Source organism: Macaca mulatta, chromosome 3 (assembly GCF_049350105.2).
Source record: "Macaca mulatta isolate MMU2019108-1 chromosome 3, T2T-MMU8v2.0, whole genome shotgun sequence".
In the NCBI taxonomy this organism is placed as follows: domain Eukaryota; kingdom Metazoa; phylum Chordata; class Mammalia; order Primates; family Cercopithecidae; genus Macaca; species Macaca mulatta.
Window position 1 is genome coordinate 138,083,425 of NC_133408.1, and position 72,089 is coordinate 138,155,513.

The 72,089-nt window shown below is 35.0% G+C and overlaps 1 long non-coding RNA gene and 1 pseudogene across 1 annotated transcript; one reads left to right on the forward strand and one right to left on the reverse strand.

The window, feature by feature from the left end:
- Positions 1–24,403: 24,403 nt before the first annotated feature.
- On the forward strand, positions 24,404–43,522 carry LOC144340090 (uncharacterized). The gene is made up of 3 exons (XR_013415817.1): positions 24,404–24,531; positions 27,677–27,761; positions 43,374–43,522. It is a non-coding gene; the product is annotated as an uncharacterized LOC144340090 (long non-coding RNA).
- A 7,789-nt stretch (positions 43,523–51,311) lies between these two features.
- On the reverse strand, positions 51,312–51,359 carry LOC144340214 (18S ribosomal RNA; annotated as a pseudogene).
- Positions 51,360–72,089: the final 20,730 nt, after the last annotated feature.

A 72,089-nucleotide genomic window follows, 5' to 3' on the forward strand; every position in this document is an offset into this window, starting at 1 on the left:
CTGTTTTTAATTTTGACTTTTAATATAAACTTTAAGATATGCCTTTTCTTTCCATTTTGATACATTTACTAAATGTCAATTTAGTAAAAGTGTTGTCAGAAAACATTGTGAAAGACTTTGAAATTCACTAAAAAATTATTGAATGGCTTAATGGAAGTGTTTAAGTGATTTAACAGCGTACCTTTCCAGTTTATCTAGTTTTTGCAACATTATTTTCTTTGAGCTATTTTATAACTGAGTTGTGAATGACCAATAGGAAATGAGAGCATTCTTGACTACAGATATGAAAATAATTAATTTTGCTTCATATCCAATGGGGGGAAAAAAGCCAGTTTTGCATCTTCTTGTAAATTAATTTCAGCATTTTTGATTGACTCATGTAAATGTGATATTTTGAATTCTCCTTTGAAATAACTATTTTACTGATTCTCTCATTAACTAATCAGTTACATTAGATCTTTGACATGTGTTTATGTTATATTTGTATAAAAGTCATTATTTTATCTTTTGAGAACTATCTTCTAATAATGTTAGTACCTCTCTCTGAAGGCTAATCAAACTAATATGCTAAAATTGAGGCTAAACATAGAATGAACATAAATATTCATATGCTATTTAAACAATTATCTATTTTTTTCAGGACAATAACTACAGAGAAATTATATGAGCATATGGTACCCCAACAATGTTTGTGTGTTAATCTCTGGAAACTGTGAATATATTATCTCAAATGACAAAAGGTACTTAACAGATATGATTATGGTTAAGAATTTTGAGATGGGATGATTATCCTCAATTATTCTTATGTCCCCAATGCAATAAAAAAGGTAACCCTTATAAGAGGAAGGCAGCAAGGTCAGAGTCAGAGAAGGAGGTGTGGTGATGGAAGCAGAGGTCAGAGAAGATAAAATTTTTAAGATGCTACACTTGTGGTTTTTAAAATGGAGGAAGGGGCCACATGTCAAGAAATGTAGGTGGACTCTAGAAGCTAGAAAAAGCAAGGAAGAGATTCTCCCCTAGAGGATCCAGAAGGAATGCCACTCTACCAATAACCTTATTTTAGCTGCAATTTCAGAATTCTGGCCTCTAGAATTATACGAAAATACATTTATGTTGCAAAGATGTGATAAATCTTTTAAGCCACCAAGTTTGTGGTAATTTTTACAGTAATAGTAAGAAACTAGTAGAAGGCATTTGAAATTGGCACAAAGGCCTGTTTCTATTGTTTGAGCACTAAAGTATTAAAACAATAAATTAATATGCGAACAGCAGATTACTACAGCTTTAGAAAATGTTCATAAAGGACATACAGTATATTTCAGGATTTACTAAGGTTATAGAATTCAGTGTCCAGTCTTTATATATCCTAATAGTTTTAATGTATAAGCCCTTGCGATGGCTAGTATTATGTGTTGACTTAGTAAGGTTATGGAACTTAATCAAATACTGATTACGTATTTAATCAAATACTAATCTGGATGTTCCTGGGAAGGTATTTTGTAGATGTGGCTAGCATCTACAATCAGTTGACTTAAGTAAAAGGGGTTACTCTTAATAATGTGGGTGGAGCCTCATCTAAGCAGTTGAAGGTTTTAAGAGCAAAAACTGAGGTTTTCTAGAGAAGAAATTTTGCCTCAAGACTGCAGTGTTAACTCCTGCCTGAGTGTTCAGGCTGATGCCTGTTTTTCTAAATTTCAGACTTGTCAGGCTTTGTAATGCTAAAATGAAGATAATCATCCTGACTCCTACGAGTATATTTTCCTTATCTCTCCTATCTCTCCCACGTATCTCTCACTGAAATATGTCAAAAAATTTCAATGTAAAATCAGACTCTTTCAGACAATGCTGAAAGAACCGTCAAATTAAAAAGTCAGTACCATTCTCATTAAAATGCCTTGCTAGTATTTTACACCCTGCCTGATTTTTCTTCTTATACTCTCTAATTTCATAAAAGATAATCAGCTTCCACTTGACACTCAATGAAACACCAGATACAAACCTGACACTGATTTATGAACTGAATTGTGTGAGATGACTAGCCACTTATTTAACTAATAAAATGTATTGCTGTGTATAAAATACTTAATACATTGTTTATCATTTCTAGAAATTTATCTAAAGAAAGCAATTCTAGATGAAAATTACCCAGGCATGGTGGCGTGCGCCTGTAGTCTCAGCTACTCAGGAGGCTTAGGTGGGAGAATAGTTTGAACCCAGGAGGTGGAGGCTGCAGTGAGCTGAGATCTCACAATTGCACTGCAGTCTAGGTGACACAGCCAGACCCTGTGTCAAAAAATTAAAAATAAAAATAAAAAAACAACAACAAAAGAAAACAATTATATTTATGTGTAAATATTTATCTAGAGGATTGTTTATCAAATTATTATACACATGTCTTAATATCCAACAATAGGGGGTTTGTTAAATAAACAAGGTGGAACTATCTGATGGGGTATTGTGCAGCCAGTAAAACAAGTTTAGAGTAAAATCTCTTATGATGTGGATATATGTTTATAATATAGTACTAAGGAGCAAAAGGATACAAATAAATGTATGTTTTTTCAAAAAAATTTCAAGAAAATTAATATATTTTATATACAATTTAAAATGATAGTGAAAGAATTACATCTAAAATGTTAACCTTATATATCTCTAAATGGTAGCGTAATAGAAGTGTGTTGTTGTGCTTTTAACAACTAATGATATTTTTTAAATAAAGATAATTATCAAACTATGATAATGAATTAATGTTATTTTGAGACATGAACTTTTATACTTCCTAATTATTTCCAGAGAAGACCTTAGCAATCTCTTTAATATCTTTTAATAGTTATAAATTTTTCTGGGAAAAATGCCTTCATAAACTAACCAATAGTACTTAAAATATTTTGAATAACTAAATGCTCCTTAAGCTGTGTAGTAGTTTTGTTTTTCTTGGATACTCCCTCACACTCTCCCTATCTTGGCCCATTATTGGCTTGGTCATGGCAGACGATTCAGGGATGCACCTGACACAGCCTGGATCAATCCCTGGATAACATTCCATGTGGAGCTAATATTTAATATGAGCACATCTATACATTGTTTTTCACTCACTATTAACCTTGAACAATGTTAAACTTTGCTGACAGAATATTTTAGGATGATGAAGGTCTTTGTAAATTACAAGACAAGGAAGACAGCAAGATGGCAAAAGCAGAGATGAGAGAGAAGAACAGAAAACACAGATGCAATTCAAGCCCACAGTTCCATTCTCTGTGGCTTCTGTTGACCTGTGTGAATTTGGACATTATCTGTCCAGTAAATCTCTTTCTCGAAGTTGTAAGGGTTATAGTAAATTAAAATATACATAAAAAATTTTAAATATGATCTAGTCCATAATATTTATTAACTAAAATAATATAGAATCATTACAAATTATCTATTAAATAGAGAAAAGAACATAACTTCTTGATTATATAGCAGATACAAACTTATCCCCCATTTTTATTCTATACGATTGGAAACTGAAAAATGGCAAAGAAAATACATATAAACAATTTGTAGTTAATGGAACAAATTCAACCTTTGCCTGTTTCCTCTTTCTAGGGGTTCAGAAAATGCGACCCCAAAGTACTTTGAACTGAAGGTGATTGGGGGGCCTCAGAAGCAAGAAGGTCACTCTGAGCTTCTTCTGCCTTTCAATGTGAGACCTGGCCAAAAAGGAATTCTCTGTCCTACCTCAACTGAAAGCAGCTTATAAGAACTTCATCTCAAAGGGTTACTGCCTTATACTCAGAGGCCAAGAAAAGTTATCACAGAGGCCCTGCTGGGTCCCTCTCCCCCAATTTGTTTACCATTAGATCATACCCCTTTTGTCCCATCGCACTTCTACATGATTTTACTGGATCTAAGCACAAAAATACTCAGTTTTCCCTGGTGTTTGGTCCTTATTTCTAATGGATTTTGTTCCCCATAAAACTTTGGTTAATGCATTTGTTATACTTTTTTCTTGTTAATCTGTGTTTTTTTATATGGGTGCCAGCCACAGACCTTGGGATGCGTGAGGAAAAAAACATTGTTTTTTTCTCTCATACATAATTCCAATGACTAGCCAAATACCTGAGATTTCTTTTGTGGTCCAAAATATCAGTCATTGGTTCTAGCAATTTTACTGAGATCCAGTTTAAAAGAAAAAAAAAAAATGTAGACTTCAAAGGTCAAACATTACAGTTGAAATACACTATATAAAGTTGAAATTTGAATGTACCAAAAAGGTCATAAATAAATAAAATTATTTCCTATAATTTAAAAATTAACTTGGAAGTAACATACATTGGTTGGCATAATTTGCTAATGAACAAGCAAAAATAAGAATACTTTTTTGGTCTAATTAACAACAGCTGCTGTAAATCTGGTCTTCACTAAAACTCACAGTTTCCAACATGGTAAAAGAAAAAGGGCCTAAACTAGTTCCAAATTATGTACAAGTAAGATTATATTCTATTGGGCTAAGTCCTCACAGGAAGGAATATTAACAATAAATGATAAAATAAATATCCTGGGGTTTTACTATGAGATTTCCAAAGAAGAATATGAATCTTTGTTAAAATTGCAAATTATCAGGATAGATGGCCTGGAAAGGCCATGCTTTATTCCGAAAAACCAAAGTCTCAAACCTCAAAACTCAAGAAGAAAGTAAGAAATAAGAAATGGAGAGCAAACCAAGTCAAATGAGTGTGGTGCAAAAAGGCAGTGTCCAAAGACATAATATTGCAAATTGATCTAATCTCATTATAATGGCTTTTTCTGGGTGGTCTAAGACCCATGGCCACTTTGTAATGAGGCACTGTAGTTCATTCGAGGAACTATGAGTGTACGCAGACACCTTTCTTTTGTGGTTTAATTTAGAAATGGTAGGTCATAAATATGTTAGTCATATTTCTGAAGCCTCATAAATATATTTGTAAGCAAAATTTATCATCAAATGCACGAAAATAAAGCCACCTAAGTACATACATCTACAAAACATTTCATCACATAACTAGGTCAGAGCCTGAGTAATAAATAACAGGTTGAACAAGGGAAAAGCGCGCTCCATTTAACTCAGCATCAGGTCTAGGGGCTGAAAGGCAAGAGGTCTTTATTTAAACAGAGAGTGTGGTAATGTTAAGAAGTGTATATGGGACAAGAAGATACACACGTACACAATGATCTGCTTAGCACTAAGTGTGAATATGAAACTGAGACACATCTTTTACCATGGACCTCCATTTTCCAGAAAAAGAATATCTCATGTAGCCTCCTTGAGGCAATTGCCTTTGACTGCCTTTTTACCTGTAGTCACCTTTACCTATTATACCTCATACATTACCCTCAAATTCAGCCACACTCTTAATTTCCTAGTTTGGTCTTAAATTTCCTGTTTTTGAGACTTTTGTAAATAGTTTCAGTATGCAGGTCTTGGAAATGATTACCCCTATGTATTTTTATCTTTTTTGATGCTATCAAATATATATTTTATTTTCCAATGATTTATTGTTATTATCAAAAATAAATTTGAGTTTTGTATATTGACTCTGTGTCCTGTGACCATTGTAAATTGTACTATTAACTTAATAGTTTTTTTTGAAAAATTTCTTAGGTTTTGCACTGTTACAATTGCCAAATATTTGCACTGGCTATCACCTCCTGTAAAATGATGAATAAAAGTAGTCTAAATGAAACCTTTTATTTGTTCCAATCTTTGGAGGAAAGTTTTTAGTTCTTCACTGTCTTGTATGATATTAGCTGTAAGTTGTCTTCACATGCTCTAAAACATGTTGAGAAAGTTTCCTTCTGTTCCCAGGTTGTAAGAGTTTTTAACATGAATGTGTGTTAACTTTTTAAATACCCTGGCCAACATGGTGAAACCCCATCTCTACTAAAAATACAAAAATTAGCCGGGTGTGCTGGCACACACCTGTAATCCCAACTACTCGGGAAGCTGAAGCAGGAGAATCACTTGAACCCAGGAGGTGGAGGTTGCAGTCAGCCAAGATCTCACCACTGCGCTCCAGCCTGGGCGACAGAGCAAGACTCCGTCTAAAAAAAAAAAAAAGTAAAATGAATAAATAAATACTTTTCCTGTTATTTTTCAAATGATCATATAAGTTCTCTGTTATTATTTTAATGTATTAAATTGCATTTATTACATTTAAAATGTTCAACTACTCTTGCATTCCAAATATAAATACTACTTGGTAATGTTGCATTTCCCCCTTTACTTTCTGTTTCTAGAATCAATTTCCTAACAGGCTAGGGATTTTTTTGTCTTAATTCATGGAAAAAATTTTTATAGTTTTCTTATAATTACTGTTTCCAATTTTGGTATTAAAACTATCTGAACTCATACAAAGAGTTGGAATATGTTCACTATTTCTCTAGTTTATTAAAGCAACTTGGTGAAATTGATGTTACTTCTTCACCATAGAAGTGTATGATAGACTTCAGAAGTGGAGTCACCTGAGCGTGGGCTTTCTTTTTTGTTTTATTTTTTTGGAAAGGTTTTTAATTACAATTTCAAATTCTCTTTCAGATATAAGACTTCAAATGTCTATTTGTCCATTTATTATTTGTGTGTGTGTGTATGTGTATTTTAGTAGAGACTGGGTTTTGCCATGTTGGCCAGGCTGTTCTCAAACTCCTGACATCAAGTGATCTGCCTGCTCCAACCTCCCAAAGTGCTGGGTTTACAGGTGTGAACCACTGCACCCTGCCTATTTGCCTATATATTCTTTTTTTTAAAATTATTATACTTTAAGTCCTAGGGTACATGTGCACAATGTGCAGGTTTGTTACATATGTATACTTGTGCCATGTTGGTGTGCTGCACCCATCAACACGTCAGCACCCATCAACTCGTCATTTACATCAGGTATAACTCCCAATGCCATCCCTCCCCCCTCCCCACTCCCCATAATAGGCCCCCGTGTGTGATGTTCCCCTACCAGAGTCCAAGTGATCTCATTGTTCAATTCCCACCTATGAGTGAGAACATGCGGTGTTTGGTTTTCTGTTCTTGCGATAGTTTGCTGACAATGATGGTTTCCAGCTGCATCCATGTCCCTACAAAGGACATGAACTCATCCTTTTTTATGTTTGCCTATATATTCTTATGTTAATTTAGTAAAATGTGTTTTCAAGGAATCATCCACTAGCTTTCAAACATATTGACCTAAAATTGTTCAATAATTTCTTTTTTATAATTTTAATCTCTATATTATCTATGGTGATGCTTCTCTTTATTTACTGATATTGATAACTTTTAATTTCACTTTTTTTTTTACCAATGGAGCTAAATGTTTATCAATTTTATTAATATTTTCAATTAATTGATATTTGATGTATTGCTCTATTATTTTTCTGTTTTCTAATTTATTGACTTTTGCTCATGTCTTTACTATCGCCTTCCTTTCATCTAATTTGAAATTATTTTTCCTGCCATTTAGTGCTATTTATACTCACTATGTATAGCTTAAAATACAGCCTACACATTTGGATATATAGTATTCTCATTTACATTTAAAATATTTAAAAATATTTCCTACCTGGCTGGTTGCGGTGGCTCACGCCTGTAATCTCAGCACTCAGGGAGGCCGAGACGGGCGGATCACGAGGTCAGGAGATCGAGACCATCCTGGCTAACACAGTGAAACCCCGTCTCTACTGAAAAATACAAAAAATTAGCCAGGCGTAGTGGCGGGTGCCTGTGGTCCCAGCTACTTGGGAGGCTGAGGCAGGAGAATGGTGTGAACCCGGGAGGCAGAGCTTGCAGTGAGCCACTGCACTCCAGCACTCTAGCCTGGGCAACAGAGCGAGACTCTGTCTCAAAAAAAAAAAAAAAAAAAAAAAAAATTCCTGCCTAATTTTGTTTGACCCTTATGTTATTTGAAATTCGGTTGCCTAATTTCCAAATATTTGTGGATATTCCAAATATCCTTGTTCTTAATGATTTCTAAATGAATCCCATTATGTTCAGAGGCTATACTCAAAATGTGATGTGATGATCTGGATGATCTCAAAATACTTAATTTGTTTTGATATTTGTGCTATGGCCCAGCACATGGTCTATCTTAGGGAATCTTCGGTATACACATGAAAGAATGAGTATTTTCCTGTTTAGGGATGCAGTGTCCTGTTGATTTCTACAAGTTCAAATAGTCCTACAATATTATATAAGTCTTCCATTTCCTTACTAATTTTGTGTATATTTTCTCCAGTCATTACTAAGAAAATAGTATTCTACTCTCCAGTGACAGTTGTAGATTTCTCTATTTTCCTTTGTAGTTCTGTCAGCTTTTTCTTTATATGTTTTGAAACTCTTATTACATGACATAAATATTTACGAGTGTTAGATATTATTGATAAATTTACTCTCCTATCAATATAAAGTGTCTATTTCTAGAAGTATTCCTTGTATAGAGTCTACTTTGATATTACTACGCTAGTCCAGCTTTCTTGTGGTCAGTATTTGCATGACATTTGTTGTTTCACATTTTCATTTTTAAAATGAATTGCTTGAAAACGTCACATAATTGTGTTTTGTTTATTTATTATCCAGTCTAAGAGTTGAAGGTTCTAATGAATTTATATGCAATGTAATCATTGAGATGCTTAAGTATATTGATATCTTTAAAATTATTATTTAATATTCTATCATCTATTATATCTGCTTCTATTTTTATTGATTGATTTTTTATCCTGTTATATATTACATTTTCCTATTGTTATGTATGTCTAACTATTTTTTATTGTGTATGGTTGAATATAGTTATATATTGTTAATATAGTTAAATATATGCATTATTCAGTACTTGAGTTTTATTGTCTTAATAGAACACTGGGTTTTTTTTCTGGAAGTCAGTTAATTTACTTGTAGATCAGCTTAATCTCTTTGAAGCTTGTTTTTCAAGCTTGATTATGGTGGGTCGTAGTAGCTTTTATCTAGGACAGATTAGCCCTACTCTTAAGGTATGGACTTTCAGAGACCAGAACTTAACGATCTGGGTTTCCAGTGAGGTCTCTCCACTTTGGAAGGTCAGTATTCAACATTACCAGCCTTTTCCAAGCTGAGGTATTTGTTCAGCTTACAGTTCTATACCTGTTGTTTGTTTCACAACCATTATGGAAAACAGGTTGGAGATTCCTTAAAGAACTAAAAGTAGATCTACCATTGGATCCAGCAATCCCACTCCTGGGTGTCTACCCAGAGGAAGAAAAAAGTCATTATATATAAAAGATACTTGCATATACATGTTTATAGCAGCACAATTCGCATTTGTCGAAATATAGAACCAGCCCAAATGCCCATCAACCAACAAGTGGATAAAGAAAATGTGGTGTATATGTGTGTGTGTGTATATATATCCACTATATCCACACACATATATATATATATATTCCATATATATATGGAATACTACTACCATGGAATACTACTCAGCTATAAAAAGGAATGAAACAATGGCATTCACAGCAACCTAGATGGAATTGGAGCCCATTATTCTAAGTAAAGTAACTCAGCAATGGAAAACCAAACACTGTATGTTGTTACCTGTAAGTGGGAGCTAAGCTCTGAGGACATAAAGGCATAAGAATGATACAATCAACTTTGGGGACTCGAGGGAAAAGGTGGGAGGTGGGTGAGGGATAAAAGACTAACATTGGGTACAGTGTACACTGCTTGGGTGATAAGTACACCAAAATCTCAGAAATCACCACTAAAAAACTTATTCATGTAACCAAACACCACCTGCTCTCCTAAAACCTATTGAAATAAAAAAAGAAGAAGACTGGGGGAAAAAACCTGTGCATCCAAGTATCCAAATACACTTACCTTATTGCCTTCTTAAAATACCTATGTAAAGAGAATATTTATTTTCTCTATCATTATCACTTATTGTGGATATTAGGAAGCTGGAATTGGTGGCAATCCTGAAGCAGAAGAGTGAAGCCTACTCAGGGAGACCTGAGAGATGGTAGAGTATCAGTGGAGGAAGAATTAATACTTGAGTCATCTGCAGACGTAGAGTACTATGACCTTTATGACCAGCTGGGGGGAAATCCACATTCCTTAGCATTTAAGCAGCTCCTACATCCCAGGTTGACACCACAAATTTGGGCAGGCAACATGAAATGTGGTTTAATCCAAAGGGGAGGCAATCGTCTCGGCCCTGACATTCAATCTGAAAGATCCCTTCAATTACCAACCCTCTTGCTCATATATGTTTGAGTATATTTATGTACTTAAACTTAGGGCAATACTTTGTCAAAAGAATTACATTGTGAATTAAGACAGTTGAGGACCAGGGTATATGATCTCAATGCCTTTCTCTATTCTAGTTGAAGAGGATCCTTTGTGAGTTGGTAAGATTGATGTGACCCAAATATAATAAAATTTCAACAGGGTCAGGTATTTATAACTCAAGTCATAAGTGTTGGTCACCCTAACTGTTAGTAGCTTTCTAATTGTAAATATCCTATTTTCTCAGAGTCATATTCTTTGATAAATTGTATCCTAGTGTTTCACACCATTAATTATGTTTCCTTTAAGTATCCTCCAAAAGAATCTGCTCACCAAGGTTTCTTTTATCCCAGGGCTCTCCTGATTCTTCCACAAAGTCATTTTATCCTTGGACTTATCATTATGATACCTGTTCTCTCAAGTCTTCATCATTTCATGTGTTTCCTATGACCTCATATAGTGTCTTGGAAATGAAAACCTTGTGGGTTTTATTTTCTATTTAACACCATCGAGCCACAATATTGAGATGGAAAGCATATATATATATATATATATATATATATATATATATATATATAAAATATGTGTGTATATATATGTGTATATATATATATACACACACACACACATATATATACACACACACGGAGATTAAATGTCACTAGATCAATGGGACATGGATTAATCTTTGATTTAATAATATCTTGAAATAATATGTAAGCATGTGATGAAATATTAACAATGGAAAAACCTATTTGACTCACTGCATGATAAAAGTAGAATATTTGTGTTATTTTAACGGAGCACTTTTTATATGGTAAACATTTTGTACACTATCTTGATATTTTACCTTCATACCCAAATATTCAGAAGAGGCATATATATGCCTGCAGGTTCATACTCTTACCATATTTGAATGTCCCATTAACTGATAGAATTACCTTTATCCAATCTTCCCTTCAGTATGTGCTACAATCACTGAATTAGGCCTTTTCTTTAAATAAAGAATATTTTATATTTTTGTTTTCAAAATCAGTTTACAGTCTGTTCTATATGCCAGAGGGCACTGGGTTTCAATGTCAGTATTTCCGTTCTTTTGATAGCTTGTTAGAATTTAGTTGCTCATGGCTTTCTGTAGAACTCTGCTGATTTTTCTCCTTTCATGATGAGAATATCCTGAGTGAATTTACAGCAATAAAACGTCGATTGATGGCTTATGACTTGCCAGCTTATTGCTGCTAGCCAATAAGAAGTACTTCATATGGAGAGTGTGTTTCTGTTTAAGAATTTGAAAGAATTCTGTATAACAACTCATTGTAAATTACTTCTGGAGAGCTACTGAAATATTTTTTACCCAAAGCATAAACAAGCTCCTTGATCCTAACATAAATACTTAGGAGCATATTGAAGTGTTTTAGGTCTGATTATTTTTTTAACATTCATATGCTAAGAGGCTTTTGTCTTATTGTTTAAAAAACTAAATTGAGAGCCTTGATATAGGCTCACCAAGGTATAAACTCTCAGGTTTTTCCTCCCTTCTAACATCAAATACCCCTTTGGTATAAAAACAAGTGAAATACGACGTCAGAAAATTAAAAATTACATTTTAGACCTCTACCTTTATTCTATTGATATTTGCCTTGTCTGACAAGTAAAACTTAATTCTAATGCAATATTTCAGGACTCCTACATTTTTCTTTCACAATAAAAGTACTGAATTTCTGAGCTATCACTATTGTTTGGGTGACTGAGTGTTCTTTTGTTTGTGGACTTGGCAGTAGAAGGGCACTTCTGCAATTCGAAATGTTTAGTTTTCAACTTCTGAGTCTTCCTGATGACTGTCATGTCCGTTATGTCTAACTCACAGTATGCATGTTAGTTTGAGAGCTAGTCGTCTTGCCAACAGATGTCAAATATTATTTTGGTAAGAACTGTGGGTTGATTTGTTCAATCTCTGTAGTACCCTCCTTTTGAATGCCTGCGTGTTCTAGAGATGCTAAGAAACTGAAAACATTATCTTCCATTATCTCTTACAATTAGGATTCTGGAGAAATAGATTACTCCAATTAGATGTATTTTTACAAGATTTGGAAGTAAGTTAAAAGTATCTGCTGGCCTCTTGTTTTCCAGCAGTTCCCTGATTAGATACTGGTATGTGGAAATTGCATGGTACTCAGCCATGATTACAGAAACGTAGGCTTACAATTAAATTAAAAGTGCATTTTTCACAAGTAATCACATTCTTAATTTTCATAACTTCATAAAGTTAATGATTTCCCCATGAATGTGTAGGTAATACTATTCTGTGTATCATATTCTTTCCAAGTAGCAAGATATCAATTCATCAAAGCCATGGTTTTCTATTTTAACTGAAAATTAAAATTTTCATACAGGACCAGGCCTGAAGCTGGGCCAGAATGCAATAATCATCCTAGTCATATTTAGCCTTATTCCTCCGTGATGATTTTCCAACCCCAATGCCATTAGAAGATATATCTCCTTAAGATTATAAGATGCATTAGTCAAGGTTCTCCAGAGGGACAGAACTAATAGGATATATGTATATATGAAAAGGCATTATTAGGGATAATTGGCTCACACGATCACAAAGTGAAGTCCCATGACAGGCCGTCTGCAAGCAGAGGAAGAAAGAAGCTAGTAGTGGCTCAGTCCAAGTCCAAAAGTCTCAACAGCAGGGAAGCCAACAGTACAGCCTTCAGTCTGTGGCCAAAGGCCCAACAGCCCCCTGCAAACCACTGGTGCAAATCCAAGAGTCCAAAGACCAAAGAACCTGGAGTCTGATGTCCAGGGTCAGGAAGAATGGAAGGAAGCATCTAGCACCAGAGAAAGACGAAAGTCAGAAGACTCAGCAAGCCAACTTATCCTACCTTCTTCTGCCTGTTTTGTTCTAGCCACTGGCAGCCGATTGGATGGTGCTCACCCAATCAGCTGCCAGTGGGTGAGCACCTGAGGGTGCACTTGAGGGTGGGTCTTCCTCTCCCAGTTCACAGACTCAAATGTCAATCTCCTTTGGCAACACCCTCACAGACACACCCAGAAACAATACTTTACCAGCTATGTAGGTGTCTTTCAATCCAATCAAGTTGACAGCTATTATTAACCATCATATAAGGTTTCGGATTTGGGACAGTACATGCCAAGGAGTCATCAGAATCAACATGCAACATTCAAATATTTGGTTCTCTTCAATTTTTTTGAGAAAGCTAGAATAATCAAGATAAAAATTTGTATAAAAGAGCTGCCTTACTATTATATGTTAGCTATAGATGTGAGGAAGGTTATATGTATTGGGATGGTGCCTAACGCAAAGGTGGGAGAAGGAAACTGTGGTGTCCCACTAGTCTCTATATCCTTTAGACTCCCTGCAGATGTATGCTGATGTAATTTTAGGATACTTTTAGCATCCCTCTAACTTTGCAGTGATAAAAAAATCTTGTTCAAAGACAAGCTCTTCTATTTCTTCTTTACAGCTACTGGCAAATTCTATTAGGATTCTCTAGAGGTACAGAACTAATATGATAGATGTATATATGAAAGGGAGTTTATTAAGGAGAATTGACTCACACAATCACAAGATAAAGTGGCATGATAGGCCATCTGCAAATTGAGGAGCAAGGAAGCTAGTAGTGGCTCAGTCCAAATCCCAAAACCTCAAAAGTAGGGAAGCCAACAGTGCAGCCTTTAGTCTGTGGCCAAAGGCCCGAGAGCCCCTGGCAAACCACTGGTGTAAGTCCAAGAGTCTAAAAGCTAAACAACTTGGAGTCTGATGTTTGACGGCAGGAATTATCCAGCACCAGAGAAGGATGAAGGCCAGAATACTCAGCAAGTCAGCTTCTTCCACCTTCTACTGCCTGCTTTATCTAGCCATGATGGCAGTCAATTGGATGGTGGCCACCCACGTTGTGGGTGGGTCTTCCTGAGGGTGAGTCTTCCTCTCCAAGCCCACTGACATAAATGTTAATGTCTTCTGGCAACACCCAGATATACGCAGAAACAATACTTTTCGTCTTTCAATCCAATCAAGTTGACATTTAATATTACCCATCACACAAAAATAACCTGGTTATAGCTCTAATAGGATCAGGTTGACTTGGCAGATTCTTTGTCCACTAAGAAAATGGGAGTTTTGCTCTTTATGGAAATCTGATCCAGGGAGAGAAAGAGTACCATCGAGTATAGAAAGCTAACCTGGCATAATCATGCCTCTTATCAAGAGTGGATGGACATTCATGGAAAACATGATTATATTTTGTATGCAAAAAAGGTTGCCAGTCATTTTAGATCACATTTGTAGATAAGGGTTAATCACATCTTTTCAACTGAAGTAACAGTTATATATATACTGTTCTTTATGTAAAGAACATTATGTAAATGTTGTTTAAAAATGTTGTACCTTCCGGTTTATAACATAAAATATACAGATTTCAACTTTTGTGAAAAAGTGACTTGGTGACCAATGAGAGAAAAGAATAATCACTGCAAGTAGGCACTAGGTTAGAGAAACCAGTTCTTAAAGGAAGGGGATTCTTCATTGAGGCACCTATGCCGTTCATTGAGTTAAATCAAATTAGAATCAGGAGTTTGGTCTGTGACTGGCACTACATTTAATAATTGAATAACTCTGTGAGTGATCCCACCATTTGACTGACTAGATATGAAAGCAGTTATTTCAAATCCTGCTGGTTTTTCAGGTAAAATGCTTTTGATAAGCTTTACCTGCCTTTATTTAGCTAAGGCTGAATCTACAGCTAAAGCAGCATTTAGTGGGTGAGGACACATAAAGACGGATATTCCTATAAGACACTGGAGTTGGTAGGAAAGGTTTCTGCTGGCAACAGCTCTAGTCATAATGTAACTCAATCTAGACCGTACTTCCGAGCAATCCTACTGGCATGTATTGCTGAAGCATCTTCCCAAGTTCCTAAAGTATTTAAATAGGACTGGTTGCCTAACAATCTTTAGTGGACTCTTTGGTTAGGGTTTTGAGATTAACTCAACATAATTCATTCTATTTTAAGCAGAAAGAGATTTTCTAGAGGCTATTTTGTGGCTTATAGAATCCTTGGAGGAGTTGGAGGTGGGTGGGGTGGCTAGATACTGCCCAGAAGGCAGCCAAAGGAAACATTCATCCACAAGATTCTTCTGGTAGAAACCCTGTGGGATCTGGCTCATGCCACTTGGCACCTACGACAACAGGAACCAGATGCTAGAATCCCTGCCAGGGCTGTCTCAGAAGAACATGCCTACTCTTAGCGTTTACGCAATGTACCTAGCCTCTCCTGCAGCCTCAAATTGTTTCCTTTTCTCCTAATTCTCTATCAGAGGTTTTCCTGCCTGGAGGACTCTAGCACTCTGGCTGCAAAGGAGTCTCCTAAACTTTTTAGTTTTTCAGACATTGCCATTTTGAAAGGCATGCTGGAAGGCGGTTGGATGAATATTGAGCAATCCAATCCATAGTATCTTTCAGAGAAATTTAATCTATGTCAGCTTTTCTGCTTACGTAAAGTGGTCTAAGGAGGGAAAAATGTCATCAGAATGGTCCAAATACCTAAATATTATAAATATTTTCCAGTGGGTATTAGAACACAGCAACATAAACTGATAAATTATGAAATCCCAGAGAGACTTATTTATGAATATGAAAACTTAATAATTATTTTTTCAGTTACAAGATACAGTTGAATAGTCAAACTATGCTGCAATGTTGGTACTTTTTAAATCAGGCTGTTAAGAATTTCAGGCTAGTAGATATAAAAATGGCTGAAAACATTAATAAGCCAGATCTTAAAATATGAGAAGTAGGGATTACATTTAATTGCTTTCTTTAAAATTATAAATCACAGAAGGGATTATTTAAATCCATTACATTAATATTTCTTTTTGCCTATTGGCAGTGTACCATTCTCTTAATTTTACAATTTTAATCTTTCCTCTTTTTGCCTTTTTACTTGTAAGTTTTGAAAGTTTTATTAAATAAAATAATTAAAAGATAAGTATCTATAAAATCCAAGTGGGACATTTCATAAACTATGAAGGAATGCTGAAAAATACAAGGAATGCAACTCCACCCTAGAAAAGTACTTAATACTCTGCAGAAATACCCTTTGGTTTATGTAAAGAGAATTTCATGAGGATGAATAATGTGCTTTTTCTCACTTGGTAGTGATTATCTTTTCCCTTGCTGGACAATTCCAGTATGACTCTACTAAAAAAATAATTTATTAAGTGTTTATAGTATGCAATATACTATGCTAGATCCTGAGAAGAATTTTAGAAGAACTCATATACAGTTTTCATAAAATGTTAATAATTTCCATAGGTATTGGATCATAATGAATTCTGGAATATATATTTATATTTAATATTCAATAACTAAAATATAACAGGGAATATATAACTTTAGTATTTAGATACAGCCTTTTTGTTTTTTTTAGTTTTTGACTTTTTAAACTTTTATTTTAGATTAAGAACATATGTGTGCAGGTTTGTTACATGGGTATATTGTGTGATGCTGAGGTCTGGAGTGCAATTGAACCCATCACCCAGATAGTTAGCATAGAATTCAATAGGTAGTTTTCCAACTTCTGCCCCCTCCCATTTTTAACAGATTATATTCTATTAATGATATATAAATACTTTTTCTTAAACCTCCAAGGTTATTATTTTAAGAAAAGTTTCTCCCAAAGTGCAATACCTTTTGTCAAAAAATGTATAAATTAGTCCATGAAAAATAAGAATTTTAATCTCTGAAATTAATTCCAAGCCAAACCTAGTTTGTGATTATAAAAGACTGTTTAATCTCCCATTTATAATATAATTTGTCCTTTTCTTACATTTAAAAAAATATTATTTGCTACTATTAGATAATCACAAGATTTTTTTCTCCTCTAAATGAATTTGGAAATGTCTAAGTCAATTTTTCAGTGTGATATAAATCACAGTTAAACCTTTCCTAGTGAAATGTGCCTAAAATTGTCATAAAGATTCTATATAAAATCCATTTTTAATAATTATAATAAATGGTATTCTAGGTCAGACCCATGGGTTCAACATTTCTCAAATTTGTATTGAACAAAGTTGTGTTTCAGAAGGACTGATTTTCATGCTAAATTAATGATGCTCAAACTGAATGCAGATTAGATTCACCCTGGAATCTTTGGGCATCCAGAAATTCTGATTGGATTGGTCTAGGAAGTAGTTTGGATATCAGTATTGTTTCCAGAGTTCGTTAGGTGAGTATACTGGGCAGCAAAAGTAGAGATATGCTGTGCTGGACATTAATCTCAAAAGGTTATGATCACAAAACCTAAAACATCTTGTTTCTGTTAATAAACTGTGTCCTTTACCCGTGACTGTGTCTACGCAGTTCTTATAGCCTCAGATTTCCATTAAGCATTTATTTTTGGCATTTGTCACATCAAATTAACAAAATTACTCTTACAATTTACATTACTTAAGATCATTTTATTTACTGTCAGCATTTTACAATCAGGTGGCTGATATAATCCTATATATAAACATAGGATTTTAGGTTTTTATAAAATGTGATGGTGTCCTCTATGTATATGGTATATTGGCACCCAATAAATATACCCAACAAATATACCTAGTACCTCTTACATTTAGGTATTGGCAATCTTATGCTCTACTTCTGAGACCACTTTGGAAATGAGGTTCTGGAAGGTGTTTAGGTTCAGGAAATAGATTTTGCGTGATATTTTGGAAGGTAGGTATGATCAGATACTAAACTTCTGATGCAACTGCATTTCTACGGGTAAGTACAGATATGGAGATAAGTAGTTTTCTGAAGTAAGTGAGCAGTGACTTCAGTATCCAGTCTTAAATGTCGGGGTGGTTAAGAGGCAGCGCCTGAAACATCCATTTGGCCAGTGCAATTTGTAAGTGAGGTATACAGTTATATCAGTGGCAGCAGTAGCAATTACAGCTTCCCTATTATGAAACATGCCTGAATGTGTGGGGGTTCTTGATTCTGGTAATGAGGTTGTGATTCCAGATGTAGTAGCTTTCTGATAGTAGCAGTGGGACTGGCTTTGTTGGTAGCCTGATGGAGCTGTATGTCTTTGGAAGTCATTCCTGGAAGGTATGTGATATATTTAAACCTGTTCTCAGATGTCTTACTCAGGGAAAAAGTGTTTTGGTTTCTTTAATCTGAAACTTCCTTTAGTTCTATTATGTTTTTACTGAGGTACTGTAACCAAATATTAATGTAATAATCCTGTTTTTGTTATGGAAATAACTTTATTAGATTATAATACAATGCATCTCACCCCAGTGACATTGAGCCAGGAGAAGGAAGCATAAAGGCAGAATTAAACCAAATTTATGTCTTCAGATAATAAGTTATAGTGATTCTAATGACCTTGCCTTGATCATAATCTGTCTTTACCATAAATTGTCTAAACAACCTCATTTTTTATTTGGGAGGTTTATCACTGATTGTCCCTGCTGGAAAGACCGTCATAGCCCCTATCACTACAATCCAAAGCGCTTTAGATGTCATGTTTGGTTTTCAACTAGATTTTTAGACCAGGAATATGGCAAGATAGGTAAACAAAGAAGATCCCAGGAGAAGCTGCTAGAGATATGGTACAATTATGCTGATGACAACATTCGGGGGAAGTTGGCTGACACTAACTGGCCCAGTAATTGAGCCCTAGATAATAAGCGAGGACTAAGCTGGTAGTTGGTGGCAAGAAGGCCTGATGATAGAGATGCTAGATGCAGCAAATAAAAATACAGAATTCCCACTTAAACTTGCCTTTCTGATAAAGAACAAATAATCTTTAGTATGAACATTTGGGTTGCAACGTTTGGGACATACACTACAAAAATAAAATCGATTGTCTGGATTCAAGTTTAACTGGATGTATATAGTATGTATTATCTGGCCATCTTACTTGTAGTTAGCAACCATAAACAAGCCACACATGGATTCGGTTTGAATGCAATGTCCCACTTCTAAAGAAAACAATGCAGGCTGTGGTGCTGTAGAAAATTCAAGTACTCACGAGCGTTTCAAGACTGAGGCTAAATTTATTGAAGCAAGTCTCAAAATGATCTTGTGTTCTCACGCAAGACAGCGAGAACCTAAGTACTCAAACTGGGCTTTGCATTATGGAAGGAACAGCGGACCTCAGCACGATGTTACGCCACTGAGCTTCTGACTCTTTAGTTATCCTTGGCTATAAGTAGTATTGATTTTAAAGCCTAGCCCTGAAATAAAACTTAAGAGAATCAAAGTGTGTTCAGTGGCAAAGCTTAGACACTAGTAAAAGCAGGGAACCAAGCTGCTCATTGCATTTGAAAATGGCTAAATCTTAACTATTTACCTCGATTTTATCTGTTGCCCCTTATTGGGCTCTGGTGTCTCAGTATACCCTAGAAACCTACTGTTCCCTTGAATGTTTCTTATTTGTTATTGTCACACTTTGACTTGCTAAGTCTCACCGTGAATTTTAACCTTTCCTACTTGCATCAACCACCTGGTGTGACATAGAGGATGTAGCTAAGAAATCAAAGCCATTGTTTTAAAGTATAGAATTTGTACTTGCCCCCAATTGCACTGTTTCTGTCGTCATCTACCGAAAAGCTCATTTACCACGTTACTCTCTCCCTTCATCTCATAAACAAGAGCTTTGAAAGATCGTGCATAATATATCTTTCTGAACTACGTTTAAGAACATTTAACAGCATTGAGGTTTCATTTTTCGCATCATCTTATGCATCGTTTATAAGACTTCTAAATAAAACTCTGACAAATAGTACTATTATGAACTGCAGACCTCAGAGTGTTCTCCGCCTTGACACTGCTCTGTGCATACTGTTGCTTTGATTTTGGCCATTGCCCTCCATTCCTTTCTGATTCAGTTTAAAATAGTTTTAATATGGAAATTTGTCAAATTCTTTGAAAGTCTACGTTTTTCTCTTTTCACATAATTATTTCTTTTTTAAATAAAAAAGGAATCTGTTATTTAAATTAATCTGGATAAGAAAAGATAAATTGATTTCCATGTAATATCCATGAAGGCAGGAATGTCTTGCCTGTGTCATGGTAAGCTGAGAATATGTGCCTTTTGAATGAATAAGTATATGTGGTAAATGAATGTGGCATTAAAAAGTCTAACTAGTTTTTGGATTATTAAATTAATCTCCAAAATATTTTCAATTGTATATCTTCAGCTTACCCCTCACACGTCACATCTAGATTTCTATATAAAACTATTCAGACATCTTATTTTGGATTATAACAGAAATTGCAAATTCAGTATGTCTAATACTGAGTTCTTAGCATTCCTTTCACATTTTGTCATCTTCAGTTGCTCAAGGCCAAAACATAAGAAACATATTTTCCTTTCCTCCAAATCTCATCTATAATCAAGTCCTTTTACTCGTTCCTTTCCGAAAGAATTTATCATTACTGCCTACATGGCTCCATCTCTACTCTGACCCCAGCTTGGATCGTACTCCACGCCCAGCTCTCCCAGTTCATTCTGTATTCATCATCCACAGGAATCTTTAAAAAAAGTCAATAACCTTATGACAGCCCACTCCCTACTTCCCACAGACTTCAGTGACTTTCCATTGCACTTGAACTTCTTACCAAAACTGCATGAACTGCCTCTGGTCTCTGCATTGTCAGCACATTCCATTTCACCTCTATTTGCACACACTGTTTCAGCCACATTGACCTCCTTCTGGTCTTTAAACATGTGGATCCTTTTACCACTTTCTAGTCTTCAAGCTTATTGTGCCTTAAGCATAGGATGCTCTTCTCTCATATCTGTGCATGACTTGCTGATTCTTTACCTTTCAGATTATAACACAAATGTACTTTTTAAAATATAGCCTCTGGTTAAAATATATCTCATCGCCCTGTTTACTTCCTTCATTGCCTATGTTACAGCTTGTAATTATCATTTATCTACTTGGTTGGTGATTTTCTCAATTTCCAAAGAGAACATATGTTCTGCGTGGACAGGAACTCACATCTGTTTCATTTACCATAGTGTGCACAGCCTGTAGAATCCTGCCTGAAACAAAATTAGAAATTAAAAAATACTTATTCAGAAAATGAGACAATCCATTTCTAAAAATTAAACTACTCCAATGAGCTCAGCCTTCAAATTGTTTATACATTTTCTTGAAAATACCCACTGTCACACAAAATATTGTAACATTAATAGATTCATAATCAATAGATTAACCATCATTTAATTGAAAACATATTACATAAAACTGTTTTTTTATAGTGACTGTTGTGAAAAAATATGTTTAAAATACAAAATAATTCTAGATAAATTCATTTTGATATTTGAGACATTAAATTTGCTATTGTGTCTTTTAAAGCTTGTTATGCTTTTCTAAAAGTGCAACACTAAGTGATGTGTCTATTCCATTCTTGAAATGGAACAATTTAAATTTGCAGTAACATTTTAAATAACCTAATACCTACAGTATATTAGACAGGGTCAATTAAAATTTTGTATACTTTCCTTTGCTATTGCCTATGGAATTTTGTAAACACCAGAGTCTAGTCTTACATGTTCCTATGTCATTTTGGTGAGGCTCAATGTATCATGTATAACTATTTTCTTTTTCCTTTTTGTTGAGATGGAGTCTTGCTCTGTCACTCAGGCTGGACTGCAGTGGCGCGATGTCAGCTCACTGCAGCCTCTGCCCCCCGGGTTTGAGCAATTCTCCTGTCTCAGCCTCCTCAGTAGCTGGGACTACAGGCATACGCCACCATGCCTGGCTAATTTTTGTATTTTTAGTAGAGACAGGGTTTCACCATATTGGTCAGGCTCATGTCGAACTGCTGACCTCGGGTGATTCACCTGCTTCGGCCTCCCAAAGGGTTGGAATTGCAGGTGTGAGCCACCTTGCCTGGTCATGTAAACTATTTTCAATACTTTTTCTTCAGTTTTAAAATAAAATAATTGATCTTTAATCTTACAAATGTTTCAGTATCTTAAACTCATTTCATAATTTTAACAAAATATGGAACAAGTGTCCCCAAAGAGCCACAATCTTAACATCCTTTAAAATATAGTATTCTTTGTGTAAACTGAAGGTAAAGATAGTTATTATTAAACTATTCACTCTGAAGAATTATGTTGTATTAGCCATTTTTAAACATCTATAAGTATCTGATTTTTGCACGAAAAAATACTTCTATGGAATGAGTTACACCAGTTAGATAATTTTAAAGGTTTTTATATTAAAATTCTGAAGTAACAAGTGTGTATGTGATGACATAATACACATAAATATATTTTTCATCATATATTTGGTATACCACTAGCCTAAAAGACAAGTAGGAATTTTTGACATCTGTTTCATTTTAATAGTAGGCAAAATCATAAACATATTTATGATAATGCAAGAAAAAATGAATCACTGGTGACTAAAATTTGACCCTACCCAAACTCTCAAAATAATTTTTATAATTAAAAATTATAACTCAACATCAAAATGAGAGTTATAAATGCAAAACACAATATATTTTTTGCTAGGATAATATAGATAATATTATTGGTGAAAACTGTATTATTTAAGTTACAAACTAAGAGTTCATAATTTCGGACAAAGAAAATAATTTATAGACATCATTCACTGGTCAATTGACTGCTTTTCAATCTTTTAAAAACCTCAGCAGAACACACCTGCATTGATAGCAGTCACTCATCAAGAGACGAATTCTTCATGGGGTGGAATAGAGAGACAAGGCGACTTACTTAGAATTGTAGCCAGTTCTCCAGGGCAAAGAGTTAAATGAGAAATCTAACCGAGTAATTCTAAACTCTCCACCTATGAACCCGCAAGTTCCTTCCTTCTATTGGGTATGACTGCATAAATAAGGAAAGTCACTATTATGTCAAAATTGAGGCTATGATATGCCTGAGAAGTGGATTCAAATACAATAATTTATATAAATGGTTGGCTCTTCCTGAAAATAAATTCAAGTTTCAGGCAGGTATAAAAATGCTTACTGTGTATGTAGGGATGGGAGGCATTGAAAAGCAAAATTTAAGATAGGGCCATTGTGGGGTGAGGAAAATGGGAAAACACTACAAATCTCTTTGGAAAACCTCCATTGGAAAAAAAAAGGAATCCTGTCTGATTTGCTGCTGCACATGGCAACTGTCTGAGATACAGAATAGAAAATATTTTCAGTTTCAGTATGGATACCTACTTTGTCACTCTTTGAAAGAAAAAATACTTATGTTAAAAATAAAATATTAAAATACAAAAATAATGTATATTTCTTAAAAATAATGGGCCCAAGTAATTCTTTTGTAGAATATTCACAAAAAAAATGAAGTGAAAGGGTGGTATACTATTGATGTGAGTCAATGCTGGTAACCTCGAACAATGGAATAAATCACAGTGCCATGAACCATGACCCCAAGAATTGGACTGGCAGGGACAAGGTGGCTGCTGGCTTCCATGGAGCCCTGAAAGGGTGCCATGCTGCAGGGGACTGCAGGGCAACATAAGGTTAAAAACCTTCAGAAAAGTGACAGGGAATGTTCAGCAGTCATCCAGACTGATGTAAAAGAATGTATGAATTAATGACAAAGTGCATCCTGAAAGAAAATAAGGAGATCTGCCACAGATTATTAAATTAGAGGATTTGGGGTCTACTTGATCAGATAACATCATTTTTATTCCCAAGCAGAAGCTTCATGGGGGAATATTCAGTTCATCTTTGACTTTCTGAATAATACCGAATGAGGTGTTCAGTCTGTGGTTTATTCTAGATGATGAGAAAATTGGGTTCACATGCTTAAGTAGTTATATTTGCGAAACAGAATATAAAGAGCCTTATACTTAAAAAAAAACTTTTAGAAAATCTTATCTTTAATCTATAACTTTCTTTAGGTAAATTCCTGCCTTATTATTTGGTCTCCAATCCAAGTGAAATTTTCAACTCGTTATTTCTTAACTACTCTAACATGGTAAGTTACCATTCTTCAATTACAGTTTCAAAATCCAAAAGGCTCTGAAGATCTATTTCTAAAAATATTATGTTGGTAGGAAAAAGTGAAGTGACCTAACTTGTTTGTTGGATAAAAGAGGAAAATTAAGAAAGAGAGAGGGAGAGAAGGCAGGAGAAGAAGAGGAGAAGGAATAGAAAAGAAAGGAAGGAAGAGAAAAAGTGAAAAAGAGAAAGGACAGAAAGAAGCAAGGAAGGGAGAGTGGATCTGGTTTAGACTGACACAAAGGTATTTACAATTTTTTACTCGCATAGCTTGGTGTAGATATTTATTTCACTATTTTAATGTTTTGGCTAAAAGTGATGCTTACACTCTTGTATGGAAGTGTTATATAACATAAAGCAGATATACATTTCCAAAATCTAAATAAATAAATAAATTGCATTTTGAAACATATCTGGCCTCAAGGGTGATGAGCAAGGATCTTTAAACCTGTAGTGGAAGTAGATTACAGAAAATCAGAATTAAGTAAATAAGGAACTGGGTAGTAGTACTTAACAAGTGAATTAATAACTGGCATACTCTTGCCTGCTTTTTTCTCTCTCTTTTCTACCTAATTATTTATTTATTTATCAGTGCTAGCTACTCTAGTTACAACTATAGTCAAGATAGTCATATTTTATATCGTAGTGGGTCTTCCAATCTACTACTAAGACAAATTCAGCAGAGAGTAAGTATTATGTTGGAAGATACACAGAATATTATAGGGACATATAAGAGAGATATGAGGATGCATAAATATGAGACATACATGGGAGTTTGGGGAGTTCAAATGCTTTATATAATAGACTGAGTAAAATTTGTAGTTCCTAGGAATGATCAGAGGGAAGAAAAGGAGAAATGGGCCAATAACAACAACAGTAGCTAGTACGTATATACCTCCTACTTAGGAAGCAGTAGTTAGTACGTATATACCTCCTACTTAGGAAGCAGGCACTATTCACAGAAACCCTATGAGATAATGCTGTTAATATCCCTATTTTATAGATACTTTATGGCATAAAAAATAAGCAAGATAGAATCCATATAGTAGTACACATGCAAATCTGTCCTGGCATAGCTCTTTCATACTGTGCTATTTGCAAAGTAAAAAGGGCTCTCTCCCACATTAAATTTGATCCACCTAAACTGGATTACAGGCTGAATGTCTGAAATGCTAAAGAAAGATTGTCACCATGATTTATTTCATTTGATATTATCTTATCTGTTTACATAATCATACAATCAATTGCCAGCGACCCAGAACCATCTGTCTTCAATTGTAATGCTGTACAGAAGGATTAAAGCTGATTTAATAATATGAAAGTTATAGAAAGTCTATCGCAAATGTGAAAGCAAAATAAATTATTTGCTTGTTTCCAGGTATGGTGATTAGTGAAACATACCGTTTATTATACTTCTTAGAAATTAATTTTGAGTGCATAACAATACATTTATTTACTTCTTAATTTTTGATAAATATAAATAGAATAAATACTTGAAATTCCTTTTTTCTTTACAGGCTATTTATTTAAAATGCCAGTTTTATAGAGAATAAACGTGCTTAAAATTCTTTTGGGATTTTTAGAAAAATATAAGAGGGCTTTGTAAGAAACATTAGCAAATATTTTTGTTAAACATTCTAAGCACAAATTTAAAATCAAGTAGCTCAAATAACATTTAAATAGATAATAATATTTATAATTGCTTTCCTTTAAAGGCAGTACATTTAGACTTACATTTGAAATATAATACCTCTGAGTATCATAAGAGTGTTGTGTTTTGAGTATCATAATAGTGTTGTGTTTTGGTTTTATTCTATATAAAACTCATAAGAACGATGCTTCTTACGGTTATAATAGATGACTGTACTGAGAACCAAATTAAATACACAGTATATTCAAGCTCGGCATTTGACAGTTCTATTATAGACCTAAGACACAGATTAGTTTACTGGATTCAATGAAACACAAAACAAAAGTATTTTAAAAAGTTATTTGCATGTGCTTCCATGAAAACTATTTTGTAATTAATTATTCAGTTGCTAACAATTCTACCAACTTTCAAAGTTATTTTAGGTTTCCATAGGAGAGAATGTTTATATGTGAAAAGTGAAATAGAATCCTTGTTTGGAATAAAAGGCTTTTCTTTTTAAGTATTTATTATGAAAAACTTGGCTGCTTTCTCCTTAAATCTCATTGTATTATATCATAGTTAGGTGTGGTTCTAAGAAATCATTTGCTCTAGCCAAGTTTTTTAAAAGTTTTACAATAATATCCCAAGTGAACCATTATCCTTGAGATGAGAGAAATGCCATATGGTTACACTGTATGTTGTCAGTATTCTTTTAGAGATGCAAGGGAATGCTGACAAAATTTAACCTGGCATTTAAAAAAAAATAAGAAATGTATTTCAGAAAATGTATTTCTCATGATCTAGAATGCTGACAAAATTTAACCTGACATTTAAAAGAATAAAAAGTGTGTTTCAGTAAGTGTATTTCTCATGATCTAGAGCAAAATTACAAGGATGAACATTCTATGAAGGTAATAATTAAACTTCAGTTTTCCTAGCAGTTTGTCAATGACATTTAAGACAAATTTAGAGGACATTTCTAAGAACTGTATTTTTTCTGTACTTTAATTTTTTTAATGTTTAAGTAAAATTACTAGAAATGCATGAAAAAATTGAGGCATAGTGAGTCAATTCCATTTTGAACTGAATTCTATCTGTAGATAGAGTTGATTGGTGCTTCTCTGGTGCTACACCTGGATACCTTAGATATTTATTTCCTATTCTTTTTTTTTTTTTCTCCACATGAATAAGTTCAAATTGCTAAATAGAAATTCAGTTTTCTACTTTCAAATCTTCATTTTAAACTGCATACTCTTTCAGCAGTGATAATATATATTTTTATTTCTACCATTATGCCTAGTATAAAGAAAATATTTAAAAAATGTGGAGTTGACCTAAATTTAAATATTGGTTTAATAATAAACAGTAGTGACGATAGCAAAATAAAATTTTCCTTTTATTTCTTGCAGTTGTGTTCTTTTTCCATGCAGAGATTTACATCTATAGTCCAGAATGAGTGAGTGTCTCTAGGCAAGTTTATTGGAGTCTTGAAAAGTCAAAAAAAAAAGATCCAGAGTAGAACCAAGTAAATAGTGTGGTCTGAAATGGGTGTGATGATGAGGAACAGAAAAACAATGGCAGTCCTAGAGCTTTGAGAATAGATTCAGTCACCTATGAATGGTCCAGAGTATGTGAGAACAGAAGACAGATAAGAAATCCTGGAAAATCGAGGCAGGACTAACTTGTAGTTTTCACTCCAATGAACAGAGCAGCATGTGGAGACTCACATTGTGAATTTTTTCTCCAAAAACTACCACAGGAACATACCAGGAAAGCCGAGAGATTCCACAACGTTTTAAAGGAGCTGGATTGCTATTGCAGGCTCCCTGAGATGCTGAAAAAGTGTGAGTCTGCTTGCTTTCTCAATGGGGAGGATCATGGTCTGGGACAAGTTCTCAGCCGTGGTCACTGGATGACTTGGTGCTGTTGTTGGGGCACGGTGGGAGTAGGAATGGCCTTTAGGACTGTGGGTTGTGTGGGAGTGGGGTTATGTCTGTGACTGCTGGCTTTCTCCCACTTCCCTGGTGACCCATATGACTCAGCAGAGGCAGCCATAATCTTCCTGGAATATAACTCCATTGAATTTGGGAACCACATCCCATTCCCCACGGCAGCAGCAGCAAGCCCCGCCCAAGAAAAGGCTGAGCTCAGACACTCCTATCCCCGCCTTCACCTCAACTCACCCTGGTAGCTGAAGACAAAGGTCATAATCTCTTGGGTGATCTATGGCCCTGCCCATCACCTGACAAACCTAATACTTAACTAGGTGTCCCTAGGGCAAGTTTGCATCCTCCATATAAGACCACAGCTGATGAGTTCTTGAAAGTGCCACTTCCTGGCTAGAGGCCAACCAACACAAAACCAGTGCACTAAACAAGAATACAACCAAGGACTCTCAAAGAGTCCACTTCACTCCCCTGCTGACTCCACTGGAGCAGGTGCTGGTATCCACAAATGCCAAGACCTGAAGATGGATCGTATCAAAAGACTCATTGCAGACATTCCCCAGCATCAGCCTGGAGTATGCTACTTGGCTGGGTGGCTAGACCCAGAAGAGCAAAAGCAGTAACTACAGTTTGTCTCTCGGGAAGCCCCATTCCTAAGGGAAGGGGGAGAGCACCACATCAAGGGAGCACCCCATGGGACAAAATAATGTGAACAGCAGCCCTTGTATCCCAGATCTTCTCTCTGACATCGTCTACTCAAATGAGAAGGAACCAGGAAAACAATTCTGGTAATATGACAAAACAAGGTTCTTTAGCAGCCCCAAAAGATCATACCAGCTCACCAGAAATGGATCCAAACCAAGACAAAATCTCTGAACAGTCAGAAAAAGAATTCAGAAGGTTGATTATTAAGCTAATGAAAGAGGCACCAGAGAAAGGTGAAGTCCAACTTATCAAAAACATGATACAGTATATGAAAGGAAAATTATTCAGTGAAATAGATAACATAAATAAAAACAATCACAATTTCTGGAAATCAAGGACACACTTAGAGAAATGCAAAATGACTGAAAAGTCCCAGCAATAGAACTGAACAAGCAGAAGAAAGAACCTCAGAACAGAAAGACAAGGCTTTCAAATTAACTCAATCTATCAAAGATGAAGAAAAGATAATTAAAAAAAAAAATCCTCCAGGAAATTGGCACTATGCTAAACGTCCAAATCTAAGAATAATTGGTGTTCCCAAAAAGAAGAGAAATCCAAGAGTTTGGAAATCATATTTGAGGGAATACTCAAGGATAACTTCCCTGACCTTGCTAGCGATCTAGATGTCCAAATACAAGAAACGCAAAGAACATCTGCGAAATTCATCCCAAAAAGACCATTGCCTAGCCACATAGTCTTCAGGTTATCTAAAGGCAAGACAAAGGAAAGGACCTTAACAGCTGTGAGACAAATGCATTAGGTAACCTGTAAAGATAAACTTATCAGATTAACAACAGATTTCTCAGCAGACACTGCAAGCTAGAAGGGATTGGGGTCCTACCTTTAGCCTCTTTACACAAAACAATTATCAGCCAATACATTTTTTATCCAGCAAAACTAAGCTTCATAAATGAAGGAAAGATAGTCTTTTTCAGACAAACAATTGCTGAAAGAATTCGTCACTACCAAACCAGCACTATAAGTACTGCTAAAAGAAGCTCTATATCTTGAAGCAAATTTTTGAAATATACCAAAATAGAACCTCCTTAAAGCATAGATATCAAAGGACCTGTAGAACAATAACATGATGAAAAAAAGAAGAAGAAAAAGAAAGACCAAGGTAGTCAGGCAACAAATACCACCATGTATAGAATAGTACCTCACATCTCAATACTAACATTGAATGTATATGGCCTAAACGCTCCACTTAAAAGATACAGAATGGCAGAATGGATAAGAATTCACAAGACAAGTTTCTGTTGTCTTCAGGAGACTCATGTAACACATAAAGACTTGAATAAACTTAAGGTAAAGGAGTGGAAAAAGATATTCCATGCAAATGAACAACCAAAAGCACACAGAAGTAAGCTATTCTTATAACAGACAAAACGAACTTTAAAGCAAAAGCAGTTAACAAAGACAAAAAGAGATTATATCATGAAAAAAGGACCAGTCCAACAGGAAAATAGCACAATCCTAAATATGTATGCACCTAACACTGGAGCTCCCACATTTATAAAACAATTACTGCCAGACCTAAGAAATGAAATAGAAGACAGTGCAATAATAGTGGGGGACTTCAATACTCTACTGACAGCACTAGACATGTCATCAAGACAGAAAGTCAACAAAGAAACAATGGACTTAAACTATACCCTAGAACAAATGTACTTAACAGATATTTACAGAATATTCTACCCAACAACTGCAGAAATACATATTATTCATCAGCACATGGAACATTCTTGAAGATAGACCATATGATAGGTCTATCATATAATAGGTTCTGTGTCTTTTCCTTATTTCATTTATTTTGTTTCTGCGACAGAGTCTTACCATGTCATCCAGGCTGGAGTACAGTTGTGCAGTCTCAGCTCACTGCAACCTTCGTCTCCTGGGTTCAAGAGATTCTCCTGCCTCAGTCTCTCAAGTAGCTGGGATACAAGCATGTGCCACCATGCCCAGCTATTTTTTTTTTTTTTTTTGGTATTTTTAATAGGGGTGGGGTTTCACCATGTTGGCAAGTTGGTGTTGAACTCCTGACCTCAAATGATCCATCTGCCTCGGGTTCCCGAAGTGCTGGGATTAGAGGCATGTGCCACTGCGCCCAGCCTCTTCTCCCTATTTTGGACCCCACGTTATTAAGGTGATCCTAAAACCCTGTTTGCCTACAAAAAAAAATTTCCAGTTTACTCTCGATGTCCAGAAGTATTTATTATCTGTCACTTCCATTCTCAAAATTGTTCAAGTTTACATAAAAATAATTTGGTAACACAACAATAAATACCCATTTCACTGTTACGTATTTATGCTTACTAATTTTAAATATGCACATCTGTAAAATAAAAGAAGAAATAACAATTTATTTCTTGGAATGAAACAAACTACAAATAGCAAATGAGAAAAAAAAAGTTCAGAGAAGAAATGAGTATTAAATTAACTGAGCGAAGCAAGCACAGTAATTATGAATATTTTTATTCTTTGATTTAGAGTACCTTACTTTTGCAAAATAATTCAGAAGTGTAGAAGTGCTATAAGGAAAGCCTCTAATGGTGACAAATCTCAAATCTTGATAATTTATCTGTTTTCAATGGCTAAATAGATATCTATAATAATATGTAAACACTTAATTTTTAACTAAAATTAGCTGTATTTGAGTTACAGATTATAAATACACTAGTAGTACGGAAAAATGGTCTTGCATAAAGAAAATAAAATTCAGACTCAGAAAGTGATTTTATGTTATATTTAAACTGGTAAACATCCATTTAACACTTCTGAATCTTACCTTCTTTTCCCCATTATTTAAGTTTTGACATAAAAACTTTGGAATAAAGAATCCAATTTCTATAAACTTAACATTGAACAAAAGCAAATGATCAAATTATGTAATAATACTTTTTATGAAAGGTGTAGAGGATACAGTATACGATAGTTACTTTTACTCTAGTTTCCATGTTGCTAAGAAAATATTTTGATACTTGTAAAAATGAACAACTCTATAGATCGGAGCATCATACAAAGCCAGAACTAGCTGATTCATCAGGAAAATCTGTTAACCACATCACGGATATTTGTTTTTAAATAAATTATTTTCTATGGATCTAAGCCATAACATGAAGCAGAATTGTGGCTCAGAAGGTAACTCTCTTTTAGTATAGCCCAGTATCCTGGATTCAACAGAAATATTTTACCTTCTTAATGGTTTTCTGAATGTTTTTCAGTAAACTTTTCTTCTAACTTAAGAAAACCACAAATGTATGAACTGTACTTTATAAAAAATGTATTTTGTCTTGATGTAGACTTGAATATCTTCATCATTTGTTTATTTATTACCCTTTGCTCACTGAAGTTTCTCAGTATAAGACTTCTGTCATAAATCTAACTTGTCATTTTACATTAAATCTAATTAATGGTTATCATATTAAACATGAATTTCATTCACTCTATGAATGAAAAAGACCTTCACTATTTTTCAAAACAAGAAATCTCACAAAAGCTAACAAACTATGTAATAGTTTATGAAAATTAATTTAACTTTATTGCACAGCATGTCTATTGTCTTCTAGTGACTGTACAGGACTCATATAAAGATCAACAGACACGGCCCTGTCCTCAAGTTGCTTACAATAGAATATCCTGATATCATTCTGCCCTTACCTTTAATAGTAAGCATTCTAACAAGAAAATTTCACTATGCTAGTAAAATTATTTCTCAAGAGAGTAGCTGTTATTTATTCCTTGACATTTTATTATATACTATCACTGTACCAGCTGCATATGTCCACTGTCTTAGCAAACAATCATAGCAATGTTGTCAGTTCTATTAGCAAAGAAAGAACTGAGTCTACAAGAAGTTGAAAATCTGGCCTAAGATCCTACAACTACTTGTGGCAGATTCAAGATAAGGTTAAAGATATGTATAGCTTGAAGGAGTAAAGTCTTTTCACAGTGGTATAAATCCCTCTTTCCAAGAAATAAAATTGAAAATTGGTTATTGAATATGAAAATTTTGATTTTTGATAAACATAAGAATCAACCCCAGATCAAGCCTTGTCCACTATAATTAGCTTGATTTCTAGTGTAGTTTGTTTCTACATGAAATACAAATAATGATCCTTTAGAAGTGTATGTGTGTTGAGCAAACTATCACAAGGATGGAAAACCAAACACCACATGTTCTCACTCATAGGTGGGAATTGAACAATGATAACATTTGGACACAGGGCGGGGAACATCACACACTGGGGGCTGTCATGGGGAGGGGGGAAGACAGGGGGATAGCACTAGGAGAAATATCTAATGTAAATGACAAGTTAATGGGTGCAGCAAATCAACACGGGGGGCATGTATACATATATAACAAACCTGCACGTTGTGCACATGTACCCTAGAACTTAAAGTATAATTTTTAAAAAGGCAAAAAATTTTAAAGGAAAAAAAAGAAGTGTATGTGTGTGCAGTATTTGTGGTACACGTGAACACATGAAACAATGTGACTTTTTCTTCCATGATACCTTATGGATTTATGAGCCAATCAGGCATCCTGTAGACAAAGCTATGCCTTTTGTTCTGCATAACTGCTGGAATGGCCATGACAACTACAATACAAATAGAGGTTAATATTTGTGCCAATTTTTAATCCACTTTTACTCTCTTCAGGGTGTGACATTAATTACATGAGATTAGGAAGGGGAGCATGAAGTTCGTAAAAAGCCAAAACTTAATATGCCAGTAATACATTTCACCACACTTGCAATGAAATAGGCAATTCTTAAAACATGTACCCCTTTAGGTGGAGTCTTGATGAAAATGCATCCGTAAGGGACTATTAGGCAGAATGTGATCCCAAAAGTCTCTTCTCTTAATTAATTCACTCTTTATGGTTTCAATTTGGCATCATAAAATATTTATCCAAAGAAAAAGAAACATGATTTTGCTGTGCTAGGATAAGACTGAGATCAGTGTAGAATGCATGAGTCAGACTGAATATTGAGTAAGATTAATTTTGTTTTCCTGGCACTTTATAGCCAAATGGAATACTCTCTCCACGCGAGCTTTTGGCCTATCTCCTCAAACTATAGTTGTAAGAATTAAGAGAAAAATTCAGAGTCCTCATATATACTTCTCAACATTTTGCAAATATGCAACCCTTTAACTGAATACACTAAGTATCCTTACCACAAGTTTTCTGTCATTATTTGTTAGAACATATGCAAACACATACACATTTCACATGTACACAAAAAAGAAAAATAATAGCTCATTAATAGCTCTTTCCAGAGTTCTTTAATCACCAAATAAGGTTGAATAGTATTAAGAATTTGAATTTAATTATTTTAATTCAATGCAGTAATTTATTAAAGACTGGTAAAATTTTAAATAATTATAACTAAACATTAAATTTACACACCCTAGAGAATTGTGGATTAACCCCCATTTAAAGAACTAAGATGAATTTTGAAAGTGGACATCAGTGAAAATCTGTCAATGGGACTTGATGCTTTGCAAAGGAAGATTGTCAACTATAAAATTTTTCATGTAATGTAAGAAGAACATATTCGAAATTACACACATAAAGAGCATATACACAAATTTGGCAGCCATTCAAAGAATGTATTCATATTTCTATTCTAGGAATTAGACTACATGACTATAAATATAAAATTGGCATCTATGTAAATTATTTCTAAACAGTAGTCTGTAAGAAAATATCACAGCTGTTGCTGCATATTTTTGTGTACATGTTACTGTGAATGTGTGTGTGCCTGTGAGTGTGCATGAGTGTGAAAAGAGAATTTCAATATTCTTTACAGATTACCTAGAAATCATGCAAATGCTCAAGACCAGGAGTTGAAACCAGGTTCCAGATTCCAGCCTTGTGGTTTTATGTATTCTGGCAGCCACTTTATCTCTCTGAAACTCTTTTCTCCAATTTCTAAAATATAGGAGAAGGAATAAATTGTTCCCAAGATTCTGTTTTGCCTTTGAAAATCCCAACTATGTAAATTTTATACTCTAACTCTTTTTTTTCTAGTTATTTTCAAAGACAGTACTGAATAGAAAAGAAAAATGCAACAAGGACTTCCAGTGGGGGTTAAAAGACAAAAAGAGCAAAGATAAATAAATCAAACTAAGAATTATCTAAATCTTACAGGATGATTAAAAGTAGTTTAAAACACATGTTCTAATAATGTTACATTATCACTCACTCATTTGGTGGTATAATATTCTTCTATTTAACACATTCTACACAGTTTTCCACATGGCTGATTGATACTGCTCTGCTAACTGGATCTATGAAATGGAGTGGAAGGAGTGTTGAACTGTGAATCAAGAAAGACTGAATTGTAGAATCAACTCAGCTTATCTAAATATTAATATTTGATAAGAGTTACATACTGTTGCTCCCAATTTTTGCATGTGCATAATAAATTAATTGGAGAAGTTAATCTCTTAACTCTCTATAAGTTAACTTCTGCAATTAAACTCTTAGGAAGAACATGATATTTGGATTTTCAAATACTGTACACCTATGATATATGTATATTCACTCATATATGACATAAATATCACACAAGTTAAGTACTCTACTCAGTACTTAATGATTTAGTATTTTTTTTAAAGTGCTTACCTTTTTTTCAAATTATAAATCTGTTTCACATTTGAGAAAGACTTTAAATTCTGTAATACTTAGAAGAAATAATTAAAACAACTTAGAAATACCCTTGTGTGTAGTTTTCATTTAAAAACTATCTTTTTAATAAACAAAGAATCCACTTTAGAATTATTTATTGCAAGAATTAATGATCATACTATTACAAAGATTCCCAATTGTACCTAGACTATTGTCAAAAATCCAAGGAGTTATTGGACACCACACATCTGTTCATTGCTAAAAAAGCTTATTCATTTAATTTATAGTTTAATTATAAAATCTGTTCTAAAAACCTTGGTAAAAGCACTATGCTATTATTTTATTTAAGATTTTAAATAAAATATTAAAATATAAAGAAATTATTCTGAAGTTCTTGATTTTTTCTAAAAGAAAGTAAACATGATGTGCATGATGTTTTCAAAGTTTAATAGTATGCATTATGGAAATATATTTCAATGTGTGGATCATTCACCCAAAAGTATTTTTAATAAGCTTTTCATTTTACAATGATTTTAGATTTGCTGTATTAATATGATATGCTGTATTAATATGCTGTATTAATACTTCAGAGATTCTCCACACACCCCACACTCAATTTCCCCTATTATTAATATCTTATTTGGTTTCATACATTTGGCACAATTAATGAACTAATATTGAGTCATTATTAACTAAAGCCTCTACTTTATTAACTAAAGTTTTTTTTCCTACAGTTTCTTTTGGGGTTCCAAAATCCTATCCAGTATGCTTCATTAGGTTTACAAGTCACGTCTTTTTAGGCTGTGATATATTCTTGGACTCTCCTTGTTTTCAGTGACCTTAAGAGTTTGGGGGATTACTGGTCAGGTACTTTGTGGAGTGTTCTATAACTTGGATCTATCTGACGGTTTCTCTGGATTACACAGAAATAATTTGTTTCGGAGGGAAAGGTCACAGAGGCAAAGCACCATTCTCATGACATCATAACAAAGATACATGCTATGAGGATGACTTACCACTTCCAGTTTTGAACCTTGATGACATAGCTGGATGTAGTATTCTTGCAGTTTCTCCACTTAAAGTTACTCTTTTGTTTTCTCATTTTCTATACTGTATGGTAGGTAGAAAGCCACCATATGCAGTCCATATTTAAGGAGAGGGGAATTATGTTCCCCCTCATTAAGAGTAGAGCAGCTAGATAAGCTATTTGGAATTTTTTTGCATGAGAGATTTGTCTGTTCTCCTCTATTTAATTAATTAATTTACTTGTATTAGTATGTATTTGTGCATACTTATTTTACATTTTGGATTATAATCCAATACTACCTTATTTATCTTCCTTTCATTTTCTTTCTTTGGCCATTGGGAGTTCTTTTGGTTGGCTATCATAGCTCTTTAATATACCCTATCATTATGGGTTTTTTAATATTATTTTTGTGAGCACTTTCTTAGTTCCTGGGACTATAAGATGTCCCAGACTTATCTCATATATTTCCTGTACCAGTCCTAGATTCAATCATTTCTCAGAAAAGCCCTGGTTCCTTTTATTGAAGAATGACATTAGAAACCAAGACCTAGGACTTTGAGGAATTGCCACAACCACAATGGTTGAACTAACTTACATTCCCACCAACTGTGTATAAGTGTTCCCTTTTCTCTGCAACCTCGCCAGCATCTGTTATTTTTTGACTTTGAATAATTGCTATTCTGACTGATGTGAGATGGTATCTCATTATGGTTTTGATTTGCATCTCTCTACCAATCAGTGATATTGAGCATTTTCTCATATGATTGTTGGCTCCAAGTATGTCTTCTTTTAAGAAGTGTCTGTTCATGTCCTTTTCCCATTTTTAATGAGGTTGTTTGTTTTTTTGCTTATAGATTTAAGCTCCTTATGGATGCTGGACAATAGACCTTTGTGAGATGCAAAGTTTGCAAAAATTTTCTTTCATTCTCTAGGTTGTTTACTCTGTTGATTGTTTCTTTTGCTGTGCAGAAGCTCTTTAGTTTGATTAGATCCCATTTGTCCATTTTTTCATCTAGTGCAATTGCTTTTGGCATCTTTGTCATGAAATCTTTGTCTGTTCCTATGTCCAGAATGGTATTGTCTAGGTTGTCTTCTGTGTTTTCTATAGTTTTACATTTTATATTTCAGTCTTTGATCCACCTTGAGTTGATTTTTCTCTGCAGTATAAGGAAGGGGTCCAGTTTCAATCTTCCACATGGCTAGCCAGTTATCCCAAAAGAGAACTATCATTTAACCCAGAAATCCCATTACTGGGTATATACCCAAAGAAATATAAATCATTCTGTCATGAAGACACACGCACACATATGTTCACTGCAGCACTATTCACAATAGCAAAGACATAGAATCAACAGAAATGCCCAGCAATGCTAGACTGGAAAAAGAAAATGTGATACATATAAATCATGGAATCCTATGCGGCCATAAAAGAGAAATAGATCATGTCCTTTGCAGGAACGTGGATGGAACTGGACGCTATTATCCTTAGCAAACTAATACAGGACCAGAAAACAAAATACTGCATGTTCTCAATTATAAGTGGGGGCTAAATAATGAGAACACATGGGCACATGGAGGAGAACAACAGGCACGGGAGCCTTTCAGAGGGTGGAGGGCAGAAGGAGGGAGACAATGAGGAAAAATAACTAATGGGGACTATGCTTAATACCTGGGTGACAGAAATAATCTGTATTACAAACCTCATGACATGAGTTTACCTATATAGCAAACTGTGTACTCCTGAATTTAAAATGAAAGTTAAAAAAAAAGAAAACAAAATCTAGGTGCTAGATGTCAATAAAAATTAAATATGCAGTTTTAACTGCATATTTAAACACTTTTTACAAATATTTGAATCACAGTATTAAAAATAGAGTTTTAGTTTCTGTTAATGAGCTACATTTATATAAGTAATGTATCTATAATTGTTGAACAACTTTGGAAAACTATAATTTTCACCTGCTTGCAACTTGCATAAAGCAAATTCCATAGCAGAGTGAAGAATATCAAGGACTTCTATTAGAAGGAGTCTCTTCAGTTACTCAAGGGCACAAAGTCCACTTGTATAGTCAGTCCCCTGGGAGTAATTATTGTAGATTGTGTTCCATATTCCAGAAGACAGGTGTTTTCACATTACAGATCTTGGGAAATTGTCCATGACCTCTCTGGGCCTTCTATCCTATTGCCCTGAATTAGAGAAAGGAACGCACCAACATTTCTGCATAATCAATTCTAATTATTAAATCTATTTAGAATTTATGCTTAATTCTCTTATATAGTTATTTTATAAATTTACTCAGTAAGCCAGTATATATAGCATAATCCACTTATTTAATGTATATCAGGGCCAAATTTTAATGAATATTCTCATCATATGATGGAATTCATAAACATGAATGTTTAGTGAAGTGTTTTATCAGAAAAGACATAATTAAGAGCTTTCTCTATACACGTTTGACTTCACTTAGTTAAGACATATATGTAATATATATATAAACATATATAGAGAGAGAGTAGACATACATACACATGTCTTTTTCCAATATTGATAAAATAGTACAACTCCACTTGGTGGTGGTTTTCCTGTTTTCTTTTGTGTGTGTGTGTTTGTTTGTTTGTTTTTTAGAGATAGGGTCTCTGTCACTCAGGCTGGAGTGCAGTGGTGCAATCATGGTTCACTGAAGCCTTGAACTCCTAGGCTCACGCGTTCTTTCCACCTTAGCCTCCCCAGTAGCTGGGACTACAGGTGTGAGCCACTGCAATGGGCTAATTTGATTTTAGTTTGATTGTTGAGCCATTTATGACAGCACTTAGCATTTAGGCTTCTACCCTTTCCTTCCCCATCGCCATACATCTGGTACTTTTTTTTTTATTAAAGAAAAACCAGTGTTGCTCCTGAGCTGTTGGCCCTGGTGGTAAATTTGATCCTGTGTCCCTAACCCTGCATGAATCCCTTCTCCAGCTCCAGCCTCTAGCTACCGTAAAGGCCCAATATATTCTCTACTCCCTGTTCTTGCCATTCCACATTGGTTGGCACTTAACCTGCTCTCCCCAGAAGGCCCTTGTGTGAGTAATAAACCTTTAAAATTCTCTTGTCACGTGTCCCATCATCAGTCTCTGCATTGGATCTGTTAACTGGGAGGTGGTCCATTCCACCTCTGTGGAGAGATCACAAAGCACTTGTTCATAAAATCTTATTTACAATTATACTAATCCGTGTTACATTTTAACATGGTGACCTTGTCTCAAGAACTTGAAACATAGAAGCTGGGACTACAGGCCTGAGCCATCACACCCAGCTAATTTTTGATGATATGCTTAGAGGAAGACGATATGTTTATAAAACAGAAGCTTACTGAGAAAAATAACAGTGAGAATTGGTAGGAGACATAAATCGGAAAGATGAGAGTTTAACATATCAACCTCAATCTGATGGGAATGTTTTAAGATGTAGTATATGTAACGTTATGAAGGACTCCTCCTAGCTCAGAGGTCAAGTGTTGATCTTAAAGAAACAAAATCCAGGACACGGTAGAGGCAAACAGTTGCAGTCTAGATAGGAGCACCTCTGTAAACCAGTTAGAGATTTGGAATGTCAGGGGCATTGCTCATTAATGGAACGGAGTCTGTAGTACCTTCTGACATTAAGCTTCAACAGCTAATAAGCATGACAATGAGAATTAGGTTTGTGATAGACTGGTGAGACCACTTGTGGATGGGCAAAGCTGTGGAAGTATTTGGGAAGTCGTAACAGAAACACAATTTTCTTTTCTTTTCCTTCTTTTTTATTTTATTTTATTTTATTTTATTTTAACAAGGTCTGGCTCTCTCACCTAGGCTGAAGTGTGGTGGGCAGTCTTGGCTCACTGTAACCTCTGCCTCACAGGTTCAAGTCATCCTTCCACCTCAGCCTCCCAAGACTGGGACTACACGCAGTCACCACTATGCCGACTAACGTAATTTTTGTAGTTTGTTTTTTTTTTTTTTTTTTTTTTTTATAGATGGGGTTTTGCCATGCTGCCCAGGCTGGTCTCAAACTCCTGGGCTCAAGTGATCTGCCCACTTCGGCCTCCCAAGGTGTTGGGATAGCAGGCGTGAGCCACTGCACCCAGCCTCTGATCCTAGATTGTTATTCTTTACTAGACAAGAGAGTTACCACTAACTAGTTAATTTTCAATTTCTTAAAACCAAAAAGAAGTAGTATGCTAAATTTTAAGCAATACGGTGAGTTTGTCAGGACTTTGATGAATAAGATAGTTAATGTGATTAAAGGCTTCACACAACAATTTATACCTTTATGGTTCATGTAAAACTCTAATATCCAACTCTCAAGTCAGAACCAGAAAATAGAAACAGCAGAAGCCTTACATAAATTTTGATTAAATTCCACAAAAAACAAAGCAGGATGAAATAAATTCAAGGCAGTGTAAAAGATATTCTTCACACCCTGGACTGTAAAGCCAGGACAAATTGAAAATCAATGCTGTAAAATGATGAGTAGATAAAGTATGACAAGAAGTACAAGAGTATTTCTTTCAGCTCCTCGTCTGTAAAAACACATGGTGGAACTAAGAATTCATGTGAGCCTTAAAACGCTAAAAATGCATATATGTCCATATATACAATTTGTTTTGTTGTATAAGTATGGTTATTGTAATAGTTATTTAATTTATACTAGTGATTATAAACTGAATATTTTAATATAATATGACTAGATCATGTTGATATTTTTTTCCACAGTTCACTACTATGATTGTTCAATTATTTAGCCAAAGCACAAATGCTGAATAGTGACAACTTCCTAAAATGCAGGTTTCAGGCCTGAGAAGGGTAATCCATTTGAGTCTCTTAAGTAATGGGTTTAAAACAGATATTTTCTTTGTCGACTTTTCTTTTATATACCAATAATCAAAGTCCAGAGTTTATTTTATGATTTTTCTTTTTATCTCATATTCTGCTTTAATTTATTCTTTAGACTCTCTTATGTCATACATGTGTAAAATCTGACAATTAGTTTGTTGTCATTTATAAACTCCAGCTATTACCTGTGGTTATGGTACTTGATTTCCTTTCTTGATGATCAAAAAACTCAGAGTTTACTGTACTTGCACACTTCATAATATTTACTCCAACATTTCATTTTTACTTATAATTTAATGTTTCCAAGGAATGGAGGAAGAAAAACTTGAGTAAAAGAACTTTTATATTGGAATCACTGCAAATATGCATTTGGCCTGTGTCCGCTGTGACCAATACCATGCAGAAGAAAAATGGGATTAATTAAATCTGCTGTTCTCTCCCTCATGTTCAATTAAATCATTCTTTTCTGGATCTTGATGTTTATGCCTTTGAACAACACTGAAGGGCTTATAGACCAACTCTTAGTATCCTAAAGACTTGGTACTTAACCAACCTGTGGAGTGTCTTACATCATATCCTAATTTCCCCATGGCTGGCTTCCAAAATAATCTAAAATATTTAAAAGCACATCTGAATACTGACTACAAATGTTGTTCTTTATAGATATAAATGAATTATCTCTTCCTCATAGGTTTGCAAGTTAAAAGATATAAACAAGTAGCAAAGACTGGGAAAGGAGACACAACCAGATGTGCATATGTGGGGTGCAGGTTTGGGGTGGGAGTAGGTATGGTACAAAGAGCAGATTATACTGCATTAGTATCCTCTGGTATCAGTATCTTCTGAGATCAGCTTAAAAATAGTTAATTCAACAGATATCCTAGCATTAATTTAGTGAATTTTAACTGACGTTAAAGACTTCATGTCTAAAACACCAAAAGCAACGGCAGCAAAAGCCAAAATTGACAAATGGGATCTCATTAAACTAAAGAGCTTCTGCACAGCAAAAGAAACTACCATCAGAGTGAACAGGCAACCTACAGAATGGGAGAAAATTTTTGCAGTCTACTCATCTGACAAAGGGCTAATATCCAGAACCTACAAAGAACTCAAACAAATTTACAAGAAAAAAACAAACAACCCCATCAAAAAGTGGGCAAAGGATATGAACAGACATTTCTCAAAAGAAGACATTCATACAGCCTACAGACACATGAAAAAGTGCTCATCATCACTGGCCATCAGAGAAATGCAAATCAAAACCACAATGAGATACCATCTCACACCAGTTAGAATGGCGATCATTAAAAAGTCAGGAAACAACAGGTGCTGGAGAGGATGTGGAGAAATAGGAACACTTTTACGCTGTTGGTGGGATTGTAAACTAGTTCAACCATTATGGAAAACAGTATGGCGATTCCTCAAGGATCTAGAACTAGATGTACCATATGACCCAGCCATCCCATTACTGGGTATATACCCAAAGGATTATAAATCATGCTGCTATAAAGACACATGCACTCGTATGTTTATTGCAGCACTATTCACAATAGCAAAGACTTGGAATCAACCCAAATGTCCATCAGTGACAGATTGGATTAAGAAAATGTGGCACATATACACCATGGAATACTATGCAGCCATCAAAAAGGATGAGTTTGTGTCCTTTGTAGGGACATGGATGCAGCTGGAAACCATCATTCTTAGCAATCTATCACAAGAACAGAAAACCAAACACCGCATGTTCTCACTCATAGGTGGGAACTGAACAATGAGATCACTTGGACTCAGGAAGGGGAACATCACACACAGGGGCCTGTCATGGGGAGGGGGGGAGGGGGGAGGGATTGCATTGGGAGTTATACCTGATGTAAATGACAAGTTGATGGGTGCAGCACACCAACATGGCACAAGTATACATATGTAACAAACCTGCACGTTATGCACATGTACCCTACAACTTAAAGTATAATAATAATAAATAAATTTAAAAAAAAGAAAAATAATAAAAAAACAAATATCCATTTGAAAAAAACAAAAAAAAATGCTTAGAAAAAAATAGAGCTCTTCTTTAAAACAAACAGAGCACAATTTAAAAAGATAAAGAAAAAGTCAAAGGAAATAAAACATCACATTAAAAATAGAAACAAAAACCCTTTCCTTGTCATTAGAGAGTGGTAACTGTATTATGGCTTCTCTTCTTGGGTGTGCCCTAGCCAAACAGTCTTGCATCAATAAATGGTAATTACACATTTTTCTAACGTGTTTTGTTGTGTTTCAGTGCCCTTAGTGAGGACTAAACAGCACTCATAGAGCTTGGACGTGCCATTGGAGCCACCTGGTTGGAATTTGGAAAAGAAAAAACAAACTGAACAAAAAAGCTGTAATTTTGAAATGTAGGGTTTTTCCTATCAATTAAATGTTCTCAAAATTATTTTTATTCTTTTGAACACATGTTTATCTTTAGCCTCCTAGAGAAAAATATATTCTACTAGACTTGCACGGAATTTATGTTTAACAAGTACAAGAAGATCAATGAATCCAATAGATAACAATATCTCTGGATCTAGTAGAACTCTCAGAGTCTAGGGGTACTATAATAACTAGGAAACAATTTAAATTCTGCAAACTGTTCAGTATTGTAAAGTGCTATAAAAACTTAAGATACTGTCATAAAGATTGATCATAGATTATCTTTCATATTTTGAAGGATCCCATTTAATAATCATCCCTCAAAAATGTGCCCTAGACACTTTAGTTGAGATGTTCAGATAATTTAGTGTAGTAAATTTAAATTAGAACAGGAGTCACATTTCTCCACTCGATGTCAATATTGTTCATTGTATTAGTTCATTCTCACACTGCTTTATTATAAAGATATTACCCGAGACAGGGTAATTAATAAAGAAAAGAGGTTTACTTGACTCACAGGTCCTCATGGCTAGGGAGGCCTCAGGAAACTTACAATTGTGGTGGAAGGAGAAGCAGGCATGTATTACATGGCAGCAGGGCAGAAAGCATGTGTAGGAAGCAAAGAGAAAGAGCCCCTTATAAAATCATCAGCTCTAGCAAGAACTCACTCACGATCACGATAACAGTATGGGGGAAACCGTTCCCATGATCCAGTCACCTCCCACCAAGTCTCTCCCTCAACACCTGGGGATTACAGTTCAAGATGCGATTTGGGTGGGGACACAAAGTCTAACTATATCATTCATAAATACATAAAATTTGTGTTTATGAAAGTAGTTTTAATACATGATTAACAAATAGCATGTCATCAGTAAATTGGACATTCATTATGAATTTTTTTCCCAAAGTAGTAATCAACTCAGTTGATTTATTGATACTATCTTATAATTCCTTCTTTACTGTGAAGCCAATCATTTCCTCCTAACCTATGCTTCATCTTGGAGAACTTATCCCTCAAACAGTCTGGAATCAGCAAGCTTGCATAATGTACTTTTTCATCAACTCCTCTTTCCATCAGCACCCCCCATTCCCTCTAGATCCAGATGACCAGTTTATAGTAAATAAGCCACCAAAACAGATTTTCCAACCTAAGTATTTGGATATGAGACAAAAGAGTTTGTTGGTTGTGATGAGTTTACTTTGAGAAGGATCAGGGGCCAAGGCTGCCACTTTTGAGCAGCAATAATGAACTGGTCTGCAAAAAAGAAGACAATAAACAGAGAATGGGCATTAAGGAACATTTTGAGATCCGAGAGAATATGAAGCCTAGAAGAGGGAATCAGTGAGAAAGAAAACTGTTTCATGGTATTCCAGGTTCCATCAGGGTCAGCTACACTTTCAATAATTCTAATACATTACATTCTTTGTATCCTTAAAATGAAATCACCTTTTTGGAGGTTCATTAAATGAGTTTTTATTCTCTGTAACCAAACTAAGGCTAATATTCCTATATAGCTTAAAAGTAACAGGAAGCTGTTTGGCTTTTTCGAGGCTCATTTTTATAATAACTGCCTGTAGTCTAATGTGAGCTACATAATCCATAAAAAATGGAAGTTGACCCTTTATTTGACTGAAAAGTGCTGTCTACAACTTTTTTCTCTATTTGATTAGAGGTATGTAAGAATTAGGCTGGGTGTGGTGGTTCATGTCTGTAATTCCAGCACTGTGGGAGGCCAAGAGCCCAGGGATTTAAGACCAGCCTGGGCAACATAGTGAGACCCTATCTCTAAAAGGAAAAAATACAAAAATTAACCTGGTGTGGTGTCATGCTCCTGCAGTCCAAGTTCCCAACTGCTTGAGAGGCTGAGCCGCAGGAACATCACTTGAGCCCAGGAGTTCAAAGTTACAATGAGCAATGATTACCACTGCACTCCAGCCTGGGCGGTGAAGCCAGACTCTATCCTCCCATGCCCAAAAAGAAAGAAATACATAAGAATTATAAATCTAATTTAATGAAGGGTTTCTACATAATTTTGTGTGAAATAAAATTAAAAGGCAAAAATTAGAATATGGATCAATCTATACACTGATACTTATGCATTTATTAATAATTCATTCTAATTTTAGTGGTTCTATGTAGATATTCATGTTCTCAGTGCTTGCTTCCCCGCCACAACCTGACCTTTGTCATTGGAATGTAACTGAAGCAGGGACCCTCAGAGTCTGCAATTCTCCTGAAAAGCCCCCACTAATTGTTGATCTTTATATCAACAATTATTTCCTGTCTTAATCAGCCCTATACATGTGCTTGATGATTTTTCTATATATGGAAGTGATTCTATCAACATTTCTTGACTCCTCCCTTCTAATGACCTTCCTCCCGTATCTACCCATGGTCATAAGACAGATTTTGCTAAAATTGCCTTGACTCTTCCAGAACCTAGAGATTTTTCACTGTTCCTCACCCTTGTTTGTTTATTTGTTTGTTTGTTTGTTTGTTTGTTTGTTTCTTTCTTTCTTTCTTTCTTTCTTTCTTTCTTTCTGTCTGTCTGTCTGTCTATCCTTCAGATGGAGTCTCGCTCTGTCGCCCAGGCTGGAGCGCAGTGGCAGGATCTCGGCTCACTGCAAGCTCCGCCTCCCGGGTTCACGCCATTCTCCTGCTTCAGCCTCCGGAGTAGCTGGGACTACAGACGCCCACCACCTCGCCCGGCTAGTTTTTTGTATTTTTGGTAGAGATGGGGTTTCACCGTGTTAGCCAGGATGGTCTTGATCTCCTGACCTCCTGATCCGCCCGCTTGGCATCCCAACGTGCTGGGATTACAGGCGTGAGCCACCGTGCCCCGACCTTGTTTTGTTCTTAAGCACTCACGACATGGCTTAGATCCCATGGTCCATTTCTAAAAATTACATCCTTGTATGCATCTTTATCTCCCTTGCCAATCTCTTTCTCCACACTGTCATATTGACTTTAAAGTCACGACTGTCTAACTTCAATTTAGTTCTCGCAGCTACTAGCAAATCAACTAAATTTTCTTCTTCATTTCATTCTCTGACTCTCTGACATTTAGTTTCAGTTTCTTTTTTCTCCTGTCCTAAAACGTCTGCTAATCCTTTCTCTCCTTGCTCTACAACTGCTAATCCTTTTTCTCTCCTTGCTCTCAGCCCATGAACTAGTCTCAGAAGCAATCAGAATAGAATTACTACCTACTCCCCATTACCTTCCTATTACATTAATGATTCTTCCATTCTAACTAAAGCCAATCTCTTAAATTATACTACTTAAAGATATCAGTCTTGCAGGTGTCTCCTCTGTCCTAAAACATCAGTTTTACTCCATACTGAGTCTGTTCCATCAGCATTCGAAGAGGCTGTAATATTTTCCATCTTACATTTAGAAACAAAAATTTAAAATGATCCCTAAACAGTTGCATGTGAAATAGCCTAAAGTGAATTTAACATTATATTTCCAAAGAGTAAGTTGAATTGACCTCATCAAATAATAAAAATACATTAGAAATCAAAATTATCAGGCTGCAAAAATTACTGATAACCCATCTCATCTCATGAACACATTTTACATTTCATTCATATACCAGTAAAATTTTTACCAAAACTAGCAGAGAGTAATTTCCAAATCAGCATTATATAGAAATATAAGGAAAACATAAAAGTGAGGCACCAATATGACATGTACTACTTACCAGTCATAAAAGAAAAGCATCATATTCTATGCCAATGCCTATCTTATTACCTTGAGGTATAATAACATTAATATAGTTTATTATTTTTATTTAGAATTTTTACATACACTTAGAGTTATTTGTAGAATTCATCCAGTGCAACTACAGTTTTAGTAAAGCAGCAAAGCAGTTTATTTCTTTAAGAGCTGATGATTAGTGTAAGTAGCATATTTTCATATGTCCTCATAAGTTTTGACAAAGCTTTTTGATAACTGATCACAAAAATAAAAAGAACATAAATATTGAAAACAATTCAGCTTCTAGGATCTGAATCCCAAACTAACAACTTGTCTTTAATATTTTTCTTACTTATTAGTTTGTTCACATTTGTAATTTTTCTGTGCCAAGTGTAGTTAGGAGGGAGGATAGATAGGCTCAGAAATTTTGAGCTGGAATCTTGTTAAAATACTAATCAAATCTTGTTAGGACAAATCAAATTTTCTCCAAGAATATTCCAGCTTTAAATAAAGAATGTCGGCAATTCTCATTAATTTACTGTCAATCCTAACCCTGACTTCAACATTCTGTTTAGTGAAAAAGAGTATGTCAAAATATGTGATATTTTGCCACTTTCTTTGAGACACAGGTTACTATTAAATGTAAAGCAAAACAAGCAAACAAAAAGACCCCTGTTTCTAAAACATCAGTTTATACATTTATATAGTTATCCTAACACCACAGAGTTTAGGATAAAAAGCTGTCATTTTAAACTGTGTGAATTCATTTCCTCATGAAAAATTAAATAAAATTATTTTTCTTGGCATCTTGTCATTTTTACCCCAGTACAGCCTAACAGAGAGCACAACTTAACATATCGGGAGGCAAAAACAGTTTAGGTAAAAATAAATACTAATATTTAAAATACAAATCCTAACATTAACAACTAATGAAGACATTTAATGGCTATAAGCATCTTTTAAAAATTATTAATTATTAAATACATAATGTAAACTTTAAATATATTTTTAAGGAATAAGCTTAGAACAACTATATTTACTATAGCATTTTTAAAAAGCTTATATCCTATCCTAGTGGGGAATAAAAATTTAGTAGCTAGGATTATGAAAGCTTTCCAAGAATGCAACAATGGGAAATTACAATGCTTTATATGTTTCTGCTCATTTTCATAATCATAGCTTGTGTTGTCTTCTTAAAATGACTTAAAAATTCCATTTATTTTTCTTTTACTCAAACTTATTTTGCTATTTACTTTTATTTTACTCAAACTTATTTTGAGTAAAAACAAGGAGCTTTAATAAGCAAAGTAAAGTGTATCTTCCTTATATAAATGACAGGGTTTGGCTGTGTCCCCACCCAAATCTCATCTTGAACTGCAACTCCCACAATTCCCGTGTGTCATGGGAGGAACTTGGTGGGAGGTGATTGAATTATGGGGGTGGGTCTTTCCTGTGCTGTTCTTGTGATAATGAATGAGTCTCTTGAGATCTGATGGTTTTAAACAGGGGGAGTTTCCCTGCACAAGCTCTTTTTGCCTACTGCCATGTAAGATGTGACTTGCTTCTCCTTGCCTTCTGCCATGATTGTGAGGCCTCTACAGCCATGTGGAAATGTAAGTCCTATAAATCTCTTTCTTTTGTTAATTTCCCAGTCTCAGGTATGTCTTTATCAGCAGCATGAAAGCAGACTAAAACAGAAAATCTAATACAATAAATAATCATGCTTATGTCAATATAAAAATTATATGGCATTATCATAAAATGAAGTTTATAATATGAAATCTGAACATATTTAAAATATCATTATGTTTTTTTAAGGGAAGCACACCTTAAAATAAGAAAATAATAAAAATAAAGACAGAAATCTATGTTAAAGACAAATATCTACTACTTTTTAAGAAATCCATTGTTACTTAGGCTGGCGATTTGCCACCTGCTAATAAATTAGATATTACATCATCTGCATAATTTTCCTTCAAGCATATATATTTTTTTGAGATAAGGTTTTGCTATGTTGCCCAAGCTGGCCTCAAACTCCCGGCCTCAGCAATCCTCCTCTAAAGTATCTGGGACTTGTAGCAGGTGCCACTGTGCAGTTACTTTTGAGCATTTTTATTTTGAATTAGTTGGTGACTGGAAAAGATAAAATAAAAGACACATTTTGACATAGTTTTAGTATCTGTTTTCTCTTAATTTACTTGAAAAACATTACTTTTTACTTAAGAACAATGTATTTATAAAATTATTTAATTTTATATCTTTAATCTTATATATTCATAAATATTTACATACACTATTTTGGTGTTAAATAGTTGAAAAACAGTTTTGAATATTAAAAATTGTAATATTGCTCTGGTACACAGGTTTATTCACTTCATTTATCAATTTATAAGTATTATTAATCATTATAATATAATAGAATTGCTTAGCTTTTCAAACTATAATTCAAATCTGCCCTGTAGTTGTAGTAAGGGTACTATTAAACCAATGCCTACATTTAATTGTTATCCCCACTTTTAAATTCATCCTATTTAATTATTCATATAGTCTAAATTCATGAAAAATATACAATCAATCAAAGAATACTTTGTTGTATTTCCCTGATCAATGACTGGTTCTCTATTGTCTATCAAATTAAGTTAAATCTTCATTTGTCATTTCAGGTTCCAAAGCCTGTTTCTAATTGAATCAAACTTCAGAAGGAAACCAGTTTTGCTGTCACTTGAATGCCATATTGCTTTCACACCTTTACCTTTTGCTCTTACCATTTCCCCATTTTAAGAATTCCTCCACTGCCTTAACTGGACCCATTCTTGAAACAAACTCAGTTTCTTGCTTCTTCATGAAGTGCCTTCTCTCTACCACAATATGCAGAGCTTTCTCTTCCTCTAAGTTCTCAGGAACTTTATAAAGATCTTGGAATATGCGTTCTCTTTAAAAAATTTTCCCTGCTTATCTCAATCTAATTGAAAAAGCATTGAGATCAGAAAATATGTTTTATATCTCTTCCCATCTGCATTGTCAAGCACATATCAGAACCTCATAACTCTTAAGTAATTTGGGGGGACTAATTAATGATCTAATTAAACTATATTTTGATGAATTTACTTGATAATACACAGTATTCCATGTGATTTGACTTCTAATGTCATTAATTATATCTCCATCTAAAGATTGTAATTTGCTGAAAAGTATTCTATGTAATAAAATATAATTCTAAAATTGAGACTCTTTAACTTGTGATGATATAAAACTTAGTTATTACCAGATAGAGAGAATTATTTGTATCAGTCATTCATTACAACTGGGAACAATAAACAAATCTTAATTATAAGAATGATATATGGCTTCCACGATTGTTAAAGTCGGACGAGTTTTGTTGTTAAAGCAAACTGTATCCAAATGTATCCCATATGTCTTGATTCTAACACCAAATGAAAGGAAATCTCCAAGAAAACATGTTTTATAGATGGCTTCATGGTACAGTATTGTTACCCGTTGAAAGTCTACTGTGATACTGAATAATGGTTTGGCATGGAGTTAGAGTGAGGTCATTATGTTATACAAAAACTTTATATGAGAAGGTATTAAATTTCTTGGTGGTTAGAAGTAGCTATAGTGCATAAATTTGTCTATAAAAATCTCCTTCAAAGAAAGAATTATGATCACTATAATCATTAATTCACAATTAACTACATTATGGATTTTTAAAATGTAAGTGTTCAACTATAAATCAGGATAAAGAAGCAAGAGAACAAAATCCACTTTCATGTGCTCAAGCGGTCATTTCCAGAACATGAGGGCTTGATAGACTGATTTTCCTCTGTCAGTTTTGTATTTGTGTCTTTGATATGGGTTTTATTTTATAATCTTTGATTATTGTTTGATTTTGCAAAAACCATTGATAAGTCAAATAGTGCTAAACATGAAATCTATTAATTTGAGATTCGTTAAATAGTTTTTCAATAGTACATCCGGGGTTAGAGCATCGAGGGGGCGCCAAGAGTCAAGGGGCGGGGATGGGCAGTGACTCCGCTGGCAGCGGACCGCACGCCTGCTCCCAAGATCCAACTACGAGCTTTTTAATTGCAGCAATGTTAATATACACTATTGGAGCTGGAATTACTGCGGCTGCTGGCACCAGACTTGCCCTCCAATGGATCCTCATTAAAGGATTTAAAGTGGACTCATTCCAATTACAGGACCTCAAAAGCTACATTGTTTTACAGCTAGGTTTTTCTTTATATTTTTATTTTATAAAGAAGTCTTGAAAATAAAGCTTTTACCAGAACACAGGAAACCACTCTAAAATAAATGAGTTAAGACTATGCACACTTCATAGACGAACTAGATAACACAATGATGTCAATCAACAATTGAACCAATTACTCTAAATATTTCTTAGAATGCTGGTTCTATAGACATATACATAAGGCAAGTACAAACAAAACTTTTGCTGAATGAGGTTCACATTTCTATTCTAAAGAGAAGAAATAGAAATAGCCCATTTTGCCATATATGTTATGATATCTAGTCATTAAAACATAGCTGTGAGTTTCAGGTTACCAAAATTATTTTAAAGTCAAAGAAGCTGAACCTAAGGAATGTTGAATGAGTCAGCTGTGGCCACACAGCTGGTAGTATACCCACTTCCAGAAATAAGGTAGCCTTTTATTGAAGAATGTGTTCAGCTTAAATGCCTCATTTTTTAATAAATAAAACTTGACTGTAAGTAGAAAGCACTCAAATCATGAAAGAATCTTGTAAAAACATATTTTTTGGTATCCTCTAATAGAATTGATTTTATTAAACTGAGCTTAATACTGTGTTATCAGCCTACATCCTAAGATGTTGTGATACCCAACCAATAAATCCCTGTCATATTTAATATGAGCAGTGTTGAAGATATATATTATCCAACTAGATTATATTTCCTGTTGTCTTCACTTGCCCTCTGAGTTTTTACATGTAGAAATTTGCCCCAATCCTTTAGTTCTCATGTTAGATTTAACTTTCTTTAATGATGAATTTAATAATTTTCTAAGACAGGAGACCCATGTATACCTATAGCATACCTGGTGGCCTGTCCTGCTGAAAGAGAAATAGATGTTAGACTTAAGTGAAAGCTTTCCCCCAACTGTGCCTCCATGAATTTTCTGATAAACATTTCACTAAGGAATCTTTCATTCTCCGAAACTTCATCCCCTGCCCACCTTAACCAATACCATTATTCTAACAGGAATGTTATTGATGATAAAATGTTTTGTCCCCAACATATGTTAAAGTAAGTCTTATGCAACATATGCGTAAGACTAATAATCTCTGTTCAAGCTTATTTAGTTCCACAGGCACCTCTTTGTCTCATGGGAATTCAGGGTGGCCTTAACTTCATGGGCACACTCTAGAAAGAGATATGTTTTGTTTGAATGTAGGGAAATCAACCATTTCGTTTCACCCAGGACAAGTTCAGTCCTGGGCAAACCAAGATTGTTAGTCATCATATTTGAATGGAAAATAATTTTGTGTTCTTTTGTTTGAAACTGAAACATAAAATTGACCATCATAGTTGCCAAATCTGCTTTTCCAAGAAAAACTGAAAATCTTGACTTTAAAATGTCAAATCATCTGATTTTTAAATATTGTTTTGAAATGTTTAGCCTATTAATCCAACACTAACCTAGGTGTTGCTATGAAAATATTTGGTAAATTTCATTAGGATCCACAGTCATTTAAGTTTAAGTAAGGGAGAATATTCCCAATAATCTGGGAGAAACTGGCTCAATCAGTTGAAATAAATTAAGAGCAGAACTGAGGTTTTCCTGAGCAAGAGGAAATTCTGTTTCAAGACTGAAGCATTAGCTTCTCCAGGAGAGTTCCAGCCTTCCCCTTTGATGGACTACCCTATGAATTTCAAATTTACCGAAGTAGATCCCCATGATTACATAAGTCAATTCGTTGCAATAAATATCTCCCTTTCCCTTTGATGATTGATAGATAGATAGATAGATAGATAGATAGATAGATACATACATACATACATACATAGATAATAGATAAATAGATGGTAGATAGACAGACAGATAGATAGACAGGAAGATAGCTAGATGATAGACAGAGAGGTAGCTCCTATTGGTTCTGTTTCTATCCCTGCAGATACAGCAGTACTGGTTAAACATTTCTGTGTCATTGTAAATTATCTGTAGTTTTGCTTCTTTAGATAAGGTGCCAGCTCTGAAATCACCACAACCAGCATCTGAACTCCTTCACCCACTTACTATAATTGCTGAATTCCTAGAGGCATTGTGACTCACCATGGAAATGATAATATTTTGCTGATATTATAATATCAGCAAAATATTATTTTAATTTATTTATTATTATTATACTTTAAGTTGTAGGGTATATGTGCATAACGTGCAGGTTTGTTACATATGTATACTTGTGCCATGTTGCTGTGCTGCACCCATCAACTCGTCATTTACATCAGGTATAACTCCCAATGCAATCCCTCCCCCCTTCCCCCTCCCCATGATATGCCCCGGTGTGTGATGTTCCCCTTCCTGAGTCCAAGTGATCTCATTGTTCAGTTCCCACCTATGAGTGAGAACATGCGGTGTTTGGTTTTCTGTTCTTGTGATAGTTTGCTAAGAATGATGGTTTCCAGCTGCATCCATGTCCCTACAAAGGACACAAACTCATCCTTTTTGATGGCTGCATAGTATTCCATGGTGTATATGTGCCACATTTTCTTAATCCAATCTGTCACTGATGGACATTTGGGTTGATTCCAAGTCTTTGCTATTGTGAATAGTGCTGCAATAAACATACGTGTGCATGTGTCTTTATAGCAGCATAATTTATAATCCTTTGGGTATATACCTAGTAATAGGATGGCTGGGTCATATGGTACTTCTAGTTCTAGATCCTTGAGGAATCGCCATACTGTTTTCCATAATGGTTGAACTAGTTTACAATCCCACCAACAGTGTAAAAGTGTTCCTATTTCTCCACATCCTCTCCAGCACCTGTTGTTTCCTGACTTTTTAATGATCACCATTCTAACTGGTGTGAGATGGTATCTCATTGTGGTTTTGATTTGCATTTCTCTGATGGCCAGTGATGATCAGCATTTTTTCATGTGTCTGTAGGCTGTATGAATGTCTTCTTTTGAGAAATGTCTGTTCATATCCTTTGCCCACTTTTTGATGGGGTTGTTTGTTTTTTCTTGTAAATTTGTTTGAGTTCTTTGTAGGTTCTGGATATTAGCCCTTTGTCAGATGAGTAGATTGCAAAAATTTTCTCCCATTCTGTAGGTTGCCTGTTCACTCTGATGGTAGTTTCTTTTGCTGTGCAGAAGCTCTTTAGTTTAATGAGATCCCATTTGTCAATTTTGGCTTTTGCTGCCGTTGCTTTTGGTGTTTTAGACATGAAGTCTTTGCCCATGCCTATGTCCTGAATGGGACTACCTAGGTTTTCCTCTAGGATTTTTATGGTATTAGGTCTAACATTTAAGTCTCTAATCCATCTTGAATTAATTTTCGTATAAGGAGTAAGGAAAGGATCCAGTTTCAGCTTTCTACTTATGGCTAGCCAATTTTCCCAGCACCATTTATTAAATAGGGAATCCTTTCCCCATTTCTTGTTTCTCTCAGGTTTGTCAAAGATCAGATGGCTGTAGATGTGTGGTATTATTTCTGAGGACTCTGTTCTGTTCCATTGGTCTAGATCTCTGTTTTGGTACCAGTACCATGCTGTTTTGGTTACTGTAGCCTTGTAGTATAGTTTGAAGTCAGGTAGCGTGATGCCTCCAGCTTTGTTCTTTTGACTTAGGATTGTCTTGGAGGTGCGGGCTCTTTTTTGGTTCCATATGAACTTTAAAGCAGCTTTTTCCAATTCTGTGAAGAAACTCATTGGTAGCTTGATGGGGATGGCATTGAATCTATAAATTACCTTGGGCAGTATGGCCATTTTCACAATATTGATTCTTCCTATCCATGAGCATGGTATGTTCTTCCATTTGTTTGTGTCCTCTTTGATTTCACTGAGCAGTGGTTTGTAGTTCTCCTTGAAGAGGTCCTTTACATCCCTTGTAAGTTGGATTCCTAGGTATTTTATTCTCTTTGAAGTAATTGTGAATGGAAGTTCATTCCTGATTTGGCTCTCTGTTTGTCTGTTACTGGTGTATAAGAATGCTTGTGATTTTTGCACATTAATTTTGTATCCTGAGACTTTGCTGAAGTTGCTTATCAGCTTAAGGAGATTTTGGGCTGAGACAATGGGGTTTTCTAAATATACAATCATGTCATCTGCAAAGAGGGACAATTTGACTTCTTCTTTTCCTAACTGAATACCCTTGATTTCTTTCTCTTGCCTGATTGCCCTAGCCAGAACTTCCAACACTGTTGAATAGGAGTGGTGAGAGAGGGCATCCCTCTCTTGTGCCAGTTTTCAAAGGGAATTTTTCCAGTTTTTGCCCATTCAGTATGATATTGGCTGTGGGTTTGTCATAAATAGCTCTTATTATTTTGAGGTACGTTCCATCAATACCGAATTTATTGGGCGTTTTTAGCATGAAGGGCTGTTGAATTTTGTCAAAAGCCTTTTCTGCATCTATTGAGATAATCATGTGGTTCTTGTCTTTGGTTCTGTTTATATGCTGGATTATGTTTATTGATTTGCGAATGTTGAACCAGCCTTGCATCCCAGGGATGAAGCCCACTTGATCATGGTGGATAAGCTTTTTGATGTGTTGCTGAATCCAGTTTGCCAGTATTTTATTGAGGATTTTTGCATCGATGTTCATCAGGGATATTGGTCTAAAATTCTCTTTTTTTGTTGTGTCTCTGCCAGGCTTTGGTATCAGGATGATGTTGGCCTCATAAAATGAGTAAGGGAGGATTCCCTCTTTTTCTATTGATTGGAATAGTTTCAGAAGGAATGGTACCAACTCCTCCTTGTACCTCTGGTAGAATTCAGCTGTGAATCCATCTGGTCCTGGACTTTTTTTGGTTGGTAGGCTATTAATTATTGCCTCAATTTCAGAGCCTGCTATTGGTCTATTCAGGGATTCAACTTCTTCCTGGTTTAGTCTTGGAAGAGTGTAAGTGTCCAGGAAATTATCCATTTCTTCTAGATTTTCCAGTTTATTTGCGTAGAGTTGTTTATAGTATTCTCTGATGGTAGTTTGTATTTCTGTGGGGTTGGTGGTGATATCCCCTTTATCATTTTTAATTGTGTTGATTTGATTCTTCTCTCTTTTCTTCTTTATTAGTCTTGCTAGTGGTCTGTCAATTTTGTTGATCTTTTCAAAAAACCAACTCCTGGATTCATTGATTTTTTGGAGGGTTTTTTGTGTCTCTATCTCCTTCAGTTCTGCTCTGATCTTAGTTATTTCTTGCCTTCTGCTAGCTTTCGAATGTGTTTGCTCTTGCTTCTCTAGTTCTTTTAATTGCGATGTTAGAGTGTCAATTTTAGATCTTTCCTGCTTTCTCTTGTGGGCATTTAGTGCTATAAATTTCCCTCTACACACTGCTTTAAATGTGTCCCAGAGATTCTGGTATGTTGTATCTTTGTTCTCATTGGTTTCAAAGAACATCTTTATTTCTGCCTTCATTTCGTTATGTACCCAGTAGTCATTCAGGAGCAGGTTGTTCAGTTTCCATGTTGTTGAGCGGTTTTGATTGAGTTTCTTGGTCCTGAGTTCTAATTTGATTGCACTGTGGTCTGAGAGACAGTTTGTTATAATTTCTGTTCTTGTACATTTACTGAGGAGTGCTTTACTTCCAATTACGTGGTCGATTTTGGAGTAAGTACAATGTGGTGCTGAGAAGAATGTATATTCTGTTGATTTGGGGTGGAGAGTTCTATAGATGTCTATTAGGTCTGCTTGCTGCAGAGATGAGTTCAATTCCTGGATATCCTTGTTAACTTTCTGTCTCGTTGATCTGTCTAATGTTGACAGTGGAGTGTTGAAGTCTCCCATTATTATTGTATGGGAGTCTAAGTCTCTTTGTAAGTCTCTAAGGACTTGCTTGATGAATCTGGGTGCTCCTGTATTGGGTGCATATGTATTTAGGATAGTTAGCTCTTCCTGTTGAATTGATCCCTTTACCATTATGTAATGGCCTTCTTTGTCTCTTTTGACCTTTGATGGTTTAAAGTCTGTTTTATCAGAGACTAGTATTGCAACCCCCGCTTTTTTTTGTTCTCCATTTGCTTGGTAAATCTTCCTCCATCCCTTTATTTTGAGCCTATGTATGTCTCTGCGTGTGAGATGGGTCTCCTGAATACAGCAGACTGATGGGTCTTGACTCTTTATCCAGTTTGCCAGTCTGTGTCTTTTAATTGGAGCATTTAGTCCATTTACATTTAAGGTTAAGATTGTTATGTGTGAACTTGATCCTGCCATTATGATATTAACTGGTTATTTTGCTCGTTAGTTGATGCAGTTTCTTCCTAGCCTCGATGGTCTTTACATTTTGGCATGTTTTTGCAATGGCTGGTACCAGTTGTTCCTTTCCATGTTGAGTGCTTCCTTCAGGGTCTCTTGTAAGGCAGGCCTAGTGGTGACAAAATCTCTAAGCATTTGCTTATCTGTAAAGGATTTTATTTCTCCTTCACTTATGAAACTTAGTTTGGCTGGATATGAAATTCTGGGTTGAAAATTCTTTTCTTTAAGAATGTTGAATATTGGCCCCCACTCTCTTCTGGCTTGAAGAGTTTCTGCTGAGAGATCTGCTGTTAGTCTGATGGGCTTCCCTTTGTGAGTAACCCGACCTTTCTCTCTGGCTGCCCTTAAGATTTTTTCCTTCATTTCAACTTTGGTGAATCTGGCAATTATGTGTCTTGGAGTTGCTCTTCTCGAGGAGTATCTTTGTGGCGTTCTCTGTATTTCCTGGATTTGAATGTTGGCCTGCCCTACTAGGTTGGGGAAGTTCTCCTGGATGATATCCTGAAGAGTGTTTTCCAACTTGGTTCCATTTTCCCCCTCACTTTCAGGCACCCCAATCAGACGTAGATTTGGTCTTTTTACATAATCCCATACTTCTTGCAGGCTTTGTTCATTTCTTTTTCTTCTTTTTTCTTTTGGTTTCTCTTCTCGCTTCATTTCATTCATTTGATCCTCAATCGCAGATACTCTTTCTTCCAGTTGATCGAGTCGGTTACTGAAGCTTGTGCATTTGTCACGTATTTCTCGTGTCATGGTTTTCATCTCTTTCATTTTGTTTATGACCTTCTCTGCATTAATTACTCTAGCCATCAATTCTTCCACTTTTTTTTCAAGATTTTTAGTTTCTTTGCGCTGGGTACGTAATTCCTCCTTTAGCTCTGAGAAATTTGATGGACTGAAGCCTTCTTCTCTCATCTCGTCAAAGTCATTCTCCATCCAGCTTTGATCCATTGCTGGTGATGAGCTGCGCTCCTTTGCCGGGGGAGATGCCCTCTTATTTTTTGAATTTCCAGCTTTTCTGCCCTGCTTTTTCCCCATCTTTGTGGTTTTATCTGCCTCTGGTCTTTGATGATGGTGATGTACTGATGGGGTTTTGGTGTAGGTGTCCTTCCTGTTTGATAGTTTTCCTTCTAACAGTCAGGACCCTCAGCTGTAGGTCTGTTGGAGATTGCTTGAGGTCCACTCCAGACCCTGTTTGCCTGGGTATCAGCAGCAGACGCTGCAGAAGATAGAATATTTCTGAACAGCGAGTGTACCTGTCTGATTCTTGCTTTGGAAGCTTCCTCTCAGGGGTGTACTCCACCCTGTGAGGTGTGGGGTGTCAGACTGCCCCTAGTGGGGGATGTCTCCCAGTTAGGCTACTCTGGGGTCAGGGACCCACTTGAGCAGGGAGTCTGTCCCTTCTCAGATCTCAACCTCCGTGTTGGGAGATACACCGCTCTCTTCAAAGCTATCAGACAGAGTCGTTTGCATCTGCTGAGGTTTCGGCTGTGTTTGTTATTGTTTACTGTGCCCTGTCCTCAGAGATGGAGTCTACAGAGACAGGCAGGTTTCCTTGAGCTGCTGTGAGCTCCACCCAGTTCGAGCTTCCCAGCAGCTTTGTTTACCTACTTAAGCCTCAGCAATGGCGGGCGCCCCTCCCCCAGCCTCCCTGCTGCCTTGCCGGTAGATCACAGACTGCTGTGCTAGCAATGAGGGAGGCTCCGTGGGTGTGGGACCCTCCCGGCCAGGTGTGGGATATGATCTCCTGGTGTGCCTGTTTGCTTAAAGCGCAGTATTGGGGTGGGAGTTACCCGATTTTCCAGGTGTTGTGTGTCTCAGTTCCCCTGGCTAGGAAAAGGGATTCCCTTCCCCCTTGCGCTTCCCAGGTGAGGCAATGACTCGCCCTGCTTCAGCTCTCGCTGGTCGGGCTGCAGCAGCTGACCAGCACCGATCGTCCGGCACTCCCCAGTGAGATGAACCCAGTACCTCAATTGAAAATGCAGAAATCACCCGTCTTCTGTGTCGCTCGCGCTGGGAGTTGGAGACTGGAGCTGTTCCTATTCGGCCATCTTGCACCGCCCCCCCTGAAGAGCTATTTTTTAATCTGGATTATACAACCTGAAGTTCATTCATATGTTGAAGTGTTCTCTGTCAACCATCATTTATTGTCTCAGATACTGAGCAAGTTGCCAGGACTTCAAAATTGAATAAGGAATGGCATCAGCAAATATGGCAGAATTAAGAATGTCAAACTCTAGCACTTTAAAAGTATAATTTGAAAATGGGCAAAATCTATCCGAATCAACAGAACTCTGGAAATTAACTGAAAGTTTGCAGCAACCAAGAGAATGTTCATTTGAGAAAAATGGGAGATTCTTGGTAGGAGCTGTAAACTTTTTGGATTTACCCTAGTTCCACCTCCCATTTTCCACTTCAGCAGTAGTCATTAAAAGAACAACCCATATTTTCCATACAAGAGGAATCCAAACTCCACTCCCCAACGGACCTCATGTACAAAGAATTTTAATTAATTATTTGTTCTGATCTGGCTGGTGTCTCTTTGGAAGAACATCTTAAAATGCTTGTCTTTATTTTACTAAACTCAGAACTATTCCAGTGCTGAAGCTGATTCTAGGGTACAAGGAAAAGGCATTTGTCAAGAATATTTATAGGCTTAGTAATGTCTTAGATACTGCTGCCTGAGGCAATAGATGATTGTTAGGGTAAACAAAATAGAATAACCAAAATGCTTGTGAGGCAAAGCTGGTAATGACATGCCTCTAAAACCTGCCAAAAAACTCCATCATATTCCTGGGAATCTAGAAAGCCATATGTGTGTTCAGGGCTGTTTGCATGCTCAGGAAAGACCTGATAAAGTGATAAGTTGTCATCTCCTGCCGACCTTCAAGCTCTGCAGAAGCTAAAGATTTAGATAACGTAGAGGAAATGGACAAATTTCTATAAACACACATAATACTAAAATTGACTCAAAACAAAATAGAAAATCTAAGTAGATCCATAAGAAATAAAGAAATTGAGTTGGTAATCAGAAACTTTAAATAAAGAATAATTTAGGACTACATGGCTTCACTGGTGAATTTTACCAAATAGTTAAGTAATTAATACCACTTCTTCTCAATCTCATCCCAAAAAAGAGGAGGAAACACTTTCTAATTCATTCTGAGACACCACTTTTACCACTATTAACTTGATACCAGTCAAATGCATCCCAAGAAAATTACAACCATTATCACTTATAAATATGAATGCAAAATCCTCAATAAAATACAGTCAAACTCACTCCAGTAGCATGCCAAGAGTATTGTACATTATAGCTAAATAGTATTTATCCTAAGAATGCAAGGTTGATTCAACATATGAAAATCAATCAGTATAATACACAATATAAATAGGACAAAGGCAAAAAACTCACATGGTCAGTTCAATAGATACAAAAAAGCATTTGACAAAATCAAACATCATTTTACACTTAAAACACTCAAAAATTATGAATAGAATGGAACTTTCTTAAAAGGTAAGTGGCACTTACTAAGTACTCACAGCTAATGTCATACTTAATGGTGAAAAACTGAAAGTTCTTGCCTAAAGATTAGGAACAAGACAAGGATGTTCACTTTCACTACTTCTGTGAAAACATGGTACTGGATTTTCTAGCTAAGGCTATTAGGGAAGAAATAGAAATAGAAATAGAAGTCATCCAGATAGAAGTGAAAGTATCTCTATTTACAGATCACATAGTGTTATATACACCAAACTTTAAAGAATACATACCCACACAAACAGAGCTAATAAGTGAGTTCAGAATGCAAGATTAGTATTTTAAAAGTTGCATTTTATACACTAGCAACAAACAATCCAAAGATAAAATTTTACAAAATAATTCCATTTAAAGCAGCAGTCATATGAATAAAATACTTAGGAGTAAATTCAACCAAAGAAGTACGTGTACACTACAAACTATAAAGTACTGTTGAAAGGAATGAAGCAAGATCTAAATAAATGGAAAAACATCCCGTGTTCCTGCACTTGGATCTTAAAATGGCAATATTCCTTATTGCCATTTTTGGAATCTATATAGATTTTTGAATCTATATAGGTTCAAAAAATCCCTGTCAAAAATGCAACTTTTTTTTTCAGAAATGTAGAAGCTAATCCTAAAAGTCATATAAAATTTCAAGGGTCACAGAAGAACAAAAAAATATTGAAAAAGAAGAACAAATTTAAACTCACATTTCCTAATTGCTAAACATAAGAAATAGCTACAGTAATCAACACACTGGTGTAAGGATAGATACATACACTAATGGGATAGAATTGAAAGTTCAGAAACAAATATACAAGTTTATGGTCAGCTCATTTTTGATAGGGGTGCCACAACCACTTAATGGGAAAATAATAGTCTTTTAACAAATGGATATCACCTGCAATGATGAATTTAGACTCCAACCTCACACCATAACAAAATTAACTCAAAATGATAAAATACATAAACATAAGAGCTAAAACTATAACACTCTTAGAAGAAAATCTAAGTGGAAATTTGTGAGATGTTGGATTAAGCAACAATTTTTTAGATATATACCAAAGCACAAGCAATCAAAGACTTCATAGAAATGGAAATATTTTATATATCAAAGGATGCTATCAAGAGGGTGAAAAGAAACCCTAATAAGAGAAAATAGTTGCAAACATATCTGACAAAGGTCTGGTATGCAGAAAAAAATAGCTCTTACAAGTAAAAAATAAAAAACAAATACAATTTTTTAATGGGCAAAAGATTTGAATACACATTTCTCAAAGAAGGTATTCAAATGGCCAATAAGCACATGAAAAGATATTCGATATTAAACATTAGGGAAATCAAAATCACAGTGAGACACATTACACCTACTAGAATGGTTACACTAAAAACAATAAAAGGAAAATAAGTTCTGTTGAGAATGTAGTGAAATTGGAACCCTTGTATATTGCTGGCAGGAATGAAAAATGGTGCAGCCACTGTAAAAAAACAGTTTGATGGTTCCTCAAAATATTAAACATAGAATTCCTATTTGACCCAGCAATTCAAATTTTGGTATTTACTTAGAGAATTAAAAACATGTTCATACAAAAACTTGTACATGTATGCTCATAGCAGCATAATTCAAAAAGCCAAAAAGTGGAAAAAATAAACAGATTTCTATCAGCTAATGAATGTAATGTATTTTAAAAAATGGTAGATCCATGCAATCGAATCAAAGAATAAAGTACTGTTACATGCTATAACATTAGTAAATCTTGGAAATATTATGCTAAGTGACAGAAGCCAGACACAAAACGCGGTATTCTGTATGATTCCAATTGTATAAAATGTCCAGAATAGGCAAATCTATATATACAGAAAATAGACTAGTAATTGCCAGAGGATCAGGAGCCAAGGGGGGAACTGGAACCAACTGCTAATAGCCATGGGGTGATGAAAATTTTCTGGAATCTGGTAGTGCTTGCGCAATATAGCATATGTACTAAAAACCTAATTTTTTTTTACAAGAGTAAATTTTGTGTTTTGTGAAATATATCTTAATTTTAAAATGCTAAAAAAAGGGCAAGAATAGATGACAAAATACAGTAAAAAATCTAGACTTATAATGAAGCATGCTAAATGTTATAATTCCATGGGAACTTAGTAAAGGTGCATCTGAAGCTAGATTGAGAGGCCAAGGAAGACTGCCTCCTGAAGATGAGAAGAAGCGGCAAGAAATAAAGGTATTTCTAAACGTTGTTGATTTTTATGTGAACCCTTAAAAAAGAGAGTGAGCCCAAATGGTCAGTAAAGGTAACATATAATTACAACTTTCATTTACTCTTAAAGAAGAAAAGGAAGCTACTAATGAGAACTTCCTATTACATATCAAGTCTAATCACCAAATTTATAATTATAAGCAATCCTACTTTTAAGAATGTGTATATTAGTTTCTATCTCTGGATCTTTTTGTATTTTTCCTGCCTGCCCATTTTTCACCCCTTCATTAAATCCATTAATCCACACTGGTACTTATTTAACAATATGACTTTTATATCTCATTTGTGAAGGAAGAAAGATCTTTGGGAATTCCTTATAGCTCAATGACAAGAATTTTTTCACACATTAAGGCATTCTTCCTCATGTTCAGTATTTTCCAAAATATTACTTTCTAGGTTGATTGCTATCCTCATCTCACTTTATATTTATTCCAAATATTTTAATGATATACATGCCACCTCTTTGGAAAATCATACCTTGTGCCCAAAGGATTACCTACTCCTGAGTTAAATATTTATGTCATTGTTCTTTTACATGTGTCCCTCACAGGCAGCACTTATTTTTAACGAGATGATCCCCATTTCCTCCTATGGGCCCAGTGGTCAACTAAATACTGAACTCTTCCATCCTTTCACATGTGATACTTTAGGATAAAATTTTTATTAAACAGTGAAGAGAAGAAAAATCAACAATTTTACATCATCATATCGCCTATTGAGTAAAAATATTTAAAAAATGAGTGACAACTTTAAAATGGTAAAGTGTAGATTTTTCAATGTACTCTTTACAGGAAGATAAATGTGTATTATATACATTTTGTTGAACAATTTGGAAGTATCTTACACAATTTAGTATGAATATTTATTTTGACTTAGCAATCTCATTCCTGGAAATTTACTTTACAAAAGTATGCAGCTACATATTTATATTCCATGTTTTCAACTTTTCATTTTTTGTAATGGTAAAAATTTAAAATTAAAGTACCCATTGAAAAACAAATTATTAAATAAGTTGTGGTATACCACATTTTAAAACATAACACTATGCATCCAATAAAGGAGAAATAGAATGAAGTGAATATAATGTATGTATGTAATGTAGTGAAATGAAAAGACAAAAAATACATTTTTAAATAAAATGGCTATAAAGTAATATGTTATAATAGAGTTTATAAATATGAAAAGGCATTTTAGTAACAGAATTTATGTTAAATTGTTGACAATAAATTGCTTTGGGAAAAAGTACAGAATTACGATCAATTAGAGTTCAATAGAATTTTAGTATATTTTTACACTTCTATATTACTTGAGTAGTTGTACAATATTTATAATTAGACTATGAAATTAGATTAATAAACTATCTTGAAAAAATAAATGTGCTTATAGGTGACTTACTAAATTTTGCTAGATAAATATTTTATAGGCTAATATGTGTAAGGCATTCAGTGATTTCAACTTTTTAGTTCATTCAATTGGCAATCACCACCCTACCTATCTAAATTCAGAACAAATGGCTGATTCACTTTTCAAAACGAAGTCAATTTGTGTGACATCATGTAGCCATGCTGACAGATTGACTCTGACTTTTCAAATAGGTGTTTTGTTACAGTGCCAAGGAAACTTTTTTCCATATTCCCGATTAATGATCCATATGATTCTGATCTGGTACAGACTGGAATTCTGTGTGCACAATAAGCCCTATTGTCTCAGTCTCTACAGGTTACAAAAATGAGTTTTCTAAATGTATGGTAGAAAAAAGACCCAGTAAAGCATCAAAGAAGGAATCAAATTCTCACACATCTACCTAACTACAAAGGTTTTATCTTCATCAGCACTGGCTCTCAGGAGCATTGCCTGGTGCTCAGCTCTCATCTGAAAGGGCTAGAAAGTGTAAGAAGATAGAAAAGAGGGAGGAAAAAGTGGTAACTCAAGAAAGTTAATAATCACAAAGCAGAATTAAAGAAGGGCCCAAGGAATCTATCCTAACTGTAGATATGTGTGAGGTACAAGGGAGAGAACTGTAAAAGTTTAGGCAGAGAATATGGTGATTTCAAGTAGAGTAAGGGTTCAACAAAACCGTTCTTCCCAAAAGGTTAGGAAGGCAGGTCTGCAAGCCAGGTTCCCAAAAATAAGCGTTTGGCAGAAATCAGCTGAGAAAGCAGACTGGCTATTAGAGGGCAGCCTCCTCCTGAGATCCGAAGGCCTGGGTGGGGACTCAGGGTGGTGAGAGAGATTAATATTCCACCAGGCCCATTTCTAGCTACCAACAATTTAATCCCAGTTTTATAAGTTTCCTGAAAACTGAACAATCAGTTCTCACAAACCAATAAGAGCTGGATCCAGCACACCATCTGGGTAAGTATTTTAAAAATCAAAAATACCCAAGTGACTTGGGAAAAAGGTACCATTGAGGCTGGAATTCAATGAGGAATATGCAAGAGGCTGCTGCTGTCAACACAGCTGTGCAGACAAAAAGCAATTCCATATCCTACTAGAAAGGGAGTGTGATATGCAAATATTTTCTCTGTTAATTTCCTTAACATTTCAGAGGATAGATAGAAAAACTTGTGGACACTGGGTGCTAAGTGCAAATAGATGTGATAGAGCTCTGAGTGTAGCAAGAGGTGACATTCGCAGCCTCTGACATGGGTCAGGAAAGTCCCTAGATGCTACCAAAATATTATGGCTATTTGCATGCTTTGGATGTATCATATAAAACTGATAGCATATCTAAAAGTTAAACTAGTTTTTCCTACTCTCAGTATAGTGTATACATTCTGCCTTCTGTACTTAAATATACAATATAAATATCATATATATACCGTAATTCAGTGCTCAGTCAACCCTGTGTTGAGTTAGCTGCTCTAGCACCTGGTCAAGCCAATGAGTACATTTCTGTTTTGCTGTTTTGAACAGGCATTTTACTGAAGATCCAGTAATCCCCTTCTGGGTTTCCTCTAGTTTAACTTCCAACCTGAGTAACTCAACAGCTTTCCTTTTACTTTAACTAAGGACTAGAATTACCATCTTTCCTTGTTTCAAGCCCATTTCTCAGTCTTATAGACCCTTCTGAAACACTACTTTAAGCTCCCTGTCTTCCTCCTGGTTTTCCTGATATATTACATCATTAGATTTCCTAGTCCAATGTTCTTAATCAAATCCACTGAGACATCCTGCTCTGAGAGTTTCGTATTTCAGTTGCTCGTGTGGCCCCTGTCAATATTTTCTGTGGATTTTGTATAAAGCTACTATTATAAAAGAGGAATACATACAGGGATGAAAGGTATGTATAGTTAAAAAAACAGCAACATCATGACATACTTTCCTAAGCTGGAAAGGAAAGAGTAGAGATACAGGGAGTTCAGTAAAATACGTAACTTTACCTCTGCAATAGGCTAAATACCAAGAAGAAGGAAAAAGTGTAGGAACACTTGTGTAAATTATCACATAAAAATGTCCTCAGATAAAAATGTGTTAATTTAATTTAAGTTTTGCCTAATTCATGATATGTGTGGGAAGCATCCAATGTGATGGCTGTGTATGGAAATAAATTATATGAATTTTAAATAAAACTGCAAATATTTACCTTTCTGAAAATATAATTTAAGTATTGTAAATTTATTAAGATTTATTTTGATTTTGAATGCTTTGTTTTATGTCCATGAAGTAATATTCAATCATTCATTGCTCTCCAAATATATGAAATATTGTATAAATGTTTTCAAGTTAATAAAAATGTGAAAGATGAAGTAACACCTGCAGAATTCTGAAAAATGTGAAGGTTTTGGTTAGAGGTTTCAGTTTCCCTAAAAAGTACATGGATATCAAACATTCTTCATATAGCTATTTTGATTGGTGGGAAGATATAAAAATGTCAATGTGAAGGAAACGGCCTAAATCAAAGGGTGTTATTTATACGTAATGAAAAGCTATTTATCAATGCTGGATTATTTACATTAGTAATTAACCAACAATATTGCAATGTACAGATGGAGCAGCGCTCTTTATGTTGTTTTATTATAGATTCATTTTTATCCATAGTTACTTATTTGAAGTATAAATTATGACATATTAAAGAACACATGGACAATTCAATGGGTCTGTTTCCCGAGGAAGGTGTTTCAAAAATGTATGCAAAAATTCTTTGACATTCCCTTAACCTTGAGTTGGAGATGGACCAAGTGACTTGATTCTAACAGCTTATGACAGAGTGATGGGGTATATCACTGCTGAGATCAGATTATAACAAGACTGCAGCTTCCATCTTGAGTCTGCCATCTCCTTCGGATCACTCTACCAGGGGGAAAGCCAGCCACCATCGTGAGAAGACATTCATGCAGGGATGTGGGGAGAAATGGAAGCCTCTAGCCAACAGCCAGGAGGCTCTGAGGTTGGTCAGCAACCAGGTGAACCAGCTTAGAAGCAGTGTCTTCAGACCCAATGGAGCCTTGAGATGACCGCAGCTGCAGCTAATAGCTTGCCTGCCACCTCCTGAGATACCTTGAGCTGGAACCAGCCAGCTAAACTGCTCCCAGATTTTTGACCCACAGACACTTTGAGATAAATGCTTGTTCTAAGCTGCTACACTTAGAGGGGGTGGAGATAAAGAACTATACTTTTAAGGTCATCAGGGTCCAAAGCAAAGCATTGCTATTTATCAAAGTTGTTGGGTCATGTTGTGTGGGTTAATATAGAGAACCACACTTCTAAAGAATTAATAAATGTATTAATTACCAGATTACTTACCAGAGGCTTTATTAAACAAATAAAAAGCAGACAAAGGAAGTTAAATATGTGCGCAGCAGTGTGTTGTTTTATTCAGATAGGCTTAATGCAAAATATTTATGAGGCTATAAATTAGTGATTCAAAACATACAGCAGGAATTGCGTCCGGTAACGAAATTCTTTTTTCTTCTTCTTTTTTTTTCTTCTTCTTCTTTTTTTTTTTTTTTTTTTATTTTTTTGAGACGGAGTCTCACTCTGTCGCCCAGGCTGGAGTTCAGTGGAGCCATCTCGGCTCACTGTAATCTCCGCCTCCTGAGTTCAAGCGATTCTCTTGCCTCGGCCTCCTGAGTAGCTGTGACTACAGGCGCATGCCACTACGCCTGGCTAATTTTTTTCTTTTTTTTTTTTTTTTTTGTATTTTTAGTAGAGACGAAGTTTCGCCATGTTGGCCAGGATGATCTCGAGTTCCTGACCTCGTGATCCGCCTACCTTAGCCTCCCAAAGTGCTGGGATTATAGACGTGAGCCATCGGGCCCTGCCCGGTATTGAAATTCTCGTTGTGAACTAGATCCATGATAACAGAGTGCAAGACAATGGAAGGCTCAGGGAAACAACTGGGATTAGATTGCACAAGGTGTATGTTTATGTGAAAGATATAGATAAAACAGTTGGATTGTATTATGTGTTCAAAAAAAAAAACCAAGGTGGCCACTATTACACAGAAGGTAGTTTACTACCCACACTGTCCTTCACATTGCTTTTTCCAAGTTTAAAATATATGTCAAAAACTTCAGTTTCAGCAGAGCGAATCTTCCTACTTCTTTTAAACAGCAGCAAAATTATTTAAGCATAACTCCAGTATGTTCTTTTTAAAGAATATTGTATTGAATGCTTTGATTTTTTTTCTAACAGTTTGCTATTAGAAACAGTAACATAAAGGTACTTATTAAACATTTGTCTTTTTTGGAATATATTCAACAGGTAAATTCCCAGCTGTAATATTGCTGTGACAAAATGTGTATACACGTTTACATTGTCAAAATGCCATGCAGAAAGTTTGCACCAATTCACTTTCCCAACACTGTATGAAAGAGAACATTTTTCCTAAAGTTTTGCTATCGCTTATTATCAAAAACTTCTAGCATACTTACTAATCATATAAATTAAGCCTATTATAATTTGTACTTAATTGTAAGGGGAATATACTATGTTCTTTGCATATGTATTCACCATCGGAGTTTGTTTTTCCATGAAGTGCCTGCTCGTTCTCTTGCCACGTATGTCATTTAATTATTGGTGATTTTAAATGAAGTTATATGAGATTTTTTGGCATAATAGCTATTAACTGAGTTGTGAGTGTATTTCCAAATTTCTTGTTAATTTTTACTCTATGTAGGTAATTTTTTGCCGCATAGAGATTTTTTGGTTTATTTGCTTTGCATTTTAGTAGAATTGTCCAATCTTTTCCAAAATGTTTTCTGAGTTTTGCTATCTTGCTTAGAAGAAATTTCTAGACTCTGAGATTATAAATAAAGGAAGAGAGAAAAGGGCTAGATTCACATAGGACTAGGAAACCAAACCTGAATATATCTCATGAATAAAAGTAGTGTCAATATTGAAAAACTCCCTAATCCCGATTCAAGTAAATTTTATTTTCACCAAGCATAAGAAGCCTTAACGAAATGTTTCTAGAACCTGCAGGCTATGTATCCCGCAGACAAGTGAGTGCCATTCACATCACAGAGTATGTTAGATGTTCTACTTGACTGGGGGAGGGTTTCTCATTGGCGATTGCCCAAGGACTATCCAATAAGACACATAATTGACATTGGCACAAGATTTTGCTAAATTTTGCTAAATAATTCTTTGTAGACAACCATCTTTTTTAATAACCCAGGGAACTCACATTTTCCCAGAATTTATTGTAGGGCATTGGAAAGCACATGTAGGGAGACAATGAAGGTATTGGAAAGAAAGCAACAGGCTGCATCTGCGTGGAACTGAATGAAAGCAGTGCATGATGCTCGGCTCATAAGCCAGGATGTGGTAGAACACACGCTCTATTCATAAACTATTACAAAATATCGAGTGTGTTTAAATTATTCCTTTTCATATTTTCTTTGTTATTTCAGACTTACCTTTGGCAACTGCCTTCTTTCATTTTATTTATAACTTGTCACAGTCATGTATTTTCTCATAATTCTCTCAAATTCTGACTGGTATGTCCATAAATCTCACTCTAGCCTGCTATTCCTGCCTCCCTCCCTCCCTTTGTTCCTTCTTTCCTTCTTTCTTTCCTTTCTTCCTTTTCTTTGCTCAGATCTTTTTCATCCAAGCTACTATTTAAAACTCTGTGTAGAGAAGCACATCACAAGACATGGTAAATATCAAGATTAACATATTAAATAGAAGCTTATATTTTCATCTAGGGCTCAATATTATACCCTCTTTCTACCCAATATTTAATACGAGGTAGGATGGTATAATAGAAGAGTGAATTTTTTAGACGAAGTTAATCTCTGGGAGCCAAATTATCTTACCTGTAAAATGTGTAATAAAGCAATGTCTAGACTTTGGATGAAAATTAAATGAGATCAATTTATAATAAAGTGATAGCATCTTTGAAAATGTAGGACATTTGATTCATAGTTCTGTACTTACACTATAAAACATAGTCAAGTATTCTAAAAGTAAACCTTGATAAGCCCATTGTTATTTTGACTCATTAAACATAATGAGCTCAAATTATAGAAAATGATTTTTTAAATTTTACACAAGTATTAAGTAATGAATTAATTTAAATAGGAATCTTTTCTAGATAAGATACTAAAATACAAATAATATTTAAAATAATGACTGATGCTGATTAAAAAATAAAGCTGTACGTGTAATAGAAATATTATAAAATTATAATTTATAACACTAAATTATAATTTAATAGTGTCTTTCATCTCAGACACTGTTAAAAATTCTGTATGGAGAAGAGCATCACAAGACACAGTAAAATATCAAGATGACCATATAAAATAGAAATTTATTTTATATGTTATTATTAACAAAATATTTCACATTTAATTCAAAAGTAAGAATTTATCTCAATTTTATATTATATGCATACTAATATTATAATCAAGATTTTAAAAATAATTATCTTAAGATATTTGGAAGTATGTGAATTTTTAAAAAATTCAAGTTTCATCAGTTACAGAAAAACACAAAAAATACTGTATGGGAGAAAAGATAATTCCCTTTAAAACAGAGAAAATTCCCTCAGTAATTTTTAATTGTGGGAAGGTAAGTTTTTCTTTATATTCAGAAAATTTCTTACCCAGACATTTTATGAAAAAGATGATACATAAATATTATAATACCAAGATAATCCATCCACTGAAGCCTCTCTGGACATATGGGTAACTGAGTCATTCGTCCATGTTCCTGACCCGAAGCCAGCAGTTCTCAATTATGTAGTCTTGTCTTGACTACAAATACCCTCGCAATAAACTCTTCCTGGCCTGGCCAAAGACAGGAAAGCTCACAGTTCATGTTTAATCCACAGGTAGATGCATCTTCTTATCTGATTTTGAAAATGGAATGGGAAGGCAAGGACATTCAGAGAAGAGTGGCTTTATCTAACATTATTTAACCTAGGAATATCCCTATGGAACTAATTAATAGTCTCATTTTTCAGATAAAGAAAATGAAAATGAAGAACTTACTCAAGCCAGTTGCTTCAGCTGCCTTCCAAAACCTTTACAGCATGATCCAGTTTCTAATTGTTTATTTATATTTGTTTCCCTTGATGGCCATCATCATAACAGGCTGAAATTATGAGTCTATATCGATGTAAGATTTGCAGACATCTAACTTTTTTCTTTGCTGATCAAGAGACAGTTGTATAGATATAAAAAGGTAAAAAAAAAAAAATGCTT